Source organism: Rhipicephalus microplus, chromosome 6, assembly GCF_043290135.1.
Source record: "Rhipicephalus microplus isolate Deutch F79 chromosome 6, USDA_Rmic, whole genome shotgun sequence".
NCBI classification, from domain to species: domain Eukaryota; kingdom Metazoa; phylum Arthropoda; class Arachnida; order Ixodida; family Ixodidae; genus Rhipicephalus; species Rhipicephalus microplus.
Window position 1 is genome coordinate 77,950,640 of NC_134705.1, and position 60,930 is coordinate 78,011,569.

Genomic DNA, 60,930 nt, shown 5'->3' on the forward strand with positions numbered 1-60,930 from the left:
TCAACGTACAACGTAGATCAAAGTAATTTATATGCAGTGTTAAATCTTGACCAGGCTTTTAACAATACGAAAGCGGACGAATATTACCGTTCTTGTTTACTGATAAAACAAAAAACTATTTTTCAACCACTAAAGCTTAGCTATACCAGTCATTAACTTGTTTTAAATCAACCCGCCACTATATTTTATTATTGCACATTAAAACAGCTCTCCGAATAATACAGCGGTGTGATGAATGTTACCGATGTTTTGATAAGAAAAAACACAAATACGAACAACCCGTTATCGCGATTTCCGCTGAATTTTTTACTTAAAATCTGTAAAATGAGCCTGTTATCCATAGCCTGTTTGGTCATCAACCAAACAATACGCAATATTAGAACAACTTGAAGATAATAACACAGATAATTCAAGAAGAGCTTAGTCACTATTTTTGCGCTGCACCAGCGACCACTGGGTCGCTAAACACTCGCGAGTTCACTATGTGTCGTTCACTGCCAGGAACCATTACATGATTACCGCTCCCACAACTCCATTCTGTATATAACAACCTTTGTTGCTGCTTGTTATCAATTTTGATATCCATGAGATGCTCTGAACGATTTCTTTTTCGGCGAACATAGGAGAACGCTTCGCACAATTATCACTGCACCAGCTTGGTCGAGCGATGCACCGGAGCAATTGCGGAGAATTCACCGGAGCAAAAGCGATCCGCCGGAGTATTTGCGGAGAGACACAGGAGCATAAACAAGGAATTGGCCCCGTTTTCCTCCGACTTTCTTTGTCCGTCGCCCACCGAAGGAAAGCGGTGGAAAACGAATGTATTTCATTCAGTATACATTCCGGTTTGATTGAGGTCACCAGAGAGAGAGAGAACTTGGGAAATCCTGCGTGGGGAGGGTGGGAGCACCACGCAGGGTTTCACACCCTCTTGTCTATCTAGACCTCAACGACGGCAGGCCCAGCGCGAGCTACTAGGAGTTTGCTCCGTTTGCTTTTGCCGAGCCAGGGCCGCGTCAAGCCGCTAGATGGCGTTGAGCTGCACCTCGTGATAGGGCAAATCTACCCAAGGCTGAGGCGGCGCGAGGGGGTCCTCCTGAGACAACTACGGACCGGCACGGTGCTCACGTCCGCCCTGACCCGACACGTGTGCCCCGGACTCTACGAAAGTGCGAAGTGCAGTATCTGCGCGCGAGAACTGGCAACTCTGACACGTGTGCTGTGGGGGTGTGACGCGTGTGCGGGGGAAGTGATCACCGACACACTACCACCAGACATTGCAAGGCCACCAGAGCAGAGCGGGTGCACAAATGCCCGATTCCTCCCAAGTGGTTCTATTTTTGTCTACGATGTACACTCCACAATGTTGCAACACAGCACTTCGTAAGGGCCGCAGACCACCGTAAAGGCACCGAAAGCCGCCACAACTATCTCCGCCACAATCTCGTCCTATGGCCGGCCAGCTGTACACCTCGGGAAAGGTAGGTGTTTTACATGCTGCTGCTCACCATTCTCACTGAGGCCGATGAGCAGAGGCTGCTCACACCTATCTCTCCTTCCATCACCATGGGCTGGCAACGCTGTGTCCAAAGCGTGAGAATTGTCAAAAGGCATCGTCAATATTTTGTAGCAACTGAGGGGTGTGAGGAGTAGACGTTGAGTAAAGGCAAATGCGCAACTTCTGCAGATCTATTTGAAAGCACGGCTCAGCGCATGAAGGGTACTGGAGAGAGCTCATCAAAGTTTTAGAGAAGACAGGCTAGGAGAAACAAAAAAATGCAAAAAGCGAAATGGCGTTCAAAATATAGAAGGCAGCGGGCGCCCTGTATGGCAGGTTGTCTCACTGTCTCGAAGGAAGGGAACAACCGCCTTGAACACCTGTGCGTGGTGCCGAGTGGAGTAGATTCGGTCCCTCCGAATAAGTCAAGCTTGACGTTCATCATCACTTAAACGCTATACCTCGCTTGAGGGCGTTGACCATACGCTGGTACAACCCCAGACCCGTTCAATAGTCTACCTGGAAACGTAATAGCAGTGAACGATACAGGTGTGGTTGCTGTTCACCTGAAAATGATAACAGAGGAAAATGCTGAACAATGATTATTGGTGATACATGAACGAAAACAACAACAAGGACCATTGAGAGTAAAATTCACTGGCTCTTAGACTTCCAATAACTTTCATAACTAAAGCATATTGAGTAAGCAAGATCGTCATTCAGAAGGAAAAATCATGTTGAAACTCTTAGTTTCCTGCTCCTTGTAACATAACTTGCATGAGTAGGATATCACTGATGTTCATGAATGTGAAAGTTCAATTTCTGTGTCACCAACGTGATTTCTGCTTGGAGTGATGTTAGCAAAAAATTACAAAATAAACACGGTGTGCAATAGGTGACTGGTAAAATGGGCAATTACAGGGAAGTGTGGGATACGACGGCTTGCGGTTCGACGCACCACACGGGTTAGCAGCGGTACGCGCGCATTTTTTTAGTGCTTCGTTGAAAAAAAGCACCTCGCCGTGCAGTGTCAGTGCTTTAGAAGTTTTTTTAGGGGCGAAGCTTCTTATAGCAGCAACTGTTCGTCCCTTGTAGTGCCTTAGTGTGTAACAATTGTTACATTTTGACCTCCAAGGTGGTGCCGGTGGGGGATTCCATCTGTGCGTTGTTCAACAATAAAAAATAGAGCTCAATGTACATGCTAACGGCTGGTAATTAAGAATGAGAGACAGGAGCAATCGGCTTTTAGTGAACGCGCACGCTGCGATCTCCATTAGCAGCAATTGGCATGTACATTGAGCACTAAGAAGAAAGGGTTGCTACGTTATACTCGATGAATGTAACCCCCTTAGTTTTATAAAAGGTTTACCGAGCGTTGAGCCGCAGTGCCATGAATACAATGAACTAGTATATACCATGAACAAACTCGAGGTGGTTAAAGGTGGGAAGTAGATACGAAGCGCAAGCCGTAAGAAAGTGTGCGTGTGCCACCTCTCGTTTAGTCCTAGGAATTCCCGCTGGATGGTGGTGCTTCTATTTGGCGAATACATGATAAAAAGATGCGAGATGGTTGTACTTGGAGTGTTGAATAGATGGACGAACGGGCACACAGACTGATGCATGGATGGACGCATGAACGGACGCAGGGGCGGATGCATGGACGAACGCAGGGACGGACGCACGAACAGACACACGCATGGACGGGCGGATGGACGCATTGACGAACACACAGGTGGACGCATGGACGGACGGAAGCAAGAACGAATGGACGGACGAATGCTTCACCCCACTCACCATCATTCACTCCGTTGATACGCTGCCATTTTCTTTTTGCCAACAGTGACTGTGGCGATGACAAGCTACGAAAGCCATGAATGGTCCGAAAGCTTTTTTGTGGCACTAAAATGATGTGCAATGCTTTTATGCTGCTCAGGGGTGCTGTCAGTTTGGCTAGTAGATCAGTCTATACGCAAAACAGTTTTCCTTGTATGATACGGTAGAGCAGATAAAATGTCCCCATTTTAGAGATCTCAGGGGATGGGGATGACTGTAGCAGTTTGCTAAGAGTTCATTTCGGGATCGCTGCTACGGCCGAACTCGTTAGTCGATCGGCATGAAGCGGAACGCTTATTGAGCGCGTTGAGTTATTTTTTCTAGCCTTCAGCGTGCTATAAGATGCATTTCTTAGTCGAAGCCAGATGCTTAATTGAACGCTGATCTTGGTCAAGCTGCAGTGCACTGCGGCACATAAACAATACAGTCAGACATGGACGGCGCCGAATAATCAAAACCCTGCGCTTGTAACGCACTTCTTCCTTTGGGTGCCGTCATGGCGCACAGTTTCACCAAGATAAACACAAATGGACTCGTCCAGCGCTTCGTTTAATCTTGCTCCTGAGTGAAGCTTTCGCGTTTTTGTCATTTATATAGGTGCAATAACCGGCGCTCATCTCGTATGACAGGTAGATTTCGCCCGGGCGTTTCCATAATACTTTTGCTAGGCGCGCCTGAGCGACAATTTATTCATCAATATAATATTCGTAGCAAATTTACGCGTAAGCTTTTTTTTAGCGCCGAATACTCACGTACCTGTGATAAAATGGTTTTCGCACACTTTGGCTTCAACGTTCCGTACTCAAAGGCTACCTGTCGCTGTGGCTTTCTTCACAGCCGCGGCCCACCACATTTATCTTTCTTCGTTCCATGGGAAATATACCTGCGTTTGCCTTTCACGCTAGAGTAGGAGAAGCCAACGGCTGAGAAACCAACCATGGTTTTTGAGGACGAAGATGAACGGGCGGCCACGCGCGCGAGTCCCGAATATTTTGAGGCTTGCGGCAGGGCGGTTCGCCGTCATCTACTCTTCGCGAACCGGAAGCTGGTGTTAGACGGTGCATCCCACAATCCCTTGCTTTTTTACTGGTCACCTATTGACGTCTTGAAATTCGAAATGCTTGTTTCTTCTTATAACTATGACGATACCGCGAGTATATTGTGGGCTTACGGTATCACCTTAGGTCATCCGTCAGAAAAACAGAATGAGTTTACAATTGCTCTATGTGTCTAATTCGGTAGGCTGGCTTTCCACAGTAGTGCATACTCCATGTTGCTTGGATACTTGTTCAGTAGCTCGATGCAGAGCAAATCTTTGGGCAAGTTGGGGGTTCGTTATACTGATAACAGCGTAAGAAGAGACAAAGAATTGAATCAAAGGCACTTTCGTCTTTTCTAACAATCTGCCTGCCTGTCTGTCTGTCTGTCTGTCTGTCTGTCTGTCTGTCTGTCTGTCTGTCTGTCCGTCTGTCTGTCTGTCTGTCTGTCTGTCTGTCTGTCTGTCCTTCTAGGTCCTGGTGCTCTCACAGTTAGTTTCATAACGTGGTGTGTGCCAATACTACACACGAGGTTGCGAGTGTACAAGTATTACGTTTTGCATGTCATGACAGGCCTGAACAATTTACGTTTTGGGCATGTGTATGAATTTGTTTCCACCAGTGAAGTGTGGCTTGAGCCGCAGACCACCGTCCAAGGTAAGCGCGACAGGTAGTAAAACAGTGTACATCAATCAAGGCATCCGAAATTGGGACGTGACAGCATGAAGCAGTTCGTGCCGCAATATGCAGTGAGGCTTGAGCCGTGTTACTGTTGGTCAGGTATCCCTATGGAAGCCAATGAAGTTATCCACGACACGTGGGAAATTTGAAACCAGTTATTACTAAGACCTGTTGTGCATTTTACCACTTTCTCACACCAGATCCTAAACTGATTCAGAAAGAGACCAAATACAAGCGTCATGTTAAGTCAGCGTAAACTGGGGTCACAGTATTACCTTTCTGCTTTGATATCAGAGTGATAAAGTCACATATGTGTGTGTACGACACCACACAACGTTGCGCGAACATGCGTTTGACAACTTCTCAAGCGCAAGTCATCGCAGCGTATATAGCATGGACGTTTTGGCAATTAAAGAGACGTCTCTGCTCTAGCTTGAGGGCCGATGATAAGTGTGACCATGACCTTCCTATCAGACACGCTCGCCGGATGAGTCCGCTGAATATTCACATTATATAATTTACAGAACGTCGTTGGTGCTCCTCGTAAGGCTTCGCTCAAACAACAACAGCGAAAAAAACCTGTCTGCACTTCCGGTTGTTGTCTACTTTGAAAAAAATTGATTATGACATTGCCTTGTACCAGGCCAACACTGAGCACATTCAATTAATGTCATGGAAGTAATTGCTTCTTTTAGAACCTGCATACCAAGCTTGACGTGCGTGACTTGACAAGTTCAAGAACAAATATAGAGGGCCCTCAATGTATCTATAAAAGTTCGAGTCTGACAGTGCCACTGTGGTCAGGGAGCATCTATATGGCCACACGATTGTAAATAAGCACAACGGCGTCACACTCTTGAATGAGCGATCGGAGGTTCTATTGCAGCCACGATCGTCGATGTTCACTGAGAGCAAAACGTAAAATCATTCTTGTACCCCCGCTTAGGGCTTTACAAACAACAAAAATATGCGGGAAAATTTATTACCCTGCTCTCGTATGCCCTAATAAAATTTAAAGTGTGTATGTTATTTTGGCATTGATGACTAAAGCAAGCAAATCACTTGAACTACACGCACGTCGTAAGTACATGCAACTCATATAGTGAAGATTTCAAGTGGCATCTTATGTGTCAGCTAAAAAAGCTAAGGAGTCAGCATTGTAAATATTAAACCTCCTTTAAGCAGTTCTTTTTGCCGATGCCACAATCTAATACTTAAAGACGTTTGTTTGCTAATGTCTAACTCCGTAAACAGCTACAACCTCTCCGTAAACTATAGCTTCCAAGTAATCTGATTCCTGCGTAAACGAAACGTCATAGGTGCTCTACTGATTCGGAAAAAAAGCCACGGCATTTGTCTTTGTGGCTTCTTAATATCTAGAAAATTGGCCGCAGGGATGATATTTAAGTGTCCATAAAAAGGCACACGTCTGCCTGAACGGACCACAATCAGTGGTCAATCAATGCACCTACAGATTCACTATGGTAAATGCACACGCGAGTTTCGTTGCCGTCTTGATGACTGTTGTCCCAATATATGGAACTGCGCCATCAGGTAGGAGATGGTTCATTTACATATAGTCCCACGCTCAGTGCTCATACTGGATGAAATCATACTGTAGTATATGGCTTACATAAAACAGCTGTTGACTCATGGGTTCAAATGTTCGTTGTTGGGCAGCCACTCTTCACTCGAAACCTAACAGAGGGTGAATCAATTTTTCAAGTTGGCTGGTAGAAGGCTATACCTGACGGAATGTTTGTATTTTCTATTCTTTTTGCAAATCATAGCGCAAACCTTGCTTTGACACTGCTGTTAAATAAATCACAATTCTTTCGCCGAATGCTGCAGGTAGGCTCCATTTCCACCAATTACTCTCTAATGGTCTGAAAGCAGCGACTGTCGAGAATCTTGTGCGGTTTACGAAAATGGTTTAAATTCAGACATCCGCGCTCTTATGCCCTTTTTGGGCAATGCCCTAGTTATATGCTTTTTAAGATGATGAAAAATCTTGTGGATATGGAATGGCACAAGGTTCTTTGAATCTTCAGTTTTTCAATTTTATCTTTTGCTGTCCCACGCTAAAAGTGAGGCGTAAATGTTTTTTTTTTCTAAGAGGTATAAGACAAAAACTGAAAGTGATATAAACGCAGTTGTTTGGTGACAATATAGCAAAGCCAACTTAAACGATTTTTCGGCAGTATGATACGGCAACCAAGTATTTGAAGCCTATAGACAAAATTTTTTTAGTCTCCTAGAACGTGTGTCAGCCACGCTGCTATATTGTGAACATGAGACGCTGCCTGGTGAGGGCAGGTGGTAGCAGAAGCTGTTCATGGCGTGTGGCGATGCCGATGCTTACGTCACGTCATCGCACTCTTCGGCGCTTTCGGAGCATTTAAAAAAGTTTCTTTCAGCACACTCGGAATGGCAGTGCACTGTATAAACAATTTGCGCCGATGGTTTTGCGATGTAAGCGTGTGCATGAACATCCAGCAAAAAGGAAAGCTGCCGAAGCAACACACCTGCGGCGCTTACGGAAGCGGGAGGGGTGCGCACTTGCTCGGCGTGTATTCAAGATCTTTTTCAAGGCCTTTGGTTTTACGTCTATTAGGTCAGCTGTTGCTCCTTCGAAAGAGGTCATATATTCTACAAATTCTAACGGCTTTTCTGCAAATGTGTTCGGTGGAGAACAACGTCCTACTGGAAAACAAAAATTGAGTGACCTATTAAAACTGCAAGGGCGGAATAAATTTGAAGCGAAAAAGATCATCTTCATGCCCCTCACCACCTACTTTTTTACACTCTTTCAAACGAAACGTACATACTGAAAAAATATTTGGGACAACCTTAATCTTTGCCCTTATGAGATACGTGACAGCGATATTGGGTCCCTAGTGCGTACTTGAACCGCTTAGTGCATATTTTGTATTGTATGTTGTTACTCGGGAAGAATTATACATGGATTACTGAAATTTAATCGTGTAAGTTGAGATTGATTTGTGTCAGTAAAGCTTTTTCGTAAAGCTGAATTATGTGTTACTAGCAGCATGCTTTTGTTGCTGTTGTCGTTTTTCTGTGTAAATGGCTCAAACCAACGCCTCCTCTAGGAAGATGCCTGCCGCATGAGCGGAAAAACAGCTGTCACACCCTTTCCCTCCTTCATTTTAAAATCTTCTCAGTCACTATCGTCACCTGTGGTGGACGGTTCAACACCACAACACTTTGCATAGCCTCCGAAACAGTGATGCACAGTTTTAGGTCTCGAACAACTCTCTACTGCCGCGCCCCTATGGGCCGCAGATGAAAAACGCTTAGCTGGTACCGTCCGCTGCCGTGATGATAGTGTCGGTCGCGAGCGCCACCGCGCGAAGCTTGTTTAAAACTGAAGGCAGGCTAACTCCGCTTGGAGCGCGAGCCATTCCTCAGGCATCTATCTAGAGGAGGTGTTGCTCAAACCCTAGGGAAGGGATTGGCCGATTATTAAATGAATTTGCCCGATACATGTATCATTGCATCATTCCTAAAAAACTTTTGTTATTTAATTCTGATTAAAAATGTGAATTGGGAATTGGCAGAAAAAAGTAAAAAAGAAATTATGAGACCGTAGTTTAGCAATAAAATCGTTTAGTCGTAGCGATGTATTCCTGAACGGCGAATAAAACATCCCTGTGGCTGAAACCCAAAGTAGAGATCAAACGAAAGATCAGGTTGTGATAATTGCAAGCCCATTTTTTGGAAAGGTGGCGCTAGAATGCTTTGCCTGAATAAATCAAAATGGCGACAATGTAATAAAAATGACTGATCGTTTCCTCTTCATTAGAGTTAATGCACATAGGGAAATTCAATATACCTGATCTATGCAAGTAATAATTGAGGGAGGTAACGCGGCAACCAAATTTTGTGATGACAACTTCCATCATCCTTGAATTAGGCAGTTCACTGTGCCAGGGAAATAACAAGTGTTTGTACTCCGGAGAAGCCGTAAGTGCAGGGTCTGATAAATTTTGCCTGATTTTAAGTGTGCGAAATCGCGCCACCGTGATGTGTACTGTATGAGAGAAAATAAGAATGAAGGTTGTCGAAAGCGATGCCTTCGCAAAAGAATCAGCTTTTTCATTCAACAACAAACCTTTGTGCCCTGGTGCACAGAATAAATGAGTACTTCGGAGGTGACAGGGAGCCAATGATTTAAAAAGTTTAAGTAAGGGTGAGTGACTGGATGAGGATAGAGAAGAGCACACTGATAATGAATCAGTTATGACTCCTACGACTGGAACGAAAGTATTTACCTTTCGCAAAGCTAACATTATTGCCATAAATTCAGCCAGAAAGACAGGAAGAAAATCTGGTATGTGAAGTGAAAATGACCAATCAAGTACGGGGCAATATATTCCAACGCCTAATTTTTCATCTGATTGCGATGCGTCCGTTGCAATAATGACCTTTGTTGGCAGAGTACTTAAATAGTCCTGCAATAAACCATTTAAAATACCAATAGGTAATAGCTTAGCGTGGGTTGGGAAGATATCAGGGTAAACTTTTTTTTAGAAATTTGTTGCTCAGGTAAAGAAATCAGATCACGAACTTGTACATTTAGTAACGATCGAACAAACACTATTTGTGGTTTGTGAAATCTGGGCCAATGCAAGAAGAAGAATAGGTCAGAATTGGAAATAAAAATAATTTGTTCAGGGTTCAACGATGATTCATATAGTAGTAAAAAAGGTCTTCACAGTAAGAATGTTAAAGCAACATAATAGGGTCGGTATACGTGCTTCAAGGTATAACACTGCATTCGCAGTATACTTTGGATGTCCTAAGCAGAGCCATAAAACCTCTCTTTCCAATAGTACGAGCAGCCGACTTTTGTAGGCTGGCGCACCAGAAGAAACAACGCAGCCAAACTCTAACACAGGTCAGACATACATTTTATAAATAATCAAAAGTGCCTTCCTTTTCATATCTGATCTACAAAAAATTGCTTAACCTCCGCAATACGCCCATCGCACGTACTGCTTTTGTCGTGATGTATTCATTGGGAGGGCGCCAATTGAGATGTTCATTATACATAACTTCAAGATATTTCAATGATTGTACTTAAGTGATATCTTGAAGCTTGTAATTATTAGATAGGTGCACAGCATCTTGGACAGGAAAAACGAGAATAGCACATTTACTGGTATTCAGGTTCAACATCAATTCATCCTGCCAATGTTCTATTTCATTTAGATATGCTTGCAAGATAGTGTAAAGACAGTGGAAGTCATGAAGCTAAGCACGAGATGCTCTGCACGGACGTTGTGGCCGCTTTCACGGGCTAGGCCTACGATCCTACCTGGTCTCAACAGTTCTGGTTGTCAGAGTTCTTTATTATATTTGGTGGGGTTTTCTGGGTCTCTTCACAAGCCTGGAAATGCGAAGCCGGACTCGACCTGCCGCCATGACAACTACATCTGCCACAAGCCCGACATCTATGGCTCCCCAGGCCATCGTGTGCTCCGGTGCGGTTCGTCAGGGGTCCCGCCCATATTCAGCAGCACTGACAATCACAACATCGATGACCGTCTGGGTACCTATGAACTTGGTAGTATCTTGAAGAAATGAGACGAAGCCACGAGACTGGCCACTGTTGGCATTTACCTCAGTGGCACTGCCCCCTTGTGACTTCGGAACTATGAAACCAACGTTCCAACATAGACAGCATTCAAGACAAAGTTCAGTGAAATCATCGGTCGTTCTGCTGTTCGCAAACTTCATGCGGAGGAACGTCTTCAGTCATGATCAGAGCTACCTGGTGAGGATTTCACCTGTTACACAGACGACGTCATTGACTTGTGCAAACGAGTCGATGCGAACATGGCTGAGGTGGACCGCATCAAGCATATTTTGATCGGTATCGATGAGGACCCATTTCAGGTGCTGATTTCAAAAAGCCCTGCTACAAACGCCCAAGTTACCGAGCTCTGCCAAAGCTATGATGAGCTCCACCGGCAACGTCTTGTCACCTGCCGTGCTGTCCCACATCAAGAATCGATGTCTGCCCTAACTCTCTCACGAGATCTCGTCTTCCTTTCGCAGATCAAATATTTTGTGCGCGAAGAAGTTGCCCTCCAACTCTCGCTCATCTCCGGCCTACTAGAATGCAGTGCGCCGCTTAGTCCCACACTATGGTCTATTACACAAGACCAAGTGCCTAAGGTTCTTCCTCTGTAGCTGGTGCCACCAGACAATGCACCATTGACGTACGCCGAAGCAGCTGCACGACCTCGACCACAGCCGTTCCGAACACCGCCTCCACTGCATGTTCCTGTTTATACCGCCCAGCCGCCAAGAACTCATGTCCACCAAGTCCCTAATCAGTGGCACACTGCCGACAACCGACTGATCTGCATTTCGTGTGGTCTACCCGTACATGTTGCACGTCTGTGCCTCCGCCACCCACTCCACTCACATGAAAACCCTCGTCCATATGAGTATGATCACACGTACGCTCCCGACACTTCAGACCACGAATTGCATCCTCCTCAGCCCAGCCACCGACCAGCTTCTAATCGCCGATCTCCATCTCCACGTCGTCGCTCGCCTTCCCCTATGGACCGACGCTCCCCTACAATCGACGCGGAATACTAAATGACGCAGTTCTTGAGGCAAAAACTGCATCCTTGTTGCCAAGCTCAAGCCCTCTTTGTTCGCAGCCGAATGGAATTAATGTCGTTCTTGATGATGTGCCCGTACTGGCCCTTATTGATACAGGTGCCACCATTTCTGTCATGACCGAAAAAGTTTGCCGTTCAATTCGAAAAGTGACAACGCCTTACTTGTGTTAGTGTCTTCATACTACCGCTGCACAGCCTGTGCAGTCTGTGGCCGCATGTACCACCAGACTTGTAATTCATGGAGTACCTTACACAGTGCAGTTCGTAGCACTCCCACACTGTTTTCACGACATCAATTTAGGTTCAGATTTTCTCTCCCATCCTCTTTCTCGTTTTTCTTGTCCCCTTCTCTAATCCCCCAGTGTAGGGTAGCCAACCGGGTGTCTTTCTGGTTCACCTCCCTGCCTTCTCCTTTTTGCTGTTTCCTCCTCCCTTCAAGCCGTCAATGATTGCGCCCGCGTCTTTTTTGTCCCCTTGGTGTCCCCTTGGTGAATCGCTCTTTCTACGCGAAGTTGGTCATTAGTAACGACACCCAGATCCCTCCGCGCACTACTCTCTTCGCCCCTGGGTCGTTTTCCGCCGACGTCGACGGTACTGCATTCTTCACACCTTCCACTGCTTTCGTTCATCGCCACCTATCACGGCTCCCAATCGCTCTCTTTACTCTTCAAGGTGGTGCAACCAACGTGCCCTTAGGGAATCCGTTCCCATTCACGACTACGCTGCTTCGGGGTGAATGTGTCTGTTCAATAGAATCATTCGAAGCCATCGCTACACTTGACGTTCCTGATGGATAATCGGAAGTCAGCGCCCTCTCCTGTAGTTCCATGAATGACCCTTTGCCAACATTGTCAACTGTGTCATTGACGAAGGCCTAAGCCCTGTACAGAGGTGTGAGCTTTTAAGCATCCTTGACAAGTTTCGGCCATTTTTGACAGTTACAGCACTACTTTAGGTCGAACATCTCCTGTATGCCACCAGATTGACACAGGTAATCACCCACCACTACGGCATCGACCATAGCCTGTTTTGACGGCTGAACGCCGTGTCATCGATGACAAGTAGGTGACATGCTAAAGCGAGGCGTCGTTCAACCGTCAAACAGCCCTCGGGCATCGCCGGTTCTTTCAGTTAAGCAGAAAGATGGAACGACACGCTTTTGCGCAGATTATTATCTTCTAAACAAAATAACACGGAAGGATGTTTATTCTTTGCCTCGGATCGATGACTCCCTCGACTCTTTACAAGGCACACATTTATTTTCTTCTCTTGATCTACTTTCTGGGTAATGGCAAGTGCCCATGAATCCGTATGATAGGTCAAAAACTGCCTTCACCGGACGGCTTATACGAATTTAACGTGTTGCCATTCGGCCTATGCAATGCGCCAGCCACACTTGAGTTCATGATGGCGACTATCCTACGAGGCCTAAGATGGAACACGTCTTTGTGCTACTTAGATGATGTCTTGGTATTCTAGCCCAATTTTCCCACGCACCTTCGTCGCTTGGAACAGGGTTTACGCTGCCTCTCTGCAGCAGGCCTCCAAGTAAACTTGATGAAGTGTCACTTTAAAGCACGCAAGCTGACCATTCTCGAACACGTCGTGTCGAAGGGTGGCGTTCTCCCAGACTCCGCCAAGCTACGTACTGTAAGCTTACGTGTTGTTCGCGAGTTCCCGAGGCCCGCGTCTCTCAAGGACCTGCGTAGTTTCATTGGGCCTTGCTCATACTTCCGCTGCTTCGTCCGGGATTTCACCTCGATCATGGCACCTCTGACAGACCTACTTCCGGGAGACCGTAATCTATCTGCGTGGTCTTCAGCCTGCGACAGTACACTCGCGAAACTCCGTGAACTGCTTACAACACCAACCATACCGCGTCATTTTGGTTCAAAAATCCACACGGATGCTAGCGGTGTCGGTCTTGGCGCCGTACTCGCCCAAACAAAGCCTGGTTACCAAAAATATGTTGTGGCGTACGCGAGCCGCACTCTTACAACAGAAGCAAATCATTCGGTAACTGAGAAAGAATGTCTAGCGATCATCTGTGCCATTTGGACATTTCAGCCTTATCTGTACGGACGCCCTGTAGATGTTGTTACCGACCACCACGCACTCTGCTGGTTATCCTCCCTCAAGGATCCCTCCGGACTCTTGGCACGATGGGCTTTACGGCTAGAAGAGTACGACATCCGTGTCATTTATTGCTTAAGCTAGAAGCACGCTGATGCCGATGCTCTTTCGCGTTCGCCTTTTTCTACTGATATTGCCAGTGTCTACATCCAAGGCAACTTCCTTCCACTATCAGGGCCTATCGACATGGCTGCGGAGCAGTGCAAAGATTCGTGGATTGCGCCTCTGATGGATTACCTATCTGAAACACTCGCCCGCCCGCCATCTCGAGCGCTGCACCTACAAGCCTCTCACTTGGCCAATCGTGATGGAATACTTTATCTCCTATATTAACACCCTGACGGCCACAAACGGGTACTCGTCATACCCACGCATCTCGGTGCCAGCATATGTGCTGCTTTCCATGCCGATCCGCAGTCTGCATACGCCGGTTTATTTAAAACCTACGCCAGGCTACGTTTTCGGTTTTATTGGGGCAGCATGTACACATTCGTTCAAAAGTACATTCGGTCTTGCACAAAGCGCCAACGCCGTAAGCACGATTTTAGCCGTCGTACTGCACCATTGCAGCCATTATACCGGCTACATTTCTTGTAGAAAAAAATAGTAGGTACACAGGCAAAGCACATCTAACCGAACTTGTTGAAACAAAAAGACGAAAAAAATAGGAGTGGGGAGGATGAGGTAACTTACAAAGGAGAGGGCACTGCGGGCAAACGTTGCGTGATGCTACAGGGGTGCTGTGCTGTATATGTACCCAAACAAGTGAATTTATCTAGTTCAATCTTTACATTTTCTCTGGTTCACATTAGTATGAAAGATGGCACTGGCACTTCGAAGAAGTTTATTTTGCATAGCTAACCATCCTCTTAGCCTTTATGTTTTGGGGTCTTTTCGTTCCATCACAATCAGTCATTAGATTCGCTTCATGTTTATAGTCCACTCTTTTTAAGAATTTTCAACTTAGCAGTACGGCCAATATTTACAGCACATTTGTGGGCTTGTCTAGCAAATTTTAAACTTAGAGGCATGTCTATCGATCGCGGAAGAGTCTTTGAAGTGTTGACGTTGATTTGTGTGTCACCGGGATACCTGATTTCGCGTAAAAAACGCGAATACGACGGCAAATGAGGTGTCCGCTGAGTTGGAACAATGGCTACGGTGCTCGGCTGCTTACCCAAAGGTTACGGGTTCAATTCTAACCACGGCACTCACCATTCGATTGAGGCAAAATCAGAAAAGCGAGCGTACTGTGCGATGTCAGTGTACTTTAAAGAACACCAGATTGTCAAGATTTTCTAATCTCTCAACTGCGGCGTCTCTAAAAGTCATATCCTGGATTTTGGACGTAAAACCGCAATTTCTATTTATTGCGGTAGATGAAATGAGAGACAAACACATACAAGCTGCGACCTTCAAAATGTTTACCCAATGGAAAAACACCCGGCTATTGATGCCGGCAGCGTTGTCACGGTAAACTGATGTGTGCCAAAAAAGACGAGGTCACAGAAAAGGCCGTATTGTGACAGAGACTACCTTGTCCCTGTCTGGTCTTTCCTATGTCCTTATCTTTATTTGTGGGCATCACTCTACTTTTAAATATGAAATAACTCGTCCAGCTTCAAGCTTTACTGAGTGTTGTCATGTTTTATTCATGCGCAGTCGCCTTCAGAAATGGCAACTCTTCCTGCGCAGCGATATAATAGGAAAACTCTGCATAAATACAAGGCATGTTTTTTTGTGTTTGAAATAAACTTCAATGACACCCTCTGTGTGTCTGTATTTTAGTCCGTCATCGTCTTCGAACCCTCTTTTTCATATTATGCAATACCAACATGACCAGTTCTTCAACATGACACCAGGATACCCTGTTTAATCAACATCTTCGCCACTTTATCATTGACTATGTATGGGACATACGGGACAGTGATGCTAAATGGTTGTTTCGTCGAGATTTCACTAATCGCACAACTTTTTGAAGTAACGTGTAAGAGGGGTTTGGCAGTCATCGCCACAGACATCGCTGCAGGAGTTTCCAGAGGACTGGTCTGTCATGGTTTGTCACGCTTCGCGAGAGTCCTCGTTTCCGCCGATTTCGTGCATGAGGTGCGTGGCGTAGTGCAGGTGCTGTGTGGTGTGGCGCTCACACATAAAGCGTAGATCTCTGGCGTCAGGCGCCATCTTCTTGTGATGCTCAGTGGCGTCGTAGACGGTCATAGGTTATATGAACCTGGTCGAGTGTGGCTCGCAGTAGCGCTTCCGCCCGCACTCCCGATCGTCGACTTCCTTAGTAATAATCAACAACACAATATGTTTAAGATCAACTGCTGTGAAAATTGTACCAATAATTAAGACTTTAGGGGTATTCTTTCACAAAAACCTTTCATGGGATAGCCATGTACTTCTTTGATTGGTATCCGCTGCATCTCTGATCGCGAAGCATCTCTGATCGGGAAGTTATCACAGAGCTTGATGTACCGCCACCAGCACATATACCACGCAAAAGTATGCTGTTTGTATATAATACGTCGTTTTTACCTAGAAATAATTATTGCCACTTAGTAGGCGCATCAACTACGCAAACGAATCTACAGAGTGTACACAGATTACAAAAAAAGTTTATTAGAGTTCTCGAAAATCTTCCTACGCGTTCACCTACGCAACACTTATTCCCACAACATAATATATTGCCTATTGCAAAAGCATTCGATTACTTACTGTGTAGAGCAGTAAAGCATACTACGCTTAACAACTCCCTATTTTTTCTAAACTTGCAAAACTTCAAGGAAGCACCACAACCTACCGAACAAGGCATGTTGAATCGTACTATGTCAAAACATGCAAAATTACATATGGACTGCAAACCCTACATAATAAATTTCCAAGTCTATTAAATGAACTAAATTGCCAGGACATTAAACTTCCTTAAACAACTTTCTAAGGACTACAAAAGTATTTTAAAAAATGCTGAATGTTCTGATTGTTTGTTGCGCATCAGTACACATCATGTCAAGAAGACTAATCTTTCATCTATGGATTGCCTCGTACTGATGTCCTTGAAAAAATTGTATTTTTTGTTCCTTTCTTTTTCTGCAGTGTATATCGCAGTCTTGAATGTGTTATTATTTGTATAATAATTGATATTATGTTCTTTGTTATTGTTTGTATATTACATAATAGCGTGTGAAATTGTGTAATGCCGAAATGCGTGTAGTACTTCATTATGGTTTCTGCGTATTTACTGTGTTGGTAGTAATTTTCGGTCAATTTTTTATGTTTTTTATTTATTTATTCTTATCTTTCTGTTCTTTTTCATTTCCTTTCAATGTACAAGTTGTACTTCACGTTGCCGTTACGCGTCCCAGTGCCTATGGGCTTGTAGCTCTGTCAAGCTGTCAATTTTTAACAGCTTTTACTGCTTGCTTCCAGCGTCATATGCGTTGTGCAAGATGCAAATAAAAACAAGCAAAGAAACAAACCTTGGGCTTGAGGTGATATGAACTGGAGACCCGACCGCCAGCATTAAGTCCCAGGCGCATGTAAAACGAGAAGTAGGGCTCCACGTGTTGTTGTTCACGAGCCATGTCCTGGAAGTTCATAGCGCCCCATGACGGATAGTTTGCGCGTTCGCCCTCTTGATCTGAGAAGTGGGGCTGCTTTCGCAGGTTGTGTTCAGGCCGTGAGAAACCGGGTCTTTGTAGTCTATGCGCAGGGTGCATCCGAGGTTTTCTTTGGCGATCGAATTCTAGAAAGCGTATCTTGGTGAAAGGTTCTTGTACTGAAGCGCTGCGTGTCACGTGGAAAGTGATAGGTTATTCAGCGTGAATCCGAAACTCGTTCAAGTTGCAGTAGGATGTGTAGAGTTAGGCCCGTCGAAAGCGAAGTCGCAAGTTGGGCCGATGAGAAGGTGAGAGCAGCCGTGAGGGTGGTCGATGGTGAAGTCACGGCTTGCTGTAACGTCGAAGCGAGAGGAGTCGAAAAGCCGGTCGAAGGCGAAGATGCTGCCTGCTCCGATGTTGAGGCGAGAAGGTTCAGGAGGCCGCTTGAAAGCCCACTCGCGGCTTGCGATGTGGATGCGAGAGCGGTCGAGAAGCTTGCCGATGGCAAAGTCGCGCCCTGCTCTGACGTCGAAGAGATAAGAGTTGGTAGGCAGGACGAAGACGAAGTTGCGGCCCGTTGTGACGTCGAGGCCAGAGGTGTCGAAAGGCGTTTCGAAGACGAATTTGCTTCCTGCTTTGACGTCGAGGCGAGAGGAGTCCAAAGGGTGATCGACGACAATGTTGCTGCCTGCTTCGACGTCGAGGTGAGAGGGGTTGAAGTGCTGATCGAAGACGACGTCACGGCGGGCAGCGTTGTGTAGGCGAGATGCTTACCGAGTGGGGTGGATGTGACAGCGACACATACTGGTGCAGTTCGTGGCCACGGTGTGGCTGCGTGACAAACTCTTGCTTTAGCGGAGATGATTCCATTCTCGAACTCGCTGGCTGTGGTCAGGTCCGCTTCCAACTTCTCGTAATGAAGCGCAGCCTGTATGTCTTTGTTCAAGTGCATGAGTTTGGCGTCCTTCGCGACGATGAGGGCGAGTATCTGTTCGCGCTTCTCAACAGGAGTTGACGAGTCTGCCAACAGGGCATCGAGCGATGAGAGGTGTTGCGTGATGGCTTTTTGGACGAAGCGTCGCGTGGTGATGATTTAATCCATGGACGAGTGTCGAGGCCCAGATGACCGGTTGGGTTTCGGCACAAGAACGAAGCGTGAGAAACGAAGGAGGGAACCCGGTACTTGATCGTCTGGCTACGTCGAAGGTTAAAAGAACAACTGAACGTTTATTCTTGCTCGCCCCTTATTCCTCATTTGTTTGCAACAGCCTTGGTGCGACGTGCGGCCGCCATCTTCATTTTCTTCACTTGAAAGCACGCGCTCTCCCGCTTTGTTCCCCTCTCAAAAGAGGGCGCTACAACTACAACGGCGTCCTTTTGCATGGCATAACGTAAATCAACCACGAAGAACAGTCACCACCTACAGTAAGACTTTCTTCATGATGAGGCATCAAAGATTTTAACCCCGATAAACGTGCGTTTTTGTTAGCTTTCGAAAGGCTGCAAAACGTACTTTCAGCAAAAGAAATCTAGTCACAAAGATGGGAAATTGAGTGTGATTTCGCACAAATTAATAGGCTGAGTGCATAGTGTACGAAACTTGAACCGATGATACACAGAGAATACACAGAAAAAATGTTCAGTGGTGAATGGATATTTCGTTATGAGTATCTCCAATGTCATTAGTTTTTTATCAATGTTGAATCTCGTACAAAACAATGCTTATTTGCGAAATATTTGCGTAGCTTCACAAATTCTTCAAACATTCCTTACCTTTCAAGGTACCACAAGCCTTCAAACTCGCCTTCATAAGAGGGAATGCTCTGAGCCTTTGATGGAGGAAGTGAGATTCTGTGGAAACCTGCGAATTTGGAGATATTTCTACAACCACACTTCCCAGCAGTGTCATCAGTTCTATTGGGATAACTGTCTTGCTGACGGCGTTCATATGACCCGAATCGATTGCGCCAAGAAATGCAATCTGAGTAAGTATGCGGCAGAGCGATATGATTCACTGTATTACTAAACGCACTTACTCTTTCTATTGTTGCTGAAAATTTACCTTCAAAACTACGCAGGCACATTGAGATTATCTATCTATCTATATATATATATATTTATATATATATATATATATATATATATATATATATATATATATATTATCTATCCATCTGTCTGTCTGTCTCTCTGCCTCTCTATTTATCTATGTGTCTAACTATCTATCTATCTATCTGTCTACATCTAAGTGCTCTCGCGATAGCCTTCTTATCTTGCTAGTGAAAAAAATTCGTACTGCATAGAAAGACTCCACCCTATCCTAACGGCTTCCGAGCGACAGCAAAAATCAAGGTCGGTCACATCGCTGCGGCTGCAACCACATAATAGAAACGAAGTGCCATTGTTGCTATATTGAGAATTATCATGTTTATGCTGAATAATTGCTCATTGTGTAAAAGCAGATTGATGACAACAAGCAAAGTTTATTACTGCTCTAGGTGGTGAAATAATGCCATAAATGTATTTTGGGACTTTCTTTTTTGACAATTGTTTTCTTCACCGCAACAGTAACAGCTGGTGTTATCTAACGGTAAAGTGAGCTAGAAGAGCTCACTTTACTGACGGTGTGCGCAGAAGCGTATGCTATGACGGCTATGATGCACTTCACATGACGATTTCACAAGCTGCAATCCTTGCAGCAAGCTACTACCAAAAACATCGAAACAAACAAATTACGGCCGCCATCACACTCTCTGCGTGAGGCTAAAGGAAGGTACGTAGTTTATACTTAGCAGTCCAAGTACGCGTGGATAAAAGAAATCTAGAACTCACAGCAAGCGGAGCGAGGATCAGGGGTGCTACCGTGTTGACGGGAATCATCACGCTCTTCTGCAGGTGACAAGACAGGTTTTTTCATTTTTAAAGAGATGGGCGTTGTGACAAATTACGGGGACTGATGGGCTTCCGCGTCAGGGATTTCTCTCAGTGATCGCCGAGGCTCGAAAGTCGCATGCATGTGGTTGGGCCTTAAAAAGCTTTGATGAATTCGACTGCCTTGTTACGATTACTAACGAAAAATTGTGTTGCGGACGCCATCAAAGCCTCTCGGCGAGAACTTCTATTCGCTCTAGCGTTAGTGCTTTTGAAAATACCCTACGAAAAAGCGGAGTGCAGCTTTGCGTAAAGCAAGTCAGCAGCACATGAGCGACTGCGTAAAGACATTTGCGGAGGTAATGAAGACGCTATTCCGCAACGTGCACGCGTACGTGATTGAAAACAAATGACTTCACTATCTTATGAGCGCCGTGAAGGAGCATATTCATATGTGGCTCTCTTTTACAAACTGCCGAGGAGCATCGCAGGGGGAATAAAAAAATTGACGAGGGCACCGCCATTGTGACGATGCTCAAGCTACATACAAAGAAGAACGACCACAACTACTGCGCCCGACCATCACACTGCAGTGATTCCGGAAGCGTCATACAGAATTGCTTTCAAACACGTTTTGGGACATCGTGCTTGAAGAACTATATAGGCAAGCTGCTACCGGGTACGCAACTCTGCTCCCGTGGCTCCCTCGCATCGTATGGAACGAGGTACAACAAGCCATCAGCACACTTCATTCTTACGAGATAACCTCGCCCACATCACCATCTTTCCTGAAGCCAGGAGTCCTCACTGTCGCCGTCATTTATGAGAAACCAAGCAAGGCTCAGAAGCTGGCAACGCAACACCTACAAGCACCACATCACCTGCCAACCACCCGTTGCTGCCACGCACGCTGGATCACATCCGTTAAAACGTTTCAACAAAAGACGCCGAAGAAGACGTACATCGGCGAAGACATCGACGCGAAGTAAATCGCACCAGACCAAGGCTGGCAGATCGCCTCGTGTCACCTAGCCCAAAATGAAGGCTCCAAACATGTGCCGTCATATAGCGCTTCAAAACGCAACGAGCACAAGCCCCGCAACAGAGAAAATGCGAAGAACAAAGTTATTCGCACATGCCGAATGCCTCAGCTACCAAAAAATGACATCAGTATTATCATTAGGCCCAGATGTGGTCTTAACATCACTATGGTTGGCCCACCGACAATCGCCGAAGCCATTTCAACTTCGGCAGGTATCAGCCTATTGGAACAGCAAGCAGACACGCTCTGCCCCAACATTAAACAGAACATTTTAGTAGCAGGCATGCCGAAGAGAGAAAATGCTAATCACTACGTGCGCGTTAAAGAAATGCGCATCGCTGACAAGACCTACGAAGTTAGTGCCTACGAAGCGGCACCACATTCTACATGCAAAGGCGTCATTCGAGGGAATCCCGTGCAAGACTGTTCGGGGGACATTGATGCGAAGATTGTCAACGACCGCAATCTACTAGCTTTGGCTGCAAGCGCATCGGAAGTACCACCGCAATGATCGTGGCCTTCAATGGACATCGCGTTCCTAGTTTTGTGCGATACATATCGGTGCTACTTCAATGTACATTATACCGTAGACAATTAGATATTTGCTACGCGGGCGATCGGCTCGGCCATCGAGTGGACGTGTGCCCGATTCCTGGAGACGTTATCTGCAGAGGCTGCAGCGTGCCGAACCCCGGAAATGAACACCACTGCACACCAACATGCAAGCTTTGTGAAGGAGTCCACCTCACTGCGGACAAGGAATGTAAAGAACGCTACAACATTCCATACGTGGTGCGCCGACGACGATGGGAGCGAGCACACTCGACACGACACAACAGTCATGATGCAATCAATGAGTTCAACGCAATCGCTGACGACGACCAAGCCTTGACGCTTTTTACAGACGGCCACCAATTCCGGTCCCGATCCCACAGTCGTCCCAGGAACCGCAACATGCGTGTATCGAGGTCCTGAAGCCACCCTCGGACCCATTCCCGCAGCGCGTGAAGTGGGACCCCAACCAGATCTACATCGCGAGGCTACTCCAGGTCCCGTTCATGTTCCCAGCCCGGGTCACGCTCCGGGTCACGCTCCGGGTCACGCTCTGGTTCCCACTCTGGTTCCTAGCCTCACGCCGGTTCCAGGCCTCACCCCAGTCTCACCAGGGTCTCACGTCAACGATCGCAAAGCCCATCGGCACCAACATCGCCAGGCAGCGTCAACAAGAATAAGCGGGGAACTCTCACTTGGGCAGACGACGTCCGGAGAAAAGGAAACACTACATCAGAGGTAGGGTCGGGTTCACTCCCAGAGCATGATACACACACCATATCTGATATAGCGATCTTAAAGCACGAAAATGCGATGATGAAAGAAACAATACGCAAACTCACAGTCGCAATTGCCGAATTGAAAACTGACAGAAAGGCAACGCGCTGCTACGCCAACAACCGACAACGACGAAAATGCAGTCACCCCGCTGCAGCCTCAACCTGTAGGTTCCGGTAACGACGACGGCGAGAGCGCACCGAAGAAACGCGCGGTCGCCCACGACCAGCCAGATTCAAAGGCAGAGTTAGACGAGATTAAGAGCACGCTATCGGCGATTAAGGAAAGTCTTCGCTTTCTTGGCGAAAGCGTGGCCTCGTGCAGTCTGCCCTTGCAGGACACGGTAATCGGTTGGGCCAAGTGGAGCAATATCTCGATCATGTCGTCTCCCCTGCAGTTACCGCGCGTAAGCCAATGTTGCAACGTACAGCCGTGCCCAGTCCACCACTTCACGCAGCCCTTATGCACCCGCCGGGTGGTCAGGCCGACTCCTACATGCTTAAAGAAGGTCAGGCCAATTGACGAGTTGCAAATCTGGCAAAGGAACTGCAGGAGCTTTGCCCACAAGAAAGCCTTCATGCAGCAATACCTTCGTAGCCACCAAGCCAAACCTCACATCATGCTATTAGAAGAGACTGTAGTACCAACCGCCACGTTTTCCGGGTACCAGTGGTGGCCCGGCCCCTCGGGAGGACGTGGTACCGCTATCCTGGTCACTAACAAGATTACCTGCACAGTACACAGTCTCAATGTGCCCGAAATTGAACATGTTATGGTCGAAATTCTCTCTGGCAACATATCACAACAAAGCGTGTACATGCTTGATGTATACAGTAGTGCCATCCACCATAGACAAATATACACACGCTTGTTCCAGAAAGCTTTCCGTCTCACGGGGACTAACCCCCTACTTATTACGGGTGATTTTCACACCGCGATAGCACCTGGGGATACACGTACGACACACCCAAAGGTAACGAGCTTTGGACAAATGCGAATGACATGGGCCTTATTCTCATTACAAACAAGGCCTTCCCCACTCGCACCGGCACGTCCACGCAGAGACACTACACCGGATCTCTGCTCCGTCAAGAATATCAACGACGCCCACTAATCCAACCTCGCGGTACATCTCGGTAGCCATTACTTCATATTGGCCATACACCTCCCTCAGTAACCAGGAATACCAAGCCTTACACGTGGGTCGACTGGGACCTCCTTCGTGAAACCCGCGCCGAACGGCCTCCTCTCGATACCCCACCGAGCCTCGAGATGTGGACGGCCCAGCTCAAAGCTGATGTAAACAAGGCAACCAAAACTATCTGTACAGAACTTTCAACCGAAAAGATGGACAGTCGCCTCGCCCCCCTACTTGAGGCCAAACAGTCTCTATTGGCCTTGTAGAAAGGCCAGCGCCTTAATCGGAGGTTACGCAAACGCATATCTCAGCTGAACAAGACCACGTTGGATCACTGCCGCACCCTTTCAAAACAGCAGTTGGACGAAATTTGTAACCCGATTGATGGTCAGGTTCGTAATGGCAAAACGTGGAACTTATTCAAACACCTCCTCAATGAAACCAACACCCGCACAAATCAGCGTCATTTGATCGTGGAGATACTTCATCAAGCTAAACGGACAGTGTCACCGGAAGATGTTGTCACGAATCTCGTAGAAAAATATCTCCCGCTTTCAACGGGCCCTGTGACCCCACACCCCGATTACTCTGGCAGCGACAACACCAACCTAGATGCTGACTTTTCTATTGAAGATGTGCGCCGAGCTCTCCATGAGCTCAATGGCCGCTCAGCCCCTGGTCCCGACGGCATCACCAACAAGCTCCTACGCAACCTGGACGACCCCTCCATCACCTATCTCACCGACACTATCAATGAAATATGGAAAAAGGTGAGATACCCGGTGCTTGGAATTAGCTCACACGATTCTCATACCCAAACCTGGAAAGGCTCCGAGCCTAGATAACCTACGCCCCATATACCTCACGTCGTGCGTGGGCAAAGTGGCTGAGCACGTCGTCCTCAACAGGGTTGGTCGATACCTCGAAGATAACGACTGCATCCCGCACCACATGATTGACTTCCGACAAGGGTTATTCACCCAAGACACCATGTTACTCCTAAAGCATCACATTCTAGACGGCGAAAACACTCGGGATACTCGTGCAATATTCGTTCTCGATTTAGAAAAGGCCTTCGATAAAATAACGCACTCGTCAATCTTGAAAGTGATCGCAGCCCTCGGCCTAGGTCATCGATTTTACTACTTTATCTGCTCTTTCCTAACTCGATGCAGAGCCGTCCTCCCTGTACGAGACCTAGTGTCGGAAGAAGTGGAGCTCGGACAGTGGGGCACTTTTCAGGGATCCGTCCTCTTGCCCACGCTCTTCAACCTTGTGATGATCGGGCTTTCTGAACGACTTTCGAAAATCGATGGGCTAAATGACACCATCTATGCAGATGATGTAACCATATGGTGCTTCACAGGGTCAGGTGGCTTCATTGAGTCCGCCCTGCAAGAGGCTATCAACACCTTCGAGTCTTACCTCGACCACACTGGTCTCAGGTGCTCACCCGCGAAGTCGGAGCTGTTGATATATTTTCCCAAACGCCAGGGTGTCAAGCCCAAAGGGTGGAAACCTCCGGCGGAACGCAATATCACCCTTCACACCAGAGAAGGTTGTACTGTACCCAGGGTAGACACCATCAAGGTCCTCGGAATGATCATCGAGTCCCGCGGAACCAACACCCAAACAGTACACAAGCTCAGGACTAAGACTGAGAATACCATACGACTAGTACGTAGAGTAGCCAACAGGCACCATGGCCTCAAAGAAGGCAACCTGCGGCGTCTCGTACAAGCGTTTGTTTTGTGTCATTTTACCTGCGTTGCCGCTATACACAAATGTCTACGTGCTGAGCGCGATCAACTCATTGCGTTTACTCGCAAGGTGGTCAAACAAGCCCTTGGCCTCCCTATCACCACTCCAAACTACAAACTCCTGGAGCTTGGCGTAGATAACACGCTAGAAGAGATCACCGAAGCTCAGGAACGCGTGTGATTGACCCGACTCACCACCACCAAGGCGGGTCGCCATATTCTGCGCAAGCTCGGCTTCTTCTCCTCGAGGGCCAAGCACCCCCCAGAGTTGACCTAATTCCCCATGAAATTCACGACCTTATCACGATCACTCCCATTCCTTGAAATGTACACCTCGAATACAACAGAGGCAGGCGCCTTGCGCGGGCGACCGCTATTCTCAAGCGCATAGACATGAAAGCGGACAACGTCTCCTTCGTGGACGCCGCTGCTTATAACAACAACCGAGCCTTCGCCGCGGTCGCGGTATCATCCGCGCAGCAGACTCTTAACTCTGCCACCATCCTCACCCAAAACCACGAAGCAGCGGAGAAAATAGCTATAGCTATAGCTATGCTTGACAGCAAACGGAAATTCATCCACAGTGACTCCAGGCCGGCCATAAAAGCCTTCGAACGTAAAGTCATCTCCGACCAGGCGCTACGTATCCTGCGCAAAGCAGACTCGAGTGCCCTGAGCACCATACTGTCATCTGGCTCCCCGCCCATCTCGGTCAGGTACCGGGTGCCCTGTCCAACCTCAACGAGATCACCTATGATGCAGCGCGCGCACTTACCGACCGCACCGCCACAGGGCAACCCCATCTTGCTGGGTTAAATACGAATCGGGATGCACCAATTACGTACAATGAAATAGCAAAGCACTTTTACCTGGAACGCCGCATTTTTCCACCCCCCATCCGAAACTTAACCGACCACAGGCATCAATCCTACGCCTATTACAGACACACACTTACCAAACCTTGCCACGCTTCACGTTTATTATCCTCATGCATACCCCAGTGACACATGCCCATCATGTGGACACACAGCGACACTCGCACACATGCTCTGGGAGTGTAGAACAACTCTTGCCGACTCTACCTCAAGCAAGTGGGAGAGCTCACTCAGGAGCTCACTTCTCGCCGACCAGCAATGGGCCGTCCAGTAGGCCCACGAAGCCGCCGCCAGGTACTCCCTGTCGGTCCCTACGTGGGAGACGCCCGCTACGCGCTAAGCGCGTCCTGCAGGACTGAAATAAAGTTTTTTTCATTCAATTTCAAGACGTGCAATCGTACAAACGTACACCTGATTGAAGACCCCTGTGGCTAAGCGTATCACTTGCTAAAAAAATGCTCTTATTGCCGGATCGGCCACTGTGGGTATATATAGCATGAACACCTCGCCCCCCACTCTTGGTCAGCGGCTTCGGGAAATTGAGATGCACATACAGCGGTGAGCACTATTGGGGTGGATGGCTCAGCGTGGCAGCGCTCTAAGAAGCGCCGGTGCAGCTGGCCCAGCCACGCATCGAATCGAAGTAGCACAGGCGCACACGAGCGTGCCGCTGTTGCTGTACCACAGACAAGCGAGACCAGCGCTTTGCTACTACGGAATGGCACACTCAAGCATGGTAGCTGACTGCGTAAACCACCCCCCGTGTGTGCATGTGTGCCGGCGTCGCTACGCTTCGATGCGCGCCCGTGCTAGCAAACTGGCGCAGCGCAGAACGCGATCACGCGCTCACGTGTTCACCCTTAGTGACTTGAATATAAGTGTATTCTAGGCACTATACCCTAACAGTGCTCACCGCTGTGCTTTCGAGAAACCGAGAACAACGCCCGCCGTCACTTCAGTTCTCAGTCACCATATATCCAACAGACACCGTCACCTTATAAGGTGAACGCTAAAGGGGGGGGGTGCCTAGGCTCCTTAGGTAAACGTGAAAAGGCGACGTCATGAGGTGACGCTCCTTTTGGGTGAAGACAGGAAAAACTTTTAGAGACCCTGACGCAACTCGACGGCATGATAGAAGCCAACGTCTCGCCTCAACCTGAGATTACGACAACATGAGTGCATAGCGCAGCACCTCACCTGAATACTTCAATTCGGCACAGCCAAGACAGCGCAAATAGACAAAACCAATGAGCTAATCTCATCGAAGCTGGACGTCAAATGTCGACTTGCAAGTCAACCTAGGCGGAAGTAAATCAGTTAAACTAGCCTAACTTAATCCGAATTCTCAGTGTTGAGTGGATAATTTCTGAAGGTGCTCAACAAAGCTAAAGCCGCATGAAATAGTTATCAAATACGCATGGCAAATGGCCACCTGATAACCCGCATACTGAGTGATGCACAGCAAGAGTATGTGTTCACGCTCGTAGCTAACCCGTAAGCTTCACCGTCATATATCAGTGCTACTATGGCGTAACCTTTACGATGTAATTTCTTAACGAGGACTGCACGCTGACAATGCCGTAAACGAAGACCGCAACAGAGATGACAAAAAAACTACATGAGCACGAAAAAAAACGAAAACGTCCCCGCACCGCACTCCGCAACGTCTTTGATGAAGTATGCATTGCGCTCCATGCGAACGTCTCGAAACGTGCGGTAAGTGATGCGCTTTTTTGTGGGGATTTGATCGCTCAACGAAACGTGAAACGAATTTCTGGATCACATAGTGTCCATCGCATACGGTGTCTTTAAGCTACGTAATAGCACAGAAAATGTGACTGTCATTGATTTCAGCGCTGCCAACAATCAAATCAACTGGGGCATGAAGGTCGCATTCGTGGAAGCTTAGGGCCAATGTAAGTGACGCCCCACAGTTCTTCGCATCATCCCAGGAAGCACTCTCAATAGTTGCTAATGCGGCGAACACTGGCATTAACCTCCACCTACCACAACAAAAGCAGAAGAAGCTACATGGCATCCACCAGAACTATACCCTTTTTTGTAATAGCTGAGTGTTGGACAGATGCCACTAGCGAAGTATCACATAACTACGTAAGGATTAGATTATGTCTTTCACCCAAGTCCCTACCGTATCTCAGTGCGCCAACGTGATGAAATAAAGAGAAAAGTCGCAGAAACCTCTGGGGCGACACAATTCGACCCTCTAACAGTCTGTGGTATCCTCCCGCGTTGCTGGCTAGAAAGAAGGGCGGTATGTTTCTGCGTCGATTATCCGCACCTAACCAGCAACATCAAACAGGATGTCTAACATTTTTCGAGAAGCGGCAATACGTTAGCCTCACTCTGTGGCGCCAGATACATTTTGTCTATACCTCAGAAGTGGTTGTTAATAGAACGAAATGGACGAGAGGGCTCCTGATGAGACTGCCTTCATCGCACCAGATAGATTGTACGAGCTTAAGATTATGTCAACCTGTCTATGTTCAGCACTATCCACATTTCACTATGTCACGGATGAAGTAATGTCCAGGCTGAAATGGCACGCATCTCTTATCTGCCGGTTGTCTTTTTCGTATCTCTTATTGAAGAGTGCGTTAGTCGGCGGCAGATCGCGCTAGAGGCGAATAATAAAGCAAGACTTACTCTGAAGCCGCAGATGAGTTTCACTCAAAAGTCTTTTTACCGAAAGACATAGTTAGCAACGAAGGCTTTCGCCTGGATCCCAACAAGGTGGCAGCCATGAAAATTTGCTGACGTCCCATGACATGAAAACTTTTCGTAGGTGTATGTGCCTCTGTGCATATTAAGAGAGTTTTATGTACTAGTTGTCATGAATCTACAAACCTCTTACCCTCCTTCCGTAGCAAAACCACAGGAAGCCGCTTTTCATTACCTACAAAGACGGGAGCCACGCTGTCTTGCTGTCATGTCCATGTGGCGTGAGATCAGAGCGAATTCGAGAGCCTGAGGAGATCAGACCATCCTGCATAGCATCTCTGCACGCATGATAACCGAATGATCCTGAATAGTCACGAAGCTCTTCGAACATTCCACGTGGTCTGCATGGAGCAACGCTAACCCAAGCTTGTGATGATAGAGAAATAAACGTGCATGGCAGTATATTTACATTGTTACTTGCAGTGAGGCAGGCCGTTCAAACCACCTATAGCATACCAGTGTGTGAAGGTGCGCCGTTCAAATCAACCGAGATTTGAAGTGCATTAGTCCTAGCGAAGCAAATAAAAAAAACTTAAGGCGTGCTTATTATCGTGCATTTTGTCCTCAGGTAATATTTTAACCTAATTCCTGATTTAACAATGATAATCCAGCTTTTTTGCCCTCTATAGTTACATACGTTTAGCTTAAAGAGGCACTAAAAAGCTAAACTGTTTTTCGCGTATAACTGAAGTGCATTTCAACCATTCAGAAAACACTGTTCTTACAGCGACACGACGCTTGGTAAGACAAAACACGCGGAAAGAAATTGTGAATGAAGACGTCACCTTGCTGATCCAATTAACTACTTCCTGTTCGAATTATCGCCAACTCAGTGAGGCATAGGAACGCAGTGCTGCCGATTGAAGGAAGAAACACAGCAGTAATGTTGCCGTTTTGTTTTAGTGCCGCTGTGTTTCAACTAGCGTATCACTGATTGCAATCTTGTTTAATCAATCGTAACACATTATTGTAGGAAGAACTTCCCGTCTAATAAGGCAGTAAACCTCACCATTGATTGCCTGCCATGACGCAATTCGTTTACTCCTGCACTTTTATTTAAACTCAATAGTCAATAAAGCTGGACCGCATTCATTTTTTGATATGGCTATAACAACGACCACAATAAAATTCTATGTTTGGGTGGTTACTGCGTGATTTTTCAAAATATCACAGCAGCAGGTGGTGATTTTCCGTGTTTTTTATTGTTTTTTTTTCAATGCAGAAGAGCAACCTGGAATTTGCGCCGAACACCCGGCAGGTACTTGTGCAACATACCAGCCGACCTCCAGCTATTATCCTAAAAAAAGTTACTTCTACAACATAACGTCCAAAAGATGTGAAGAATACAAAGTGTGCATGTCCACAGGGTATATCCTTAAACAAAACTCATTCGCTTCAAAAACTCTATGCATAATGCATTGCCGGTGAGTCCCTTACTTATTTCTTATTTACATAAATGGTCAATTACGGGCATTGATTCTGCCTTGAACAACGTAACATCTACTCAGATATCGACGACATTATTTTGATGATGTGAATAACTATGCTTGCTGCCAAGCGGTGATGATTGCTGGGGCATTCGTTAATACATTGTTTATGGTGATCGGCTGCTGACCTGAAAGTGGCGGATTTGACTTCGACTGCGGCGTCTCTCATAATCGAATAGTGCTTTTGGGAGGTTGAGGCCCGATATCATATTATGATGGATTAATGGCGCATTCAAAATATCATTCCTGCCACGTGTATTTCATCGAAGGAAAAAAGCGCACACCTCAAATGTGATAGGGCAGGAGGTGAGATTAGTACGATTGGATTACCTGTGTCAAGGCCTCGGTGATGTGGTTCAATGAGCTGTCACATGGGGTGAAATAATAAATAGCAAATAAAGCACCGATGCCCAAGTGGGCACTCAACAGCAAACAGTATTAGTTACTGGTGTTGAATGCTTCCCTTAAAACACATTGTGATGCCCCTCTTACAATTATGAGAACGATGCCGTAGTAGAGGGCTTCAGAAATAATGGCCGTTGAAATGCGTGCGCCACAGCCGCGATTAGAACCTGATATTTTCGGGTTAGCAGTCGATCACCACAACCAGCAGACCACTGGCAGACGGGTAGAGAATTGTTCTTGTTGATCTTCTCTTGTGGCTCATGCTCATTGTGGTAGATCGCCCAATAATTGTGTGGGCTTATCAAACTTTATTCAATTTTAGAGCTATGGAGATTATAAAATGAAAATGCTACATGTTCCAGAATGAAATTTTGATGCTCAAGAAAATGAACAAGCTATAGAATTTTTTTCTATTAATATATAAATAATGACTAAGAAAACCTCACCTAAAAATAAAATAAATAAAAAAAGGATGTTATGCGTATGCCGACGCAGCAAGATAATATTGTAGATTATTATCTTACTCTTTTGGTTTCATTCAGATAATTCAACACAGCCACGTAAACTTTTGCACTGCCAATCTATAAATACAGGCTTCAAAAGACACCATCACGGGCATGAGTATATTCATTCCAATAGCGTGTGAAGCGCTTTCTTACTTGCGCCTACGAGCTGTAGTAAATCACCTACAAGTGAAAAAATGATCCATAGTTTCTATCTCTCCGCAGAAAGCTCACACTCGAGAAAAAGCCTGACCACACCTGTGTTATCAAAAATTTAGTTTCGACACCCGAAAGCTCAGTCTCATCATTACTACTTCTAATTTACGTGCTCCACAAGGTGATCGGCGCCAGGGATATAATAAGTGGTGATATTCTGTGGAGTTTGTGAGTAATGTACGTGCAAAGCTTTCCATAATGTTACGCCTGCAAATTTTCGTAGCCGTTACCTAAGCGGATGGTTGAGAGCAAGGTAGAATTGGCCCCCTCATTGATGACAGCTCATTAATAACCCGGCGCCGAATCCAATCTAATCTTTTTTCAAATGGGAGGGGGGGGGGGAATATAACGCATCACACGCGTTTCTTATGTGCGAGTCAGTGCCAATAGAACGTGCCGAAAAAGAGACAGAGAGCCCGTGATTATAACAGCCGATGCGATTTCCGTGTTAACTTTTATGACGTGAGTACCAGAAACTCAGCCGCAAAACAGTTGAGGAATCAAGTAGTAGAGAGGAATAGAACCAACCCATGTTCGAACTGATTATACCAAAACCTTATTTTTCGGTACACTCCCATTCATCTGTAGAAATAATTGTGCTTGCTTTGACACTCTGCAAGTGTTTCACAATAAACCATCACGAGTGCGATGGAGGAGTAACTTTGCATTATTAGAGAAAATGTTGTCGAATTGAATATTCACATGGTGTGAATTAAAGCTAGTCGATGTTCTCTCGCTGATACATACGTTCGGTGGGTGCTATAAACGTTGTACAAATATAATTTCTGGGGTGTGAAATAGTGGCGATCTAACACCAAAAAAAAATCCCGGATAGGGTATAAATGCTGTCTCCGACTTTTGTAGGAGTGACTCGTGAATTCCTAAAAACGTATCCCCGGTTAGGGTACGATATCTGCATCAAAGAGAAGGAAATCTCGGGTCTAGGTATAAAACGTAGATAGAAACCGTCTTAGGAAGGCCAAGGCATAATCGTAATGATTTCCTTTCTAAAATATTTATAGAGGCCGCATTTCGTAGCTTGGAGCTCCAGAGAAAAGCACGCATCGAAATTGCAGAATAGGACGAGTCAATATACATCCGATAAATCATTACTAGTGTATCTCTTCCTGTGGCTATGCGGTAGTTGCTTATTCACAACGTGCCGACAGTTCGTGCATCTTTTCCAGCCATGTATTTGATGCGTTCACGACAGTCAAGAGTTGCATTGTAAACTACTTCAAGGTAATTAGTAGATGTCACTTGGGGTATGTACTCAGAATGACGACATAACGAGATGTGCACGGGGTATTGCAAGAGGAACACAAGAACGGCGCATCGTCTCGGATTGGTAAGAAGTGATTGTCATAGAGCCAGCTTTGCAGAATGTTAGGATAAGACTGAAGACTGTCATACAAGGTCTGAATGGTGTCTGTCGTTGCAAAGAAGGCTATATCGTCTGCATAAACGTAAGTTTTTATGTCCTGCTTACGTCCAATTGCGACCATTAGGACTATAAATAGCACCGGGGACCATACTGAGCCTTACGCTATTCCCCTAGTTTGTGTGTCAATGACCGACGAAAAGGCGCCTTTAAAACAGTGAAACTTCCTCCTCATAAGGAGTTTGTGAATTCAGGTTACTATATTCGCCTGAAAATTGAGGGAGTCTAATCTATCCTTCAGAATATTATGCACTGCTTTATCCTATGTTTTAGCGATATCCAAAGTAACTCAAGCCGCACATTTGTCGTTCTGTTGTGCTATCCGTATACGACTTTCTAAATCAGCATCAGCATTCGATGTGGAACGCTCAGCCCTGAAGCCAATAAGACAGGGACTGAGAATTGACATATCGTCAATAAATGAATGTAGTTGAGTATGGATCATTTTCTCAATCATTATCACCTAATTTGACGTCAAGGCCATTGACCTTATGTTTTTTATTGTGTACGCTTTATCTTGTTTCTTCAGCGATAGTATAACTTCAGCTTGTTTTAATTCTAGCGGTATAAATCAGTTCTTCAGGATACCGCTAGAATGAAACACTATCTAAAAGAAGATTAGGCGATTTTTGAAATAAGACTTTCACCACGAATTTCATAATACCACTTGGCCCTGGGGAAGTCGTTGGCAAACATAGTTAAGTTTGAGTCAACTCAGATTAAGAAAGTTCTTTAAACTCATGCGAAGGTACCTGCATGTTGAATATAGCCAAGAGATTTGTACTAAAGCAGCGTTCTAAAGCTTTTGCTGTTTATTCTAGCGAAGTGTTCATTCCTAGCTGCGTCTAAATACATTATTCTAATGTTAAAGGCGCTGGCAGTATTTTTCTTGACCGCAGATGTGCAAACAAAACACGCTTTTTGTTTGATTTAAAAATATAACCAAAATGTGTACTGTCATTTGTCATATTCTGTAGCGAAATTTTGCCCCTACTTGTATGGCCAGGAGTTGTCAATTAATACGGACCACCACGCTCTGTGTTGGTTGTGGTCGCTCAAGGACCCAACTGGTCGCCTACGTCACTGGGCTCTACGTCTTCAGGAGTATAAGTTCGACGTAACTTAAAAGTCTGGCAGGTTCCACCAAGATGCCGATTGTCTCTCGCGCTATCCGGTGGACCATGCTAGCCTCGCTGTCCATGAGAGCGATTCTTTTGTGCTCGCCATATCTGATTTGCGCAACATCGGTACAGAGCAGCGCCGGGATGCAACCCTGAAGATGGTTATTGAGCGGATATCTTAGGGACATTCCAACCCTTCGCTCCGTCTATATGTCCTCCGCAAATAATTCTGTATCGCCACAACATGAAACCTGATGGCCCAGAATTATTGCTAGTTATTGCCCGACACCTACGTGCGGCCATTCTTCAACATCTGCATAATGCTCCGACGGCAGCACACCGGGGGTATTCACACACCTATCATTGCGTGCGGCATAAGTTTTTTGGTGTGGCCAGTATAAACTTCTGCGCCGCTATGTCACTGCTTGTGAGCGCTGCCAGCGTCGCTAATGTTCTGCTCTCTATACGGCTGGCCTGCTCTAACCTATCGACATTCCCCCGGAATCATATGTTCCCGCGTCGGTCTCGACTTGCTCTGTCCTTTCCTGACGTCAGTGTCAGGCAACAAATGGATCGCTGTCGCAACTGAATATGCGACCAGATACCCTATAACTCGTGCCTTGCCAAGTAGCTGCGCTACAGACGCTGCAGACTTTCTACTGAATGAATTCATTCTACGGCATGGGGCTCCGCACCAGCTTCTGATGGATGGTGGCCCCTGCTTCCTCGCAAAAGTTACCGGCAAATCCTCCGTAGCTGCTCTACCGAACATCACCTTACTGCTGCCTACCATCCGCAGACCAGCCGTCTCACGGAGCGCCTCAACTGAACTCTTACAGACATGTTGCCCATGTATGTCTCTTCTGACCACTGTGACTGGGACACAACGCCCCCTACGTTACGTTCGTCAAGGCATGACACCGCCGGCTATTCTCCGTTCTTTTTTCTGTACAGCCGCAACCCTGCTTTGCCATTCGACACACTCCTTCTTTCTGATACGACCAAACCAACGGTGTATGCTCAGGACGTTGCTTCTCGAGCCCGCGTCGCTCGCCAAATTGCGCACACTAGGCTCACTGCTTCTCAGGCCTCACAAAAATTCCGCTACGAAGACTGGCACTGTAACGTTGACTACCTTGCTGACTCTCTCGTCCTACTTTGGATACCGCATCGACATGAAGGCTTCTGCGAGAAGCTCCACCCATGATGCAAAGGGCCCTACTAAGTTCTCCGCAAGGCCCCCGACGACGAGTACCTCATCACTCCCGTTCAACCACACTAGTCTTCTGCCTCACCACCTACTGATGTTGTTCATGTGTCACGACTAAAACAGTTCTATACTGCCAGCCCTGATTGACTTAGTGGCGCCGTGACGGCGCTTTGTCCGCCGGGGGTGGTGTTACGAGGCAGTGGGCATGGCTCGACCGTCGTAGATGAATCGAAGAGGAAGAAGCGGACTCAGCACGCAAAAGGCTGGCAGCCCTGGTGGTTCTCACCTACTTGTAAATATTGGAAATACACTCATTTCTTTCTTCCGTGTGTTTGTAATCCCCGTAACAATATAGATCCCTATCACTACAACACCACCACCCTGGAAACCACTAACGGTACAAACGAGCACCCATCTATGAACACATCTTGTGGCCTGTAATTGTAAACCTATAGGACATCAGTTTGTCACCTAACGAAGAAAAACTGCTTTCTAATGGGCTAAGCTTCTGCCCGACCACAAAACTTTTTGATGAATTCCACACGCTCCGAGACTTCGACAACTTCGCTAGAAGCTCGAGGTTGCGTGAATATTTCTTGGACAGGCATTCTAATCACGAAACAATTCACCGTCGTAAAACAAATGATTGGACACAGAACAGTAATCAAGATAAGTGCCTGGAACTTTATATCACCGCAGTACAGAGAGATATAGTACACGCATACCACAGGCATAAAAGAAAACGAGAAAACGTGACAAATTTTGAAAAATTAGTATAAGAAATCTGGTATCTAGGACAGACATAACAACAAAACGCGCTGACAAAGGAGGAGCAATTGTATTTCTTAATACAACCAACTACTTACAAGAAGCATATTGCCAACTAGACGACTCAAAATTTTACGAGTGCCTTCCAGTTGATCAGACAGACGAATACAACTGTATCGTATAAACAGAACTAAAGACACTGTTAGATGCAGAAAAGATAACCAACACTGACCACAAACTGATGCGAGCAGCCTACCCTCGTTCAGTTAACTTCTACATCTTCCCGAAAACTCATAAACCTTGTAACTCAGGTCAACCAAACATATCAGGCATCGGTACAATAACTGAACCCATATCAGGGTACGGGGAGAAACTAATAACCCACATTTCACGCACCCTCGCCTCCTAAATAAAAGACATCACACGTTTTCTTCGAGACATTGTACGTCTGTACGCGCCAAAAAACTCGTACTTGGTTCCTCTTGATGTCCGTTCATTGTATACAAATGTACCTCACAATGACGGCATAGCTGCATCACAAAACATGTACACAGACCATAGACAATCTAACACCCCAGATTTTTTTGCCATCGAAACTTTTACGAGGTTGGTCCTCGAATTATATGCATTCAAATATAACCTACAGTATTTTCGACAAGTCAGCGAGACCGCTATGGGCAGCAATATGGCACCCAATTATGCCAACATATTTATGAGAAAGCTAGAATCGGAATTAATCGACGTAGCGCGTTAGAATCATAGGACAAGGTAAGGGACAGAAGGGAGCGCTTACTTCCAACAAAATTTTGTTTCGAGGAGCGTACATATATATGCTCACGAAATTCGACAACAACAGATAAAGAGATGAAAAACCCTCTATTGCCATGCGCTAAAACCTTATGATCTCAAAAGCGACAATTCTTTATCACAAAGACCGAGAGAAGGAGTGCCGACGCGGTTCAGCCCTGATCTACTAATCCTTTCTGCTTCAATAATCTCCCTTCTCACTTTATTTCTGTTTTTCCCTATGATTACCGTACCATGAAAAAGTGGTTTGCAGCCACATGTGCTGAAATGTAGTGCCAAAAAAACCATCTCGACCATTTTTTACGTTGCGTACAGGTTTCCGTCGCGGGAATTCTGGTCAAGAAGCTTCAGTCCTCGCAGCAAGCTCTCCCTCATGTTGAGCCAGTAAGACGTCAGAAGCTTGCCGTAGTGCCTTATCTGCATGGAATCTCCCACAACTTGAAAAAGGTTGGGGAGCGGGCCGATGTAAAGGTGGTGTTTTCTGCCCCGAAAAAGCTCTCGTACTTGTGTATGAAATTTGTTTCACATGCAAAACCGGGATGCTCTAAAAAGCACTTAACACTGTTTGTCACATGCGTGCAATTTGTAATCTATCAGATACCTCTTTCATGCGGTAAACACTGAATAGGACAAACTGGCAGGTGTATTAATGACCGGCTCTGCGAACACGCTTGCAACGTAAACATTATGTCTTACAAACATGCCCAACTTTATACTCTAGTCCAGAATCGGAGTTTCTTGAACAAAGTTCTTTGAAACTACTGTTATACAGAAGATACTTAGAGGACATCTTTTTTATTTGAACCCACAGTGAGGATGAACTTCTCAGCCTTACCGACACTTACAATGTTGTACATCCAAACATACATTTCACACACACCTACTCACAAGCAACCATAAATTTTTTTGATGTTACCATAACGATAGAAAAAGACAAGTTTTCTACAACCCTGCAACGCAAACTAACGAATCGGCAACTATACCTTCTTTACCAAAGCGATCACCCGCGCCACTGTAAAAATAGCACTCCATACAGCCAGGCTCACCGGTTTAAACGAATCTTCTGAAGAGACGCTGATTTCGACACGAGCTCAAAGAGGCTAAAACTCATTCTCAATAAACAGAAATACCCCCCACATGTAATTGATGACACCGTTCAAAGAGCGAGAAAACTGAAGCATGATGACATACTTATGAAGCGACCGCCGCAAGAAGACCCACAACAAAAAAACCTCTGCTTATCTTACAGCAAAAATTTTGCCAATGTAAACAAAATCTTTAAGCGACATTCAAACATTCTTGAACAAAGTGAACGTCTGCAACGCGCGTTCCCATCCGCTCCTGGCCTCGTTTACTGACGACCACGCAACCTCAAAGACAAACTTGTCCACTCTCGTATCAATGGCTCACCCCCTAATAATTCATGCCGACCTTGTTTAAAGTCACGGTGTCTTGTATGTAAAGCGATGCGAGAGACACACAAAGCAACCAGCACATCATCCAAGTTTTCGATTAAAATACGACGAAACCTAACATGCGATTCCCCTAATGTGGTATACCTACTCGAATGCAACGTGTGCAGTATGCAGTACAACGGACAAACAGAAACACCATTTAGCATTTGCTTCAATAATCACAGAGCCCACGCGAAATCCGCCCCAAACTACTCCTATCGAAACATCTTATTCTTCCCGACCATGCATTCGACAAACTATCAGTTACGCTCTTAGAGACGGGATTTAAATCAAACCGAGAACGTGAACAACGAGAGTCGTACCTTATCCACGGATTTAACACCCTCGATAGAGTAATAAATAAAAATTCGGGTGCATTTGCAGCAATTAAAGCATTAAAACAATAATGGCAATATTGAAGAAATAACTGAGGGCATGGCACTGCAGCTACGAAGGGCACTGGACAACTTCAAATATTCCAAGTGTAACTACTCTTCCTAAGTACAGCTGTCGTCTATTTCTGTTTTTACCTCACTATCCAATCAATTGTGCCAAATATGACATTCCCAACAGTGACCCTGTGCACAGTCGGGAGGCCCCTACTGCACCCGTAATTCAGAAGTGGGCACGAATTGCATTTGCACCCACTTGCCAGCATCTGCGGCAATACATGGCGCCTCTCTTTCTACGACGAGATGTCGACGGGGCGCTGAGTAGTTAAAAGAGTTCAGTTTGGACTGGCATGGTGGATGGGCGTGTTTTTGAGCGCTCCCGATTGAGTGCGCAGATAAGTGGTTTTGCATGTTTTGACCTTGCCTTTATAATAATAAGGCAGCAGTTAAAAATTTTGTAGCACTTATTACATCTTACGGCTTTTCCGCGGGTGAGTCACCAGGTATTTACTAGTTTGTGCATGTGTGTTTATTTGTTCCATTCTGTTTGTTTTCTCTTGTCACCCCGTGGGAGAGGTGCACGCACATTGAACACGCAAATTTTTGTAGTAGAGGTTAGACTTTTTCTTTGTCGCAGGATAGGGATCGTGTTTTGTAATTATCGAGTTGGACAAGTCGTAAGGGCAATTGGTGTCCTAAAGACATTATTAAAAACGCTGTAATGTGTTCAGAATGCGGAATGAGTTTGAAAATGAACTCAAGTGCAAAAACGAATGGGGAGGAGGCTGACGCGAAGTGTAGGCAATGTGAGGTCGAGGAAAAAATGGAGAAAACGACGGTTGCCCAGAGTGAACTGCTGTTAAGAATCACCGAGCTGGAGACTGCGTTGGCAAGGAAAAACGAAGGCGATGGGAAAAAGGCCCAAGTCCGCCGAGGAAGCACTAGCCAAAGTGAACAATGGAGCGGCCGACGGAGAGAACAATAGGGCATCGGCAACCAGAACTGTGGAGAAGAATGAGCTAGCAAGTTTGGAAACACAGGTTCAGCTGGTGCAATCGTCACAAGGCCCAGCTTCAGCGAAGTAGTGGTGGGGTTGGGAGGGGACATAGCAGCCAGCGCCACAGATGCAAGTAACCCCCAGGTGCACGACACTCCCGCTGAAAAGCCACACCATGTGATAATCGCGGGGAACTCGAATTTCAATTGATGCGAAGAAGCAATCAAAAAGAGGGTAAGATGTGACAAGAGCGTTCTAGTAGGAACGTTCCCAGGTCGCAAGCTGGAAGCAGTCATGAGGCAAGCGAACACAAAACTCTAAACTACAGCTGATAGACGGAACCTCATGATAATTTCAGGCGATTTAAAAGATGTCCTAAATGAAGATGCGGCAGGACTAGCGACCACACTGGTGAAAGGAGTCGATGACATGCGCACCGTTTTTCCTCAGGTACAGGTAGTGATATGCCCGATACCGGAGGTACCGGTGCATGGCGGCAACCTGCAAAGAGCAGTTGTCAACACAAACCAAGAGATATGGTGGATGAGTCGAGAAACAGCTTTGAGGTGGTGGAAATAAACAGAGAGGTGCATAAGTGGGGTGATTTTCAACGAGACAGAATTCACTACGATGAGAAGCTAGGTCAGGAGGTGGGTTGGCGACTTGCAGGGCGCGCACAAGCTTTTTGGAAGGGCACTCGGGCCCTTCGGGATGTAGGATAGCTAGTAACAATGAAAACAACCAGGGAGACTTTTTGACAGGTCGTATGAACAGATACGGTTCCAAAGTCATAACAGTATCTAAGATAGGCAGAGTCAGGGGCAGAAAAAGATGTAGCCCCGAGTGCCGAGTCAATTCAGACATAGGGTATATTAACATGCAGTGTGGCAGGAACAGGCTGAAGGGGAAAGAGATAGAAGAACAGCTAAGAGAGGAGAGGCCGGTGGTATATGGTTTACAGAAACACATCTTAAGGACATGGAACAACCTACTAACAATCCGGATTCTGCGTGGGAATATTGTTATAGAACGGAAGGCTGCAGAAAGGGGGGTGGTATTGGGGCATTCATTCATAAAAGTACAAACTGGCAAAGGGCCAAGCACGAGTGCAAGGAACATTTAGAACATTTATGGCTAAAATGGAAAGTGGCAGGGCAAATGACACTCCTTGGTTTGGTGTAGTTGTGGACGGGAGCAAAGGCCAGAGGGAAAACCCAGGCAATGGTAAAGTGTATATCAAAGGACATTGAGGAGATAGGAGGAGAGTGCGAGATAATTATACTAGGACATCTGAATGCGCACATAGAGGATATAGATGGCTATACCGACTCAACAGGCAGAATGATCTTGGATATGTGTGAAGGACACGATTTGATCATTTGAAACAGTACCGATAAGTATGAATGACAAATAATATGGGAGGTAGGAAGGCTGCAGTCGACGACAGATTACGCACCGATGTCCCATAGCATGTATGATAAGCTCAGAGGAATTCACATAGATGAAGGTGGATCCAGAAGTCTGGGTAGTGATCACAAACGTGTCAAGCTAAGTTTTGGAAGAGCAGTGCAATTGGGAAGGAGTCAAGATGAGCAACCACACGAAAATTTTATTCAGAAAGGCAAATCAAAATAGCTATCAAACAAAATGAGAAAGTAATCACTGAGGATAATAAAACAGTGCGAATATCTTCATCATCATCATCATCATCATCATCATCAGCCTGACTACGTCCACTGCAGGACAAAGGCCTCTCCCATGTTCCGCCAGTTAACCCGGTCCTGTGCTTGCTGCTGCCAATTTATACCCGCAAACTTCTTATTCTCATCTGCCCACCTAACCTTCTGTCTCCCCCTAATTCGCTTGCCTTCTCTGGGAATCCAGTTAGTTACCCTTAATGACCAGCGGTTATCCTGCCTACGCGCTACATGCCCGGCCCACGTCCATTTCCTCTTCTTTATTTCAACTATGATATCCTTAACCCCCGTTTGTCCCCTAATCCACTCTGCTCTCTTCTTGTCTCTTAAGGTTACACCTACCATTTTTCTTTCCATTGCTCGCTGCGTCGTCCTCAATTTAAACTGAACCCTTCTTGTAAGTCTCCAGGTTTCTGCTCCGTAGCTAAGTACCGGCAAGATACAGCTGTTATATACCTTCCTCTTGAGAGATAGTGGCAGTCTACCTGTCATAATTTGAGAGTGCTTGCCGAATGTGCTCCACCCCATTTTTATTGTTCTAGTTACTTCAATCTCGTGGTTCGGCTCTGCGGTTATTACCTGCCTTAAGTAGACATAGTATTTTACAACTTCAAGTGCACTATTACCTATCTCGAAGCGCTGCTCCTTTCCGAGGTTGTTGTACATTAGTTTCGTTTTCTGCAGATTATTTTAAGACCCACCTTTCTGCTCTCCTTGTCTAACTCCGTAATCATGAGTTGCAATTCGTCCTCTGAGTTACTCAGCAGTGCAATATTATCGGCGAAGCGCAGGTTACTAAGGTATTATCTATTAACTCTTATCCCTAACTGTTCCCATTCTAGGCTTCTGAAAACCTCCTGCAAGCACGCACTAAATAGCATTGGGGAGATTGTGTCATCCTGCTTTACACCCTTCTTGATTGGTATTCTGTTGCTTTCTTTATGAAGCCCTATGGTAGCAGTTGATCCCCTGTAGATTAATTCGAGAATCTTTATTTTTTATTTATTTTTTTATTTTATTTATTCAATACTGCCAGCCACCCTTTGGCAGCCAGGGATGGAGTGGTACAGTGCAGAGTTTGTACACAAAGTTTACACGCGACCAGTAACACGGTCCGCGGTACACAGGGAAGCAATAATGCAGTAAGCTTACAGATTGTCACGACACACAAGCGCACGCAATCAGTAACATGGCCCACGATTCGCAAAGCGGCAGTAATTCTCGTTACAAATAGCTACATGAATATACAATAAAACCGGCAATGCTAGTCTAAGCAAAACACACAAAGTACACTACGCGCATTGACCAGGAAGCGTGAAAAAAAAAACACAAGCAGTGTGCGTTGTGGCATGGTAGCAAGATAACACGTGAAATACGTTAGTTCAATAGGACAGGGGAACAAGACCAGCACTTCCAATCATACACAATTTTGAATAGCCGTTGAAAAGGGATTTTGATTAGTTAAGTTAGTAACGTCGCGTGGCAAAGTGTTCCATTCTGCTATCGTTCTCGGGAAAAAGGATAGACGGTGAGCGTTTGTTCTCGTGAAAGGCATTAGGATTGTTTTGTTGTGCTTGTTCCGGGTGGGGCGTGACATGTTGAATTCAAAATAAGCATTGAAGTCAAGCTTTGAATAACCATTGACTATGCTGTGTAATATTTTAAGTCGATGTAATTTACGGCGGGACTCTAGTGTTGGTAGGTCAGAACGCCTGCGCAGTTCTGTCACGGATACTCACCTGCTGTATGCGTTGTGAATAAATCGCAGCGCTTTCTTTTGTACCCGTTCGAGCATCGCTGAATCCGTCTTTGTGTGTGGGTCCCAAACAACGTCTGCATATTCGAGCAAGGGGCGGACCAGCGTAGTGTACGCAACGGTCTTCGTTCTGCTTGTACAGTGCTGAAGTCGGTGTCTTAGAAGCCAAAGTCTGCGCAGTGCTGATGATGTAATATTTTGTATGCGTTTGTTCCAGGTGAGGTTTGATGTCATGGTTACACCCAAATATTTGAACTCGTTAACAACCTCTAATTCAACATTGCTAATTTGATAAGCATATTGAAATGGAAACTTTTTGCACGTTATTGTCATTTGGCGGCACTTTGATGTGTTGAGGCTCATGTTCCAATCGGCACCCCAATTACTAACAGCTGTTAAGTATTTGTTGAGAACTTTCTGGTCATTTACCGATTCAATGGGGAGATAAACAACGCAGTCATCGGCAAAGAAACGGAAACGCACCGGACAGTCGAACTGTAAATCGTTTAAATAGATAATGAAAAGCAACGGACCTAAGACGGAGCCCTGTGGGACTCCAGAAAGAACTGATGACAAGTGAGAGGCAGAGTCACCTATCTGAACGTACTGATACCGGTTTGATAAGTAGGAGTCCAACCACTGAGTTATTTTCTCATTTTTGACCAAGTTTCGAATTTTTAACATCAGGTTGCTATGGGGTACTCGATCGAAAGCTTTTTGGAAATCCAAGAATATAGCGTCAATTTGCCCCCCCTTATCTAAAACTTTTGAGATGTCGTTAGTCGTGTGTATTAGTTGTGTAACCGTGGAAAATCCACGCCGAAAACCATGTTAATTGCTCGTAAAAAACATGTTGCTCTCAAGATACGTTACTAGGTGTTTAAATATAAAGTGCTCCAAAACTTTACCGGCTGTACACAAATGGGACATGGGCCGGTAGTTTTTTACAGAAAGTTTATCGCCGGATTTATGCACAGGAGTAACTTTTGCAGTTTTCCAATCGTCTGGAACCACACCGCTTAGTAGACTTTCGTTAAATATAATGTAAAGGTATTTCGAGCACCACTCCGCATACCGGTAAAGGAATGCATTTGGTATTCTGTCGGGACCTGCGGACTTTTTAGGGTCAAGGTTGAGCAAAGCCGAAAATATTCCCTGCTCGGTAATAGTTATATCGGGAATTTCAAAGCCAGGAATATTGAAATTAGTGCAGCACTGGGTTGCACGTACAAATACAAACGAGAAAAAAGCATTAAAAGCCCTTGCTATCGAGCAGGCATCGGACACTTCCCTGTCGTTTATTTTAATTTTGCCGACTGGGTCTTTCTTTTGGGTGATGCGAGTCCAGAACTTCTTAGGGTTGGTGACAAAAAAGACGTGCATCTTAACATTAAAAAAGTGATACTTTGATTCTTTGATTTTTTTCCGTAGGTCAGCCCTTAGGGAAGGTAACACATTAGGCGTTTTGGGCGCTCGGGAGAGACGTTTAACATGACCTTTTAAGTGAATTATGTCACGCGTAATCCACGGGCTTTGGCGGTTAATCTTTCTTTGTTTTTGTGGGACATAATTGTTAATACAAGTATGCACGGCCTTCTTGAAGTGCAACCATAATCCGTTTACGTCGAGATACCCGTTATTGTATTTGCTCTTAAAGGTGTCGAAATCTAGTTCGAGGAAGTCCAAAATACTTTCATTATCAGCACTGTTAAAATCTCTAAACGGCTTAATGATTGCCCGCGAAGTTGAGGGCAACATATGACTTTTAAACTGTACTATTTCGTGATCTGAAATCCCGGGCAGAACATTGACATAAAAACCGAGCTGTTGAACGGATTCAGAAAGAAAGACAAGGTCAAGTAGTGACCTTGAGTTTGTCGAAACACGAGTAGGTTCATGCACAATTTGGCCTAATTTACAAGAAAAAACAACATCAAGCAGTAGTTCGGAATGATCGCAGGTAGGAACGGCGTGCATCGAATCTCAGTCAATTCGGGGCAGATTAAAATCACCGCAGAGTACCATATGCGTGTAGCGCTTGGCATACACGCCTACGTAATCTGCAAATGCTTCAAGTACTGTAATGTTGGAATTTGGTGGTCTGTGAAATACACCGATAAAGATGTTGAGTTACGGATGGTGAAGAACAATGCAAGCCATTTCAATGTTTTTGTGTTGGGGAAGGGGGGTATAGTCCAGGCCTTTTTTTATTATTAGGGCCACACCCCCACCTTTTGAAGCCCGGTCACAGCGATAGATTTCGTGGCAGCTCGGTATCGCTACCGAGTCTGGAATTTCGTCACTTAGCCACGTTTGTGTTACAGCCGTGACGTCGGGATCGTATACGGCGAGAACGCTTTCCAGATCATCAGACTTCTTCAAAATACTTCGTGCATTTATATTCAAAACAGAAAAGGGTTTGGAATTCGTGAGCAAAGTCACATCAGAGTCGCTCTTTCCTTTGCTATCAGCTCGGTCGTGGTTTGGTGGCAATCGTCACTGCGGAGCGAAAGGGACTCTCGCTCCAAGGGTGTCGTCCCACACAAAAAGCTTACCATCAACTTTGATCTTGTCGAACGACTGCGTCAGTTTTATCCCCTTCTTTCTTAGTTCAGCAAAGCTATCCCAAAGTTTTTTCCGGACAGCCCGGACACGAGACGAAAAGTCTTCTGATATGCCATATTCCGTGTCTTTCAAGTTTTTACAGTTTTTTAGTATCCTCGCCTTGTCTCTACCATCCACCAGCTTGAAAATTACTGGTCTACATTTGTTTTCCTTTTTTCTACCTATCCTGTGAATACATTCTATTCCGACGTTCTTCACTTTTAGTATTTCACCAAGAATGTCGTTCGATACTATCTGCTCTAGCAACTCCAACTTTTCATCCTTCATCTCTTTGATACCGTACACTATCAAATTACCCCTCCGACTGCGGTTTTCCAAGTCGTCGATTTTATAAACGAGGCTGTCCACTTGTTGTTGTAGTTTGTGTACTTTAGTGGTGTAACTTGTTACGGTGCCAGATAGTTCATCTAGCTTTCTCTCAATTGCTGAGAGCTTATTACAAGTTTCACTGAAGCGATGTGTGGCGGTACCTGAACTTTCTTTGAGTAGATGAATTTCATCTAAAATCTTCTGAAACATAGCTTCTGTGGGGCCAGGGTTCGACTCAACGTCCCCACATTGAGGTAGCAGGTCTAAAAAACAGTCATACACTGCAGAAAGAACAAGTAGTAGCGACCGTGGGCACGGCAGAAGCACAAGGCATACATCATCACTACGATATTCAAGCTCCGGACGGTTAGTCTCTCACCTGAATAACAAGCAAGAAGGGGTTCCTGAGAATCATGCTCTCGGCGCCTCTGTCGTGCCCACTGGTCGGTACCGGTCGAGCGCTTCTTCTTATATCCGTTGGTGTCGATGACGTGGCTGATGGTGGTACTTGATGCGCCGCCAGGGACGGAGTAGTAGTGCGCAGGCTTGAAGAATTGGTGTCGATCCCGTACACGGGCGGATACGTGCTCCAGGCAGCATATCTTGCTGGTTGCGTCTCGGTACAAGGGAACGCCGATGCGCAGATGGCACGAGCATGAAGCAGCACCTGAATAACAAGCAAGAAGGGGTTCCTGAGAATCATGCTCTTGGCGCCTCTGTCGTGCCCACTATAGTACTTCATCTACGCCCTGATTCCGCAGTGTCTGCATGACGGCTGATATTTCTACTGAATCAAACGCCTTCTCGTAATCTATGAAGGCTATGTATATTATTTGGTTATATTCTGACCATTTCTCTATTACCTGATTGATAGTATGAATGCGGTCGATTGTTGAGTAGCCTGTTCGAAATCCTGCTTGTTCTTTTGGTTGATTGAATTCTAATGTTTTCTTTACTCTGTTAGCAATTACCTTCGTGAATAGCTTATGTACTACAGAGAGCAAGCTGATCGGCCTGTAATTTTTCAAGTCCTTGTCATCTCCTTTCTTATTTATTAAGATGATGTCAGCGTTCTTCCAAGACTCTGGTACTCTTCCAGTCAAGAGACAACTCGTAAACAGGGTGGCTAGTTTTTCTAACACAATCTGTCCTCCGTCTTTCAGCAAATCTGATGTTACCTGATCCTCACCAGCAGCTTTGCCTCTTTGCATGCTCTCCGAAGCTTTTCGGACTTCTTCTATCATTACTGGTGGGGCGTCATCTGGGTTACTGCTAGTTGTTATAGTATTAAGGTCGCGGTTGTCTCGGCTACTGTACAGATTTCTTTAGAGCTCCTCCGCTATTTTAACTATCCTATCGATATTGGTAGTTATTTTGCCTTCTTTGTCCCTTAGTGCATACATCCACCTTTTGCCTATCCCAAGTTTCCTCTTCACTGCTTTGACACTTCCTCCGTTTTTCAGAGCGTGTTCAATTCTCTTTATGTTATACTTTCTTACATCACATACCTTACGTCTATTAATCAACTTCGAAAGCTCTGCTAGTTCTATTTTGTCTGTTGTACTTGACACTTTCATAATTTGGCGCTTCTTAATTAGGTTCTTCGTTTCCTGGGAAAGCTTGCCAGTGTCCTGTCTAACTACCCTGCCTCCAACTTCCACTGCACACTCCGTAATGATACTCGTCAGATTATCATCCATTGTATCTATGTTAAGGTTGGTTTCCTCACAAAGAGCCGAGTACCTGTTCTGAAGCGACGCTCTGAATTCCTGTACTTTCCCTCTCAGTGCTAGCTCATCGATTGGCTTCTTGCGTATCAGTTTCTGCCGTTACTTCTTCAAGTCTAGGCGAATTCGAAACCGTACCATTCTATTGTCACTGCATCGTATCTTGATAACCACTTCCACATCCTGCACGATTCCTGGGTGTGCACTCATTATAAAATCTATTTCGTTCTTATTTTCGCCATTAGGGCTCCTCCATGACCATTTGCGGTTTGCTCGTTTTCGATAGAAGGTATTCGAAATCCGTAAATTATTGCGTTCAGCAAATTCTACTAGTAGCTCTCCTCTGGCGTTTCTAGTACCGATGCCATAATCTCCTATTTCCTGATCTCCAGCCTGCACCTTCCTTACATTTGCATAAAGTCGCCCATCACTATAGTATACTGTGTTTTTACTTTACTTATTGCCGATTCGACGTCTTCATAGAAGCTTTCAACTGAAGCGTCATCATGGCTGGATGTAGGCACGTAAGCCTGTACTACCTTCATCTTGTATCTTTTATTCAGTTTAATTACGATGCCTATCACCCTTTCATTAATGCCATAGTATTCCTCTATGTTGCCAGCTATGTTTCTGTGAATTCGGAGCCCCACTCCCAGTTCTCTTCTGTCTGCCAAGCCCCGATAGCAAAGGACGTGCCCATTCTGTAGCACCATATAGGCCTCATCTGTCGTCCTAACCTCACTGAGCCCTATTATATCCCAATTAACACCCTCTAGCTCCTCGAATAGTACAGCTAGACTTCCCTCACTAGATAATGTTCTAGCATTAAACGTTGCCAAGTTCAGGTTCCAATGGCGGCCTGTCCAGATCCAGAGATTCTTAGCACCCTCTGCGGCGTTGCAGATCTGACCGCCGCCGTGATCAGTTGCTTCGCAGCTACTGGGGACTGAGGGCCGTGAGTTATTTGACGTATGCATGTGGGAGGTAGTGGCCAGATACTGCACCAGGATGGCCAATCCTTCTCTGGTGAGGGAGTGCGTTCCCGGTGGTGGTTACCGGTGAGGCCGCACCCCAGGCCTCTTAATGCAGTTCCATCAACACGCGGATTTTTTTTATCCGGCTGGGAACTGCGCGGCACCGGGATTTGAGCCATGGACCTCTTGCATGCGAGGCGGTTGCTCTAACCACTACGCCATCGCCGCATCATCAGTGGCTATACACGATGATACACAGTGTGGACATACATGACTCTAATTAGAATGCTGGAGCCAGCGCTATCTAAGGCACGTGACAAGTCACCCTGGAAAAGAAGACACAAACCCCAGAGTTGGTGGTATGAGGAACTTAAGAGAGCCATAGCAAAGCGTCAGGAAGCCTCTAGGGATCACGGAGATGCTAAGCAGCGAGGTGAACCGACAGATGATGTTGAAAGAAAATGGGAAATCTTTCTAAGCTGTAGAAGGGATGCATTCCTTTCGATCAATAAATATTTGAATAAAGGGAGCTCAGTGGCTAGCAGAAGTACACAAAAAGGATGGAAAGGCCGCTGCGAATTATTGGAACCACCTAAACTCTCTTAGAAATGAGACGAGCCTAGAGCAGAAGTTTTTAACTTTAGCTCAAGGTGCTATGCTAGAAGGGGACGAAGCTTTTGAATATCTACTATCAAGGGTGAGAAAAATTTCAAGAAAAAACTCCTTTATGCACCACAATAGACAAGGATGAATCAAGTGGCGCAATGGCTTCATTTTCACTACGAGAGTAGGAAAGGGCTGAGAAGAGGGTTCCTAATAGTACATCAACAGGCGCAGATGGCATTCCAATTATGCTGATAAACACCCCTGGTCCGAAGTCTGAGCAGGCTTTGAGAGAGGCAGTGAGCAAAATAGTATTCTTTGGTGAATGCAAACTTAGCAGGATGAGCATGATCTCTAAAGGAAATGGGGACAGAGCTGACAGAAACAACTACCGTCCTATAACAGTGACATTAGTGATCTACAGGCTGCTGATGAAGATTATGAAGGAAAGACTGCAGGTATGGATAGAGGATCAGGGGGAGCTGGGGGAACTGTAGACTGGGTTTCAGAAACACCGAAGGTTGGAAGACAATCTGTTCTCACTGACGCAGTTCATTGAAATAGCAGAAAAGAAACACAGGCCCCTGAGGCTAGCATTTTTGGATATGAAGAGAGCATATGATACCGTGGTTCAAGAGGGCTTGTGGGGAATGCTGAATACACTAGGTGAGGAAGATGGGGTCGCTAATATTTAAAGGATATCTATAAAGCCAACACGACAGTTATAAAGTAGGAAAACAGGCATCCAAGCCTACAGGGGTAAAATGGGTCTTTAGGCAGGGGTGTCCTCTGTCACCCTTGTTATTCATGATGCACCTATTCGGATAAGAGGCCAGATTTGAGGGAAGTGTACTGGGCTTCAACCTCTCTTTTGTCAAACAAGGAAAACTCGATGAACAGGCACAACCAGCATTGATGTACGCATATGATATAGTGCTAATGGCAGACAACAAAGAACATTTGCAGAGAAAGATGGACATCTGCGGTAATGAGAGAGATAGGTTAGATTTCAGATTCAGTAACGAAAAATCAGCAGTCATGATTTTTAAGGATATTGAAGGTAGTGAGCTTAAAATGCAGGAGGTAACGCTAGAGATATCATATAAATACAAATATCTTGGCGTATGGATAAGCAATGGGGCCTAGTATTTAGGGGAACACGAAATATACGTGACGACTAAAGGTAACAGGAATTTAGCGATGATAACAGGGCACTGTGGAATTACAATACGTATGAGGTTGTAAGAAGAGTATGGGAAAGGGTCCAAGTTCATGGTTTGACGTTTGGCAATACGGTCTCGTGTATGGGATCAGAAGTTCAAGCAAGATTAGAAATTAAGCAACGTAAAATATTTAAGCTTGCCTTGGGAGCATTAGGGAATACACCAAATCAGGGAGAACAAGGTGATATGGTATGGAAATCATATGAGGGCAGGGAAGCTAGCAGCTAGAGAAAATTGGTGAAGCGATTGAGAGAAATGGGAGAGGAGCGTTGGGCTAGGAAGGTATTCAGCTACTTGTACATGAAGATTGTCAATACAAAAGTGAGGAAGTGAACCAGGAAACTGACTGGTAAATATTTAGAAAACAGCAGGGGGCCAAACCAAAAAAAATTATCGGTTAAGGAGAAGGTGAAGAAAGCTCAGACCAATATGTGGAGAATCAGCATGATTAAGAAGTGCGCACCAGAGATCTATCAAGCTTTTAAGGTGGAAATTGCCCACGAAAGTATCTATCATATTAGTCGGGGTACTTCTCTTCTGTTTGAGGGGAAGAAGGGAGTATTGCGAACCAAGACATATCGGGACAAGCACGAAGAAGTAGACACGGTATGCAGTGCGTGTGGAGAGGAAGAGGAAGCTGCCAAACACTTGATAATGTTGTATAAAGGTCTTCACTCTATAGTTCAGTATGATGGCGTAGAGTTTTTGAAAGCACTGGGGTTTAGTGACTGGGAGGGCAAAACAGACTTTAAGCGGGTAGAATTAACTAGAAAGAAGGTTATCTGATAATTGTGTGTAAAGTCAGAGCACCAGTGAAAATTAAACCCTTCACTGCAAGAACGAGTCCTCAACCTCACTATTTAGAGGGAAGAAAATAAATCTAGTTTTTGTTCACTAAGTAATACGGCTTGATGGCATTAGCCACAGCCCCATCCAAAGGGTATAGGCATATCAATTCATCCATACATCCTTAAACTTCTTAAAAAAACCTCTTTTTCCTTCACACCGAACCGCCAGAGCCAGGAGGCGCCGTCTGGTCGGGAACAATGCCTTACTGAGAGGAAGAATACACAGATCGCAGACACCCTAAAGGTGAAAAAGAGAAAAGGGAGAGAGAAGGAGGGGAAGGAGGCGCCCGGTGGAGTCCGCCTTATATATTACTTTTTTTTCTTTTTTTCTTCTTTTTCTTTTGTTTTTTCCTCTTTCTCTCTCTTCCCCTTTGATTTGAGATCGGATAAAGCTGAGCACCAGCAAACTGTACCCTCCATCCGGCGTTTCGGCCATACTCTAGGCCGAAACGCCGAAATAAAACGCGTTGTGACCGCTCACGGAGGTACTACTTGACTATATATATATATATATATATATATATATATATATATCAAGTATTTTCTCAATTATAAAGTTTCCATTACTTTAAAGCTACACAATAATTTATAAAGCAATCAATTCTTGACCTGCGTACGTGCCACAAACAATGGGTGAACAAGAACAAAAACAAGTTGAATGCATTCACCTCCAAGCGTTTTTCAGTGTAGAAGGCGGCAGTGCCGCCCAACAAATTTCTATGAAGCAACAGCGGCGAAGGGAAGACTCCGAGTACGTACAAAGAGAGAATACTAAGGAAAGGCAAAGGCAACGGTGGCTGCGAGAAGACCTCGACGCGATGGAGCACGTGTTCGATTGTTTGCGGTTTACTGCCGCTTCCGTGAGCTGCGTATCAAGGTAGAAACAACACAGCATCACATAAATACAGCCTAGCAACAGTTACAATGTAGAAACAACCTGCAATACCTAGCGAAGGCCTCAAAACAACACAAAAACATCCAGATTAGTCATCCTAATTAGCAAGTTTTGAAGATTAAGATCTTACGCGGCTTAGCGCAAGCTTCACCAATTCTTTTATCTGTCTCAATCAGTGCGCGTGTAACGCATAAAAAGTGCAAGGTGCGTTCTTGCACATTTAATGGAAGCCGGTCCTTTTATGTTGCACTCTGTTTTCTGCACGCACAGGGTCCTGTGTCAACCCAGACATCACCCGCGTCAACCTTAGTGAGGATGCATCACCAGTCATTAGGAGCGTTGTAGTTCACCGAAAGCACTCAAATAAATACATAGACACAAAATAAAACGTGCAACCGTAATAAAAATAAATGTTGAAGCTGAAGTTTTTTCCAGGTGTTCTGAATTGCGTTCGAGTAATCTACTAAATATGGTTGCGTTACGCAACGATGCAATAGACTGGGTGGACATTAAAGAACCCCAGGCGTTCGAAACTTCCAGCGTCCTCCACTACGGTGTCTCTCATAATCTTATGGTGATTTTCGGACGGTAAACCCCACATATGAAGCAACCAATGAAATCTAAAATAGAAAAGTAACAAAAATTGGCAGATCCTAAAAACTGTGGGAATCGATGATAAGCGAAGCACAAATAAGGAAAGTTGATGTGTCACTTTAAAAAGAGCACAACGTTATGAGGTGGAGGTCAATTATTCCGTCAAACAAGGGAAGGTTGATATGTCACCTTAAAAACAGCACAACGTTATGAGGCGGAAGTAAATTATGCCATACATGGCTTCCCTTCCCCGATTATCATGTTTGGACGTGTTATTTACCTATATCGTCCATTAGTGTCATTTATTGTAAGTTTGGTGAACTTGAACTAGTGAAACGGCCGCAAGCGCATCATGAGCGTAGTATGTTGTCATGTTCTTACAGGACGCGAATATCGTGATTTTCATATATGCACCAGTCATATACGTTCGTCATTCAATGGCGCCACGTAACACCAAATTTTGTATATATTAGGCTAGCTGAACAACCTCGAGTGCGCTATGAGTATGGCATGTAGTCATGACGTACACGACATGCATGTCATGATTTCTACGTTAGAGTTTGTCACTTATGTTCGCCATGCAGTCATATCACACCATCTCAGTTTTGCAAAATGTCATGTGAACGAAACCACCGTGAAAGCAGCAAGACCATAAATTGTAAATCATGACATTCCTAACATACATATCATGATTTTCATGTTATCACTAGTCAGTTTTGCTCGTCATACGGTCAGATTATACCGTACAATTTTGGTATCGATAGCATTATCGAAATGGCCAGGAGAGCTATAATCGTAGGCGGATACATAGATAGATAGATAGATAGATAGATAGATAGATAGATAGATAGATAGATAGATAGAAAAATAGATAGATAGATAGATAGATAGATAGATAGATAGATAGATAGATAGATAGATAGATAGATAGATAGATAGATAGATAGATAGATAGATAGATAGATAGATAGATAGATAGATAGATAGATAGATAGATAGATAGATAGATAGATAGATAGATAGATAGATAGATAGATAGATAGATAGATAGATAGATAGATAGATAGATAGATAGATAGATAGATAGATAGATAGATAGATAGATAGACGTTCAGAGTCACCGATGTTCGCTAAGAAATGCTTCGCATTCAAAATGTTATGACTTTTGTGTTGAGAGAAGATATAGGGGTAAGACCTGTGCTATGTTGTAATTTGGCGGCGGCGGTGGTGAAGGCAGCAGAGAGATAATTCTTTATTAGGGCGATGTTGTTCCCGACCAATAAAAAAGTATCGACCATCTCCCCGAAGGAAAGCGTGATGGAATGCGAAGCAGCAGCGGTGCGCACGGCGTTTGCCCGGTTGAAATGTGCGTCAGCGCGGGTGCTGTAAGAACGTTTTGAAGCTCAACTAGGTGTAGAGCTTGCTCGAATAAACGTTTGTTAGAAACGCAAGGACATTGGAGGTGGTTTGGTGTTTGTGTATTTTTCATCGAAGATAAATGAACCGAAAGAGTAGACAGCTTTTGCACGCGTCCGCAGCAGCCGTACTGACGCAGCCTGCTAGCCATTTGCAATGGCAGGCCACGTTTGTACGGCTGCTTTGGAAGCCCAACTAAATCTGTGGTTCCACTCGACGTGCGGTCAAACGCAGTGGGTAACGGAAATATTAAAGTAAGAAAGAACTGTGTTGCGAGCGGACAGAGGAAGAAGATAGGAACAAGGACGAAGAGAGGAAGAAGTTACCCCACAGAGGAACTGCGGGGGAAGAAGATTAAGTCAACGAGCAGCGTCAGTTTGACCTACTTAGCAGCACTCCAACAACTGCAGTGAAGGGGTTCAGTGGACTCACGGAATATCGTTGCGCAGGCTATCCAAAGAACTACTTTGCAGCTAAAAACAACTGTGAAGCTATCCATGGCGTGCACTATCAGCGGCGAGAGAAATCCCCGGCCATCGAGTAATCTGATCATCGCCGGAACGCATCGTTTTTCTATAAAGCAATTGTGAAATATTCGAGCGTTATCGCTCGTACTCATGTAAGCTCTCGAATAAAGTTGCCTATTCACAACCAGCGCACAATCCTAACAATAATTTATTTATTTATTTGTGGGGTTTCTCTCAAAACCGCGTCTCTCAAAACCACGATAGGGTTACGAGAGACGCCGCAGTGGAGGGCTCCGGAAATTTCTCCACCTGGGGTTCTTGAAATGCTCTCAAATCTGAGCACATAGGTCTACAAAATTTCCACCTTCCTCGGAAATGCAGCCTCCACAGCCGGGATTCGATCCCGCAACCTGCGGGAATCCTAACAAGGAGGAGGCCCGCGAAAGGAGAGGAAGTGTGGGTGGGGCCAACACCTTTTGTATTTCGTTGAACGTCAATACAAACTCGTGCTTCTCAAAGGAAGCCGTCACTCCGCTTTAGTGCAAAGAGTGGTCATGAAGCAATGCCACATCAAGGGCAGGGCTGCTGACGTCGCACGTGCACTCGACCGCTTTCCGAACGGAGGTGCGATAGATGTACTTTCCTCTCTAATACCATACACCTTTTTTGCTTCTTCGTGCTTTTTTGTTGCTCGAGGCAAAGCCACCACCGCCTCACAGTGCTTGTGATGCAGCAGTCTTCTTCATCTCATTTCCGTCGTGAGGAACGACATGATGGGTTCTCCCCTACATGACGGCGAAGTACACGCGAAGGCTAGGTGACAGGCGAGAGCGAGAAAGAGCTAGAGTAGAGGGTGGTAAACAGTGGGATAGGACGCATCTAGCTAACAATAAAAAAATGGAGGAGGAGCTGGTGGGGCAGCGCGTTCAAGGCTTAGAGAAAGCAATCCATCAAGATATCCCCCGCTGCTTGATAAGTTATTTAAACGATCCCTTAGATTCTAAAACAATTTGATGCGGTCTCTGCAGAACGTTGCATGATTTTCTGGATTGTCTCGAATATCTAGGTAATGTAATGAACACGCGTTGCAATATAAACCGGCGTCTTACCGCCAAATACTGAATAGCTTATGGTTCCAATACTCAGGACTTATCATTATTGTTTTGTACAATTCAAATTCCCCCATATAAATATTCTAGCAGCTAAGTCCAGCTTGCAAAATGGTTTTAAATTGAGGCCTTCGGGTTGTCACGCTTTATCCGGAAATTGCTCAAAATTTATCTTGAAGTTAGTTTACCAGCAGCAATTAAAAAGTTAATATTAGACAGTATTTCATAAATAAGTACCTATATAAGTGCTAGAACTATGCCTAATATAGAAAAATCAGTGAAATTACGTTTATGGCAAACGTTTGTACGTATAGTAAATATATCCAACATTATTCATGAAACATAATTTGTATCTTTTTTAGTGGCTTCGGACGACACGGAATTGCAAAAAGAGGCAAGTGATTTTAATTTTCGCCTTGTTTATGTAGAAAAATGTTCAACTTACGAGGTAGTGCTTAATCATCAAATCAAGCTCCACATTTTTTCACACCTGAACGATTCTTCTAGCATTGATTCAACTTAATAATTCAGCGAGAAACTGCATGCCTAAAGGAAACACAATGTTACAAGGAGCTGACGTACACACCGCTGTGTGAGTCGTGACTAGGCACCCTGTTTTTCGCTCACTATGAATAGACTGACCCCGCAAAAATCTTGTCACCTGAGTTTCCCTTTCATTTATTTGCTTGCTTACAGTTGCTTTCTCTTCCTTAATTTATAGGCTCATTTCTTTTCAATTGGTATGCTTGAGTGCTATTGAATACCGCTTTATCTTTTTGTAGTTGTGTAATTCATTTTGCTGGTTTGTGTTTTTCGTTCTATGGCCTCCTTTCTGCGGTTCTCAAAGATTTTTTGAATAGCATGTGCTAAGTTATCGAATGATGCGGGCTTAGTGCTCACGTAAAGGCGCCATATTAGTTCTCAATTAGCGTTTGCCCCCGCCAACGTTAGCGCATACTCGCAGCACGCTCACTCCCCACAAAGAGGTGAGCGGGCAGCGCGAGTCGCATGCTATTTCAGATTTTTCTCGGGTGGACCGCGAACGCTAACGGCGGTTACCGTTATGATGCATGCGCACGAGCCGCAACCACAACGAATAGCGTTCACGAAGCTTTGCTGCGTTAGTCAAAAACTCCCTTATTTCGCTGTTCGAAGAGTGGGGGAGCGTTATCTCCCGATGCTGGAGTTTCGCCTCCGCTTTTCTATCCCGTAGATATGCATATAACTTTAGGCGCTGTCACTTCACTGGTATTTTGTTGACTGGAACCCATCCCACGGGCGAGAAATGCTGGCATTCCAAACATGCATCATGTTCGTCTTACGTGTATCAAACACCATAGATCATGGTTCCCTTTACAGATGAGGGGTGGGGCGAAGGTTTATCACAGTGACCCGCTTACCACACGTCAATGTTTTGATCAGACTTCACGTCCCCCTCTTAGGTGACTAGAAAAACGGGGCACACCCCTCTCTGTCCCTGCTCAAGCCCACCCCTTCGTGCGCACGTCAATGTCAAACAACGAGCCTAAATGTGCTGGAAGGAAGAAAAACCAGGTGATACTATATACGCTGACAGGGCGATACGTTAAAATGCTCGGCTGTTAAAGCGCCATTTTGTATACAGTGACATTACATGCACACATGGTCGATAACAAGAAGAAAATGTGTTTTAATATTTTTGTTGCACTTGCTGTTCTTTTCAGAACTTCTAGCTGAATAGAAACAATTGCAATTTTCCGCAACTAGGCATGCGGCAACAAGATGAAAGAAGAACACAGCGCAAATATGGACCCTGTTTTTGTTTTAAATATCAGCAAACTATTGCGCTTTCTCTCGTGTATAGCGAACTATTGAATAGAAAACTATCGTGTAGCAAACTATTGCGTTTTCTACTAAATTAATGCAATGTGTTGATAGCCTACTTTAGCGAGTAAATTTTGTTTTGCCGATGACTGTATTAATACACACGAACATGGACATGCGACTCAAAAAATGTAACTCACGGGACCTGACCAGACGCAGAACTCTTGTGCAAAATGTGATTCAATGTGCTATTACATGCCAATTTAATATACAAGCATGCTCACGTAGAGAAGAACAATTGAACGAATAGTAGAACTTGCAGACAAGGCTTCTCAGGAGGCCCAAGAATCAAGTGGACAGTACTGCGAAATAACTTATCACACAAGGCAGTAGCACGAACAATATGTTGGCTAAGGCTATCCTGTCAAGCTGCGATAATGATATTAATTGTATTCGGTTGTGCAATAAAGAATGTTCCATCAGCTGAATACCTTGGTGTTTTTCTCGTCAAATACTATCGCTGAAACTCTCACCTGGCATATGTTTGTTTAAGATTCCGGGCAGTCTCTGGTGCAATATATAACACAGTGTATTGCACGCCACTATCTGTTGGCGATGTCTTCCTGCAAGCTTTTTATAATGGTGTTCAGTCACTGTGCGATTTGTTAAAAATGTAGAATTATCTATATTTTTCGCTCTATTGCGAACAATATTATTTAGATATTGAGTATACCATCAAGACCAGACATGAAAATTATTACGACTTTCCAATTCCGAAGCCATTTTGAATCAGATGGCTGTACTGAGGTACCTTCGGTTTTCAAGGCTTTAAGATACAAGTCAAAGCCATGCCTTCGGCCAAAAAAATATTTTTGGTTAATTCGCTGTTAGTAGATATGATCAGCGCACTCGTAGCTACATTACAACGTTTAGCCTGAGTCAATTACCCGCGTGTGTCTTTCGTGTAAAAACAAAACATGACCTAAAGCCACTACTTTATCGCAATATTTTACAAGCTATTCATGATCTCTGCTCTTTTCCTTAAACAAATATCATCTGTTGTTAGAACTGTAAGGTAATCATGTTATTTCAAGCTGCGTATTGCTAATGTTGAACTAAAGAAGCTAATGAAAATTTACATTTGCTCTTTTTCTTCGGGTAAGCTTCATCATGTGTTCCTTTGCTCTCCAATATTTTAACTCACTGGAAGTCTGCTGGTGTTCTATTATTCTAGCGTTTTTATGTCATTGTTTCAAAGAACGATACCGATACTCATGCATGGGTAGGCTACGTCATATGTGTTAGTATCTAGTCACTCTTTTACGGGCGAAGTTCCTCAAGCCGTAGGTCGTGCGTCCGCGATGTTTGTAGTTGTAGTGCGTCGTAGTAATACGTAGCCACCTCCACCGCTGGGCTAGAAGGGCGGCACGCGCGCACCTTTTTCAATTGACGAGGAAACCAGCGCACGTTAACCATAATTAAAAAGAGAGTTGTTTCTGATTGAATAGCCTACAGAGGCAAGTATCGGCGACTTCCTGTTCAATAAAACTCGTCTTGAATTCGACGCTTACTAAACAAAACTAGTATCAGAAGAACGCACTTTGAGCACTATATTTGACCAAAAAGGGTTGCCACGTTAAACTTGCTGGCCGTAGCCTGCTGGTCGTAGCAAGGTTTGGACCACACTTCAATGGACTAGAGGTGGTGAAAGATGGTAACCATAATGGGAACGAATATAGGAAAGATGGGAAGGCCGTAAGAAAATGCGCGCGTGCCACTACTCTAGTCTGGGTGCGCCACCTCTTGTTTAGTCCTGGAATGTCCGCTGGATGGCGGCACTTCTATACGCTGAATATATGATGAAAAGATACGAAATGGCGGTACTTGGAGTGTTCGCTAGATGGATGTACAGAGAGACAGACAGATGCACGAAGGGAGGGACAAATGGATGGACGCATGAACGAACACTCAGATGGAAGCGCGAACGGACGCATGAATGGACGGATGAACGAATGGCCGCATGGATGGTCATATGGATCTATGGAAGCAAGAATGAACGGATAGACGGAAGCGTGGACGAACTGGCAGATGTTTCGCCCCACTCATCATCATGCACTCCATGGATATGCTGTGATTCTTTTACGCACTGCTCTTCACGTACGTGAGAGTCTGCATTTTGTATGTACCTTCTAGATAAAAAATTGGCGTGTATTCTTTGTGATGTTAGCCGAAGTAATTTTTTTGTCTGCGGTCAGTCAGCTGTGCCCTAGAGGCTTGCCCCCGGCACAGTGCACAACATCCAGCTCAATGATCGGGCGTTGTTCTTGTTGTTACAAACGTTTCGTTACAACGGCAACAGCTCGACATTATGGCACGACGCTATACGTTCAGCATTGATAGTGAAGCATTCAGACCACTTCCAGAGAGTGCAACTTTGATGTTTCGTGGTTTTGAGGACGACGCAACCGCCTGGATTGGCCCCGTCTACTTTCTTGCGCGATGATATTTTTTCACTAGAGCTCACCAAGAATTTCGTCGCGGAAGATCGCATCCGAGGAGCAGCCCAGCCTAGCAGCATTTTCAGGAATACAATAGGCCTCGTAGTCTACTTAGAGTGCTGCCGTGATGTATATATTGCACCACTTTTAGGAGCCTACCACACTCAATTTATTGGGAGGCGGTCACGCCGGCAAGAACCCAAAGATGACATTTTCACCTACATTTACAAAAAACTACACCTGCTACAGGAATGTGACAGCCTGGTCCTCTTCAGCAGCCAGGCAGTATGTCGTCGATGGCGTATGCGACTCGACGCATGCTGCAATACCCTACTGAAACGTTCCGTATGTATGGATGCCCTACATACGGAATAATTGGAATACGGAAGAC

The 60,930-nt window shown here is 45.3% G+C and overlaps 1 protein-coding gene across 1 annotated transcript; it reads left to right on the top strand.

The window, feature by feature from the left end:
- Window positions 1-6,493: 6,493 nt before the first annotated feature.
- LOC119168093 (uncharacterized) lies at window positions 6,494-58,529 on the top strand. Its single transcript, XM_075865347.1, has 5 exons — window positions 6,494-6,603; window positions 19,222-19,425; window positions 30,417-30,618; window positions 56,601-56,632; window positions 57,942-58,529. Exons 1-5 carry the CDS (start codon window positions 6,531-6,533, stop codon window positions 57,956-57,958), a joined length of 528 nt encoding a protein of 175 aa, XP_075721462.1. The 5' UTR covers window positions 6,494-6,530; the 3' UTR covers window positions 57,959-58,529.
- The last annotated feature ends 2,401 nt before the right edge of the window (window positions 58,530-60,930 follow it).

What these genes read in the sequence shown, in the direction of transcription:
- LOC119168093 (XM_075865347.1), top strand. Translation starts at nt 6,531, where the DNA reads ATGGTAAATGCACACGCGAGTTTCGTTGCCGTCTTGATGACTGTTGTC. An exon ending in ATATGGAACTGCGCCATCAG is followed by an intron (nt 6,604 to 19,221) that starts GTAGGAGATGGT and finishes TTACCTTTCAAG; the next exon opens with GTACCACAAGCCTTCAAACT. An exon ending in CGCCAAGAAATGCAATCTGA is followed by an intron (nt 19,426 to 30,416) that starts GTAAGTATGCGG and finishes TTTTCAATGCAG; the next exon opens with AAGAGCAACCTGGAATTTGC.